Genomic DNA, 72,089 nt, shown 5'->3' with positions numbered 1-72,089 from the left:
AATCCATGCTAGGATAGGGCCGCACCACCACAGTCGGCCACCACCCACAAGCGCCACCCAACCCCAAGATTCCCAAAACGGCGCCTTCAAGATGGGAACGGCGCCGTGAGCGCTGCTTTAGGGAACCGTAATGTGGTTGCTACATGCTCATGCAGCAGATTTTAATTCCTCCCCTAGCCAGTCAGCCCACGTGGTGAGGGAGTATCAAGCATTTCACAAAATCAAACCAGCGTTCCAACTCATAGCTGCCAGCGGCACACACACCTCACAAAATCGGCCGGCGGCAAAACCATGCGAGAAAGGCTGCCGTTTCGTCCGATCCGCCCAACCAAAGGTGTCCAAAAATTCATCTTTCGTCTTGCCGTCTGTTTTCTGTTCGCTACTCCCTTAGTAAAGAAATATAAGACGTTTAGAGATCACTCTTTCTTTACAGAGGGAGTATCAAGCATTTGACAAAATCAGACCGTAGTGGCTAGCAAAGTCTTTCTTTACATGCATGGGTTCTAATGTTTTATTAATTCTTCACACTTGCAGGCAAGGGAGGCCTTACGTCTACCATTCAGCCGGCGAGACTCACCACCATCCTTAAGCTACTGCCGCTGCTGCTCGTTTCTTGTGGAGTCGGCAGCGTCCGCTGCTCCTCGACGATGACAGTCCACGACAATAGCACGGACATGATCTTGCTGTTGGATTTCTACGAGCCATGACCAACAACTCGAGGCAAGCCCTGAGATCTTGGCACACCCGCGCCCCCCTTTGCAGATGGAAGGGCGTCGGCTGCAGCGACCCGGAGCACACTGGGCGAGTCACCAAGCTGAACCTTGACTTCCTATCGTTGTCGGGCCCGATTTCACCGTCCCTAGGGAACCTAACATCCCTTAGGGAATTGGACCTGTCCAGAAATGGCTTCACGGGCGAGTTACCTCCTCTCAACCGTCTCCAAGGATTGGAGGACCTTTACTTGGGAAACAACTCACTGCAAGGAAACATTCCAGATACTCTGACAAACTGCTCCAATAATCTACAGGACCTAGACCTGTCTGCCAACTTACTAATGGGTGAAATTCCCCGTGGTATCAGTCACCTATCCAAGCTAAAGTTGTTAGCTCTTTACGAAAGTAATCTCACGTACGGGAATAATCCCACCAAGCCTAAAAAACATCAGTCAGCTTGAAGCCATCTACCTTGATTATAATAATCTCACCGGAACCATTCCCGATGAGTTGGGAAAACTCCCAAATCTTTCTTATTTATTCCTTGCTAAAAATTGGCTATCAGGTAGAATCCCAAAAACCCTATAGAAATACAATCAATCTTCTCTCCAATATTTATTATTAGGTTTCAATATGCTTGGGAAAATACTACCATCTAACTTTGATGACACTCTCCTGAATCTTCGATACCTCGGATGGGCCAACAACAATTTTGAAGGCCATCTCCCTGCTTCACTAGGAAATATATTTATTTCTTCCTCAAAAAAAACTAGGCAATATATTTCAGAGCTAAGGAAGTTAGTCTTGTCGTCCAACAATTTCATTGGTGAAGTTCCCGGTTCTTTTGGTAAACTTGGAATATCAGAATACCTAAACCTTCAGCAAAACAATTTGTCGGGCTTCATCCCAATAGAACTTGGCGGGTTAGAGCAGCTCACCCATCTGGATCTGTCTGATAATAATCTTCAAGGTAGAGTTCCATGAAACGAAGTATTTGTTTGAAATAACAGTCGCTTCTCACTTGGACTCGGAGGCAACTAATGGGGACTTCTTTGGAGAAACACTGGATCTGCTCCCATGCCCTACCATCTCTCAGAGAAAATAAACACACCAAGTATGACTACTCGTTGCAATATTTGGTTTCATGTCATTCATATTTGTTGGCCTCGACATTGACATACTTTTCTAAAAGCTCAGTCAAACATGCACTCGTTTGACTTTGGGAAAAACAAATACACCCTCTCATTGAGATTTCTTTGTTATGATGTACACATTAATTTTATTAAATTTGGTTATTTGTTTCCTAATTAATGTGATTGAGCGATTTAAGGTAATTTAATCAATTTAGATTTGATCTTTCAAGATTGATCGTGATTGATTCTTTCACATGAAGACATTACTAAATAACTTGCGCCAACATGGAAAATTCTGACCCGTTCATATTTTTTCGGAGTGTAAGAGGGTGACGTGAAAATAAACCGATGGGATGGTGGGAGGGGAGACAGAAAAAAACAGACGAAAGTGGGAGACGAAAAAAACCATGAAAGCTAATCCTACCAAGTGAGACATTAGGAGTAGAGATTCTTCGGGCCTTTCACAGATCCAAGAAATGCACCCGTGGCTAGTGCTATAGCGCCATTTTTCTTTCAGATTTGATTGTAGATATTGGAAGGTATCGTTTCTGCTCATAGGAATCTCCTACGTTATTTGAATATTTCACCTGAATGATCAACCTCATTGTTGGTTGTGCATTCATGCAAGAGCAGTACAGAAGTGTATTAGATTTAGTTGATAGAACTTAATAAAAAAATAGAAATAGCTTTCGATTTGATTTGAGTATCCACTGAATCCCTTGTTGCAGTTGCTTTTGTAATGGTTCCTGGATTATAGGATAGATCAGACTGTTAGACTAGGCTTGAGAAGGAAGAGCAAGATTACGTGGTTATAGAAGGAAACAAGAGATAAGGAACTAGCACAAGCTTGAAGTGGGACAGAAGTGATGCCACACAGGACCCAAAGCAAAAGAAGCCCTGTGCTGAAGAGGAGGAACAAACATTTGGAGCCGTGTGCGCAATAAGGGAGCTTTACCGGAACCAAGGTTTGTTTCTCCAGGAGCAGATGGTTGTCGCGGAAACAGCCGACGACAAAAACCTCCAAACGCAGGTGGCGTGTTTTCGGAGATCGGGAATGATCTGCTTGCTTTGTATGGCTTGTGTAGCCGTCTGCCCTGTTGTTCATTGTACGTAGAAAGGAATATTGCCCGAGAACTTATCATTTACAGGACAGTAGGTTTTTAAGCAATAGAGATCCCTTGAAGGGGAAAGAGTGCAATAGAAATGTAAATAGATCCCATTTGGAACTATTTAGGTCAGACGTATAAAATGGCTCATCATTTCACGTTTGTGTTGATAAAAACTAAATCTGCTTCAAGCTGAGCCGATTAAGAATCATATTCATAGCTTATATTTTTGTGTGCGCTAAAGTCAGTCCTTTTTGCTGCCTTGCTAATCATGCCGTCCCCACACACCATACAATGAGAAACATTAATTGGCAATTTGTTTATGTTCACTTTATTATTTCTGTCTTCTCGCCAATCATGTAATACTTGTGTTTTGTTCCATTTTTCCAGAAGACTAAATTATCTAACATAATTTTAATTACTGTATCATATAATGCACCTGTTTCACAATATGTGAATTTGCAGTTAAGCGATGGTTATTTTCTCATATAGATGCTGTGAGCAATATGGGCCGTGCTACAGAGTCATGTGATCTTGGCGTCAAGAAGTCTGGAAAGACACTCGTGGTCATTGATGTGTCTCCACTTTCCATGGCCATAGCCGGCGGTTACTTCTGTCGCGATGGATGTTGCCTCCTCGTATGGGGTGGCAAGAACCAGATGTGCTCCCCAACTTCAAACTTTGCATCACCTTAAAGCATCTATTCTTCATATGTTCCGTGCGTGTTTGTGACTGTACTGAATTTGTCGATTCAGAATCCCCTTTTCTAGATGACGAGAGAAAGCAGAGCATCTCTCTGCTGAGCTGATTTGGGACAGATACCCGAGGAGCTGATTCGAGGAGTTGGTGTTCGTTCGATCTATACACTTGGGATCACCTGGTGATTCTTGATTTCTGTCCATGTGCCATGTCAATGTCACTAGATTGGCCGAACCTTGCTCACTCTGCTGATTTTGGGAGGTGCTTTGCTGAAACAGAGACCCGTATATATACATCTGTTTTTGCTTGTTTGCATGTGAAACAGGGAGCGCCTACTTTCGGCATTGTTTTACATTTTGCAGTTCGTTTTCTGCTCCGAGGATATCCCCTGGAAACAAGTTTACTGCCTGAAGATGTGTTGACTATGGGATGGCACAAAATAATCCGTAGCAACAGCCATTATGAAATTCATTGGTGCTCCTGTTACAACACAGTTTGCTCACATTTTTGTCCTTGTTTTACATGTCCATCATGAGAACCAGAAAATTTTATATTTGCTTCAGTTCCTGGGTGTTGTAACACGAATCAGTACTTTCCGTTGACCACTGGCTGCTGTAAACACGCATCTTCATTTTGCACGTAACAGAGCAGAAACTAGCACAGGCAGGGGATCATGCAAACATTGATTGGACAACACGCATTCATTTTTTGCAGGTTATCTTCAGAGCTACGGCGCTGATTTGTTCCTGGTCGCTACTCACTCCGACGGAGGCCAGGGAGCGTTTGGTTACTGGATCTATCCGCTGGGAGACGGTAGCTCGGGATATCTTCAACCGGTTTGGATGGCGGTCATGTAATAGGATAGGCAACACTTCTTCTTCGGTACACCCCCCCTGACACATCAACGGTCCAGATTAAAACATACCCTTTCGTGAGAATAAGTGAGTAGGGGTAGGATGGGAAATTAAGGTGGGGGAGGCGTACCGCGGCGTACCGTGGCGTAGCGAGGCGTGTATCCGTACGGCCCGCTGTACGCCCGTACGTGGGCGGTGTACGCCGCGTGAGGAGGAGGGCGGGCCCACGCGTACTAAACCTAATCCATTAATTCGGTGCGGATTAGGCGAACCATTAACGCCGGCGCAGTGAGCCGTCCCGTAGCCGGCGTCGGTCCGCGGGGCGGCGCGGATTCACACGCCACCGCTTGCTGCGCGCCTGTGCACGCCACCGCTTGACCGCCCGCGCGCGCCGCCCTCGTGTACCAGGCATTAATCGCCGGCGCCGATTCACACGCCGCCGCCTACCCTTCTGCGCCCTTGACCGCTCGGCTGCCCACCGGCATTGATCGCCGGCACCCCGCCCCACCAACCACCACGCCCTATAAAAAGCGCCTCGCACCCTCCGTCGGCTCGCACACCGCCCTCGCCTCGCCTCTACTTCTCCCCTTGTCGCCGGCGTCGTCCTCTTGCGCCCTTCACCACCTCGCGCGCCGTGCCTATCCCTCTCGCCGACGATGGCCCGCCCCAACTTGACGATCGAGGAGGCGGAGGAGCTCGCCCACTTCGGCATCCCCGCCACGCCCGACGTGCGCCTGCCGGCGAGGTGGCGCCTGAGCGTCGACGGCGTCCCCGTTGCGCCGGTGCCCGACGTCGGCACCCACTTCTTCGCTCGCGCCGTCGGCCTGTACAGGGCTCGCCTGTCGCTGGAGGAGCTCGCTGACCCCCAGTACGCCCCCAACAACCCCGACTGGGCGGACCGCCTCGCCGACGATCACCTGCGCCGCCTCCACGACTACGCCGGCCCGCGCCCGCCCACGAAGCACAACCGCGCGCGGCGGCATCAGCTCTGGGACGGGCGCACCTTCGAGGAGGTGGTCGCGCCGTATCGCGCGCAGGCGGCCGCCGGCGTCGTGCCAGCTCCGCCGGGGTACGGCTATGAGCTGTACCGCCGCGGCGAGGCGCGCTTGACCTGCGCCCGCCTCGACTTCGGCGCCATGCACCCGCCTGCGCCCCGCGGAGGCCCCGGCGGTGACCGCGGCGCTGTCCGCCTCGGCCCTGGCGATCGCCGTACGGCGGGCAGGAACGGCGTCGGGTCCAGCCGTATCGCGGGCAGGAACGGCGCAGGGTCCAGCCGCGCCCCTCCGGTCAAGCCGCAGCAGCCGCCAAAGCTGGCATTGGTGGCGGAGTACAGGCTGCTGGCGGCGGAGGCCGGCGACCGGGACGACATGCCGGGCTACCTGGCGGCGCTCCGGGAGTCGGAGAACATGCCGCAGCCGCCGCCGCTCGTTCAGGACTACCTTTAGGTCGCCCCGGGCGCCGTCCACCCGGAGGACCCGGAGGGCTTTCCCGGGTATCACGCCGCGCTCGAGGACTCGATGGCTGCACCGGCCGTGCCCATGGTGCCCCTCGACGACAGCAGCAGCAGCAGCGACGACAGCGACGGCCTCTATGACGAGGCAGACTTTGGCGGCATGGAGGACGAGTAGTTTAGGGTTTATTTGAAAATGTCGTTTAGTAATGTTTAATTATTTTCGTAATGTTCTTTAGTTAAGTTTTATTTCTAGTACTATGTAAAATATCTATGAAAACTATAATGAAATATCGAGTGTTTGAATGGATGGTTTTAAATGTTGTTGAACAATCAAGTGTTTAAATCGATACTGTTATTTTTAGTTTTAAAAAGAGTTGTATTGTAAAGAATGAGAAAAGAATTAAACTAGAAAAGTAAATATAAAACCAAACAATAAAAAATTGACATAATATTTTCAAAACAAGTTAGAAGATTTTTTTTAAAAAATCTATTGTATTGTAAAAAATAAAAATCAGAAAAGAAGTAAATTTGAATTGAAAAAAACCTATGAAAACTAGAAAAGTAAATATAAAACCAAACAATAAAAAATTGACATAATACTCGCAAAACAAGTTAGAAGATATATTTTTTAAAAAAATTGTGTTGTAAAAATAAAAAATAAGATACAAATTAAACTTGAATTGAAAAAAACCTATGAAAACTAGAAAAGTAAATATAAAACCAAACAATAAAAAATTGACATAATATTCGCAAAACAAGTTAAGAGAGTTTATTATTTTTTTAAAAAAAGAACGCCGCCACGGAGCCGAGCGAGGCTTAGTAAGTCGCTCCCGATCAAGCCGATCGGCGAAAGGGAACACTTTTCAGCCCCGCAAGGCCCACGGGCCCAACCAGGCGGCATTGTGAAAGTAGGCGGTCTATTACTTCGGATCACGTCGGTGTAGGGCGGGGCGCGCTATTTAAACTGGTGCGGGCGAGCTCCGGCAGGCGAGGTGGGACTAAAGATAGAGCTCGCCTGTCACGGCGCTGCGCGTGGACCGCCTAGGTGGGCCGATTTCTGTGGGCCGTTGTAAGGCGTGGGTGCGAGCGGCCTGTCACCGCGCTGCGCGTTGACTGGCAAGGTGGGCTGATTTCAGTAGGCCTAGTGGGCCGCTGGAAGGCGCGCCTGCGAGCGGTCGAGGGCGCAGGGGTGGGGTGGATGGTTTCGTTTAGTCCCACCTCGCCCGCCAAAGGACGCCCAGACCGGCTTATATAGGCGGATTCATACACCCTAGCAGATAAGATAGATAGTAATAATGTGATTTGACTTTGCATTGCCTGGGCAGCTCTGCCGCAGCTGCCCGGACAGTGTTACACTGTTCGGGCAGTTGCAGTAGTGCTGCTAGTGCATTGTAAATTCAGATCACATCATTATTATGTATCTTATTTTTGATAGTTTAGCATTTTATGCAAAGTTTGTTTTATTGATACATAAACTTTTGTAATATTTTTGTCCGGTCAACATTTTAGTTGTTTCAAATTCATGCATCATATTAAGAAGGTCAATTTTTTGACATCTTTCGAATGGCCTGAAATTTTGCATGTGAGTTAGTATGCCTACTCCCACACATAATCCTAAAATTTATGGTATTTCGATACGAAGAGCACGTTGCGTCATGTCCGGTCAGCATTTAAAGTGTTTCGACCGAAAAAATTATAGAAAATTCATAAAATGTCAAAAAGCCACGAAACTTGTCATGCATCCTATTCATGATGGTACAAGACTGTGGAAAAAAAATTGGGTTCATTTGAAGGATGTCGAAAAATAACTCGTTTTCGGACAGGGCCTTTGCTCCTACCAGAACGGTCTACGGAGAAGAAGGTAAATTTTTTGACATCTTCAGAATGGCCTTAAATTTTGCATGTGAGTTAGTATGCCCACTTCCACACATAATCCAAAAATTTATGGTATTTCGATACGAAGAGCACGTTGCGTCACGTCTGGTCAGCATTTAAAGTGTTTCGACCGAAAAAATTATAGAAAATTCATAAAATGGCAAAAAGCCACGAAACTTGTCATGCATCCTATTCATGATGGTACAAGACTGTGGAAAAAAAATTGGGTTCATTTGAAGGATGTTGAAAAATACCTCGTTTTCGGACAGGGCCTTTGCTCCTACCCGAACGGTCTATGGAGAAGAAGGTCAACTTTTTCACATCTTCAGAATTTTAACGCCCCATATATACTTTCCATATTTGTATCCAACTCTTGCCGTTTCCGGTGTTAAGTTATATTTATTTCTCGGGTTCGGGTCTTTGTCTCCGTGTGTTGTTTTCGTTTTCATGCATCTCATATCATGTCATCACGTGCATTGCATTTGCATACATGTTCATCTCATGCATTCGAGCATTTTCCCCGTTGTCCGTTTTGCATTCCGGCGCTTCGTTCTCCTCCGGTGGTCATTTCTAGCCTTCTTTCGTGTGTGGGGTTCAAACATTTCCGGATTGGACTGAGACTTGTCATGCGGCCGTGGTTTACTACCGGTAGACCGCCTGTCAAGTTTCGTATCATTTGGACTTCGTTTGATACTCCTACGGTTAACCGAGGGACCGAAAAGGCCTCGTGTGTGTTGCAGCCCAACACCCCTCCATTTTGGCCCAAAACCCACCAAACTCTGCTCCATGTCCTAGAGCGTTCGATCACGATCGCGTGGGCGAAAACCGCACCTCATTTGGACTGTCCTAGCTCCCTCTATGCCTATTTAAAGGCCCCTCCGTTTTCGGATCGTCTTCCACCTCCGAAACCCTAAAAATCCCCGCGCCGAGCCGGACATGTTCGTCCCGGCCCGGACAACCGCCGCCGCCGCCCGCAGCCACTGAGGGCTCGCCACGTGGCAGCCGCGCCTCCACCGCCGCGGCCCGCCAGGCCCGGGGACGGCCCCCGCGAGCCCGCGCCCCCGCGCCTCCTCCTTTCCCCGAGCGCCGCCGCCTTCCACGCCTCCGGCGACCGGCGCCGCCGCGGGACGCCATCGCCGCCGCCGCACCGCCGTGCGCGCCCTTGCCGGCCGGCGCCCGTAGCGCCGCCTCCACCCGCGGGCCTCCGCGCCACCGCGCCGGGCGCCACCGCCCCGGCGACCACCGGATCCGCCCCGGCCGGCCTCCTCCCGCGTCTCCGGCGGCCAAGTTCCGGCCAGCTACAGTGATCCCCGGCGTTCCTCGATCCGCGTGCCGATCTGGATCTGGATCTGGATCGGGTTGACCTCTCCCCGAAACCCTAATCTCCATATTTTTATGCATTCTTTGACTGCTTGTATCTCCGCAACCGTAGCTCCATTTTGGGCATATAATATATCAAAATCTTCGCCTCGACATGTACATAATTTTATTACATTGCATCATTTGCATTTGAGTTCATCTTGGTGCCCGAAATGCTGTTAGAAGGAGGCTTCGTGAGTTAAATTGCAGATCCGTTAGTTTATCATAGACTTTTGTCATTTTTGCCATGATTAATCCGTGCATGATATGCCTGTGCCCCTTTGGGATGAATTGTTAAGCATTTTGTCTTATTTCCATAGGTGCCACCCATGCATTTTTAGGGTGTGTGTGTTGTCTTGTGCAAGCTTGCAAAGAGAGGTACCTGAGATTGCTGATTTCAGGGACTTAGTGATTTTCACTAAGTCTGGGATATTCTAGTTCATGGTGCCATATGTCCAGCTTGTTTCCTAGTGATCCGTGCCTCTTTTGAGGATGATCAGTAAGGGAGTTTTGATATTCATGTTATGCTCTATCCATCCTTATCTTTGTTTGCATATGTGGAGTGCTCTAGGTTGACTCAATCGAGCTCAACTTTTGCTTCGTTGTTAATCTGGGCAGATCGTCAACTTGTTTGCGATTTTGCCGATGCTACCGTTAGTGTTCCATGCATGCTATGCCTTTGTTATTGCCATGTGTAGCTAGCATATTGTGCCTTCTTGCTGGTTATATGCTTTCCTTGCCATGACTTGCACCGAAGTGAGTGCATCAAGCTCGTTTACATGCCTTCGTGAGTTAAATTTCTGCATGTCTCAGTTTTCACTAAGTCTGAAAACTGATTGTGTTCGAGCTATGTTCGTGAGCTCGGTAGAGTATTTTGTGAACCCTTTTGGCCCCAGGTCACTTTGGGTATTTTGTTAAGCTTGTTGAGTAGCTCCATGACATGTTCTTACTTGTCATGTTCAGGTTATCTATCATGTTGTTTTGCTGCTCCGAAGAGGGCTTCGTGATCTGAAATTTCAGGCTAGTGTTAATTTCACTAAGTCTGGAATCTGTTTTGCATATTCATTTTTGCCATGCTTGTTTGACCCCCTTAATGGATGATTTTGGCAGTAGCTCAGTGCTAGTGATTTATTAAGTATCTTGTGTACATCACTGCCATGTATTTGTTTTTCATGTTTGGTGGCTGTAGCATGTTTATTTCGTTGCATTTAGATGCCTACTTGCTGTAAATCGCAGACCGGTGTCATATCTTAAAACGCTTGCCATTTCCAAACCGTAACTCCGATTCCAATGATCTTTATATCGTTTTCAAGCGATTTCATCCCCTCTATCCAGTGGCACCCTTGGAATTCCATGTTGAGGCCAGGTTCATGCATTTCCTGTCATATCTTGCATTTTGCATCCCGCATCGCATCCCGCATAGCATATCATCATTTCATCATATTGCTTGGTCTTGCACGTGGTTGATTGTATCCTTGTTGCTTGTTTGTCTTGTTGGGTAGAGCCGGGAGACGAGTTCCCTACCGAGGAGCCCGTTGAGTTTGCTTGTGAGGATCCAGTCAACTTTGACAACTGTGCAGGCAAGATGATCATACCCTCGAAATCACTACTATCTTTGCTATGCTAGTTTGCTCGCTCTTTTGCTTTGCCAATGCTACGATGCCTACCTTTTGCTTGTCAGCCTCCCAATTGCCATGTTGAACCTCTAACCCACCTTGTCCTAGCAAACCGTTGATTGGCTATGTTACCGCTTTGCTCAGCCCCTCTTATAGCGTTGCTAGTTGCAGGTGAAGTTTGGAGGCCGTTCCTTGTTGGAACATCATTTATTTACTTGTTGGGATATCATTATATTGCCATGTTATCTTAATGCATCTATATACTTGGTGAAGGGTGGAAGGCTCGGCCTCTCGCCTAGTGTTTTGTTCCACTCTTACCGCCCTAGTTTCCGTCATATCGGTGTTATGTTCCCGGATTTTTGCGTTCCTTACGCGGTTGGGTTATAATGGGAACCCCTTGATATTTCGCCTTGATTAAAGCTTTTCCAGCAATGCCCAACCTTGGTTTTACCATTTGCCACCTAGCCTTTTCTTTCCCTTGGGTTCTGCAGACTCAAGGGTCATCTTATTTTAACCCCCCCCCCCCGGGCCAGTGCTCCTCTGAGTGTTGGTCCACCTGTCAGCTACCGGTGGCCACCAGGGGCAACTCTGGGCTGGCCTACCCGTACCTAAGACAATCTGAGTGTGCCCTGAGAAAGAGATATGTGCAGCTCCTATCAGGATTTTTCGGCACATTCGGGCGGTGTTGCTGGTCTTGTTTTAACCTGTCGAATTGTCTGGTTGTACCGGGATACCGAGTCTGATCGGTGTGTCTCGGGTGGAGGTCTATTCCTTCGTTGACCGTGAGAGCTTGTCATGGGCTAAGTTGGGACCCCCCTGCAGGGATTGAACTTTCGAAAGCCATGCCCGCGGTTATGGGCAGATGGGAATTTGTTAACGTCCGGTTGTAGATAACTTTAACTAAACTTAATTAAAATGAATCAACCGTGTGTGTTACCGTGATGGCCCCTTCTCGGCGGAGTCCGGGAAGTGGACACGGTGTTGGTGTAATGCTTGCGCAGGTTGTTCCTTCTAGTTTCTCGCTCGTGCTTTTCCTCCTCTTCTCGCTCTCATTTGCGTATAAGTTAGCCACCATATATGCTAGTCGCTTGCTGCAGCTCCACCTACACTTGCCTTAACCTTCATATAAGCTTAAATAGTCTTGATCGCGTGGGTGTGAGATTGCTGAGTCCCCATGGCTCACAGATACTACAACTCCAGATGCAGGTCCAGGTGATTCCACTCCGGTTGACGATTACGAGCTCAAGTGGTAGTTCGACGAGGACTCTCAGCGATACTACGTGTCTTTTCCGGATGATCAGTAGTGGTGCCTAGTTGGGGTTATCGATTCAGGGCCTTGTCGCATGTTGGGGGTCTTTTCTATTTTGGCACCATAGTCGGGCCATGAGTGATTTGTATGATGGATGTTATTTATGTACTCTGATGTGACGTGGCGAGTGTAAGCCAACTATGTACCTCCCCTTTATATTATTTATGTACATGGGATGTGTGATGATTTCCTGACTTGTGACTTTGCTTTCAATGCGGTTATGCCTCTAAGTCGTGCCTCGACACGTGGGAGATATAGCCGCATCGAGGGCGTTACAAGTTGGTATCAGAGCCTTCCCCGACCTTAGGAGCCCCATTGCTTGATCGTTTTTAGCGGCCGAGTTATGTCTAGAAAAATGTTTTGAGTCAATTAGGAATTATATATCGGAGAGTTTAGGAATTCTTTTTACTTCCCAGTCTCCTCATCACTCTGGTAAGGCATCCTGACGTAGAGTTTTGACTCTTCTCTTCTCAAATTTCACTAAAAAAATTTTTTAGGATCACGCGAGTATCTTGGTTTTGTTCCGATGGTTTTGTGACGAGAACATTGTTCTTGGTGCCTCCTGTCTTTAGGGGTTGTGGCAGTGTCCCGGGGAGTTGAGCTCCGAGGTGTTGTCGTCACAATTTTATCGTTGCAATTCTGGTATACTTGAGATTTGTGCGCGACATCGAAAATCTCCTTTATGCAGTTCGTTGGTGAGATAACCTCGACGCCACCCAGTACTGGGGCGGGAGTTCGCGAGTATCGCCATAACTTGTATAACGGATGCTTTTCGAAGGTTGAGATAGATGGTTTCCGAAGGTTTCTTGGTTATGTGTTGAAGGATGGATACAGCTGGATGTAGGATTTGCTAGTTTGGGTGAGATATTATGCTTCCCCTGTATCCCCAACACCTGATTGCATAACCGGAAAGGTTCGGGAGTTTCATAGGTGGGAATTCAAGTAGCGCTTAGGATATCTTTCTGACGGATGTATGATATGAAATTGGGGTTCGATGTCTAGTGGTCCGCCTATTCACGGTCGGTTTTACAGTGGTCTCGTTGTGTCTTAAAGAGTCCTTGGCTATGCCGACTCGGGGACGCTTCGTATGTCATGTGCACTGCCTTGTACATGATGGTGCTGTACGATCGAGCCCGTGTAGGTCCCACCATGAAAACTTCGGACGAAATTTCTATCATGTATTTGTTCCGGCTTATTCCGCAAGCCAACCCTTGGTTTTATTTCGAGTTGTGGAATTCGAGTTGCTTCTAAGTCAAATGTTGATTCCATACCTTTCCTAAGTGGTGCTCTCATATTTCTATGTGGATACCAATCCTTCTTGATCATCGAGATGGTCATGTCAATTTTTTTTCTAACCGGCGTGTTTTCTCTTCAAGTGGATCCGATCATTTCAACAACCGCAAGATCAATTATCACTTCTTCTCAACGGTGTTCGTTTCATCTATTCTAGATTGTCTTTGTTTTCTCCCACCCTCCCTCCCTTGTTTTCTCCCAGGATTCAGATTTCTTATTCAAGTATCCTTTTATTCATGTGAAGTCTCCCTATTCTTTTTCGTCAATATTCTTATCCGGTGATTCTCATGAAGATTCTAATAGAGTCTCAAGTTCATCATTCTTCATTCTTTTTCTTCTCCGGTGTTGCCAATTCAAGCTTTCGGTGTTGATCATATCTTTTTCCTTGTTTCAAATACCTTCTCATGCCGGTGCACCTCATATTCATTCACGTCTCGCTATTTAATTGTTCCGAAGTGCTGAAGATATCTCGAAGATTCGTGTATCCACTCTTCTTTCATTCAAGCTATTTCGAGGATGTTATATCATTCAAGCCTTTTTTATTCAACCGGTGCATTCTCCTTCTCAAGTAATCGTTCTACGGTGCTTATTTTGAGTGGGCCCTAACCCACAGGTCTTTTCCCAGGATCTTACCTGACTCTTCTTATTTTCCCTGAGCTATCCTAAATTCTTTTGAAGTTTGACGTAAGAATGATTTATCATCAGTCAAATGTCTTCTCAAGATCTGTCAATTCTTTTCATCGTGGGCTCAACCTCTTCATTTTGATTCTTCCGGAGTGCCTAAATAAGTTATGATGGTATTTCTCGTCGTCATTCTCAGATTTTGAAGACCGAAGAAGGTTTGTTCCTCCATATATTGCTCCATTCTCTTCAAGATTCGTGATTCCACCTTGTTGCCATCCTCTCATAATTTTATTCGATTGTGAGAATTCTTTTCACCCATCCGGAGCATTTCAAGGGTATTTTCAGTTTGATTATCCGGAGTTCATCAAATAAGATTTATTCATTCTCAGCTTTCAGTTATCATTCTCCAATTTTACCGGTGCTTCGTTCAAGTGATTTTTAATCAGTTCGTGATCCCTTCGTTCTCATGTATCTAGTTTCTCTCAAGCATCTTCGTTCATCTGCAAATTCTTCCCGGTGATTCGTTATCTTTTATTCGTTCATTTTAAATTCTTATGGTGGTTCGTTCAAGATTTCTCTTCCTTATCAATTTATTCGTTATTTCAATTCTACCAGTGGTTCGTTCAATATTTTCCAAAGTTGGCGCTATATCTATCTTAATGCTGTCTACGAGAATAAGTAGTATGCCAAATCCATTGATTGTCATCAATTTAATTGGTGAAGGATAAGCATAATGTAATTCTTATTCTTGTTTCATCCTAATGATTAATTCTTATTCCGGAGGCCCTTCAAACTCTCGGTTTCATTTGTTTCATCTTCTCTTTTTCCCGGAGTTCCAAGCTCTAATTATCACGGAGATCCGTCTAAATCATTGCAAGGATTCACCTTGTGTTTCCAATTTCTCTTTCTTTTCATTCTTTTGTTTACCGGAGTTCTTCATGGAGGTTCTACATAAATGGTCCATCAAGGATTTAATTCATTTTCGAAGTGTTCATCGAGATTCTTTTCAAAGGAGCTCAAGCTTTCTTCATATTGTAATCCGGAGTGCTTTCTTTATTCCGTATCATTGGAGGTGGTATTATGTCATTCTCGATATTTTGAATTCATGTTTCATGATTCACATGTTGTCAAGTATGAGATATTTTAAATCCATCAACCTATTCGTTGGAATTATCTTGGGTTATATTCCACCTAAAGCCTTCCCTAAGGTTTGTTGCTATCTATGTTGTTTATAAATGACCCAAGTTATTCATCTATCCTCCCGGTGATTTAAGCTTCTCATCCCCTTGTTGTTATCAATCCAATTTATCGTTTCTGTTAGTGGCACAATTTCACCTCATAGTTTTGAGATGTTTTCCATAAGCCCACTACAAACTTATTCTTTCGTTGTTGGTTTTTCCAACAACTCCATGCTAGCATTTGTTGTAAGCGTGCTCTCTCAAGATCGTGTTTCCCTTAGTTCATTCTATTCTTACTTTTGTTCCGGAGGCATGGTGATGTTCATCTTTTCAACCCATCATATCGTTTGGCTAAGATCATGTTCTTTTCATGATTGCCCATTTAACCGGAGTGCCGTACCCCTCTCAACTGGTCCGAAACCGGTGAACGTCAGCTGCTGGGTAATGACTTAATCACAGAAGCAGAAGAAATGTGCAAAGTCATTCGTGATAACCTCAAAGCAGCCCAATCCCGCCAGAAGAGCTACTATGATAGTAAGCACCGTGATCTGGCTTTCGAGATCGGAGATCACATTTACCTCCGCGTCTCTCCTATGAAAGGTACTCGTCGCTTCGGTATCAAAGGGAAGCTTGCCCCCAGATATGTCGGACCTTTCAAGATTGCTAGCAAGAGAGGCGACCTCGCCTGTCAGCTCGAGCTTCCTTCAAACTTTGCAAATGTTCATGATGTGTTCCACGTCTCTCAGCTTCAAAAGTGCTTCAAGACGCCTGACCGCACCGTCAACTTCGAGGACATTGAGCTCCAAGAAGATCTCTCCTATCGTGAGCACCCAGTTGCTATTCTTGAAGAGACTGAACGCAAGACTCGCAACAAGTCAATCAAATTTCTCAAAGTCAAGTGGTCTCACAATTCCGACCGTGAAGCTACCTGGGAACGCGAGGATCACCTCCGTTCTGAGTACCCGGAGTTCTTTCAGTCCTAGATCTCGGGACGAGATCTTTTCGTAGTGGTGGAGTGTTGTAACGCCCCAGATATACTTTCCATATTTGTATCCAACTCTTGCCGTTTCCGGCGTTAAGTTATATTTATTTCTCGGGTTCGGGTCTTTGTCTCCGTGTGTTGTTTTCGTTTTCATGCATCTCATATCATGTCATCACGTGCATTGCATTTGCATACATGTTCATCTCATGCATTCGAGCATTTTCCCCGTTGTCCGTTTTGCATTCCGGCGCTTCGTTCTCCTCCGGTGGTCATTTCTAGCCTTCTTTCGTGTGTGGGGTTCAAACATTTCCGGATTGGACTGAGACTTGTCATGCGGCCTTGGTTTACTACCGGTAGACCGCCTGTCAAGTTTCGTATCATTTGGACTTCGTTTGATACTCCTACGGTTAACCGAGGGACCGAAAAGGCCTCGTGTGTGTTGCAGCCCAACACCCCTCCATTTTGGCCCAAAACCCACCAAACTCTGCTCCATGTCCTAGAGCGTTCGATCACGATCGCGTGGGCGAAAACCGCACCTCATTTGGACTCTCCTAGCTCCCTCTATGCCTATTTAAAGGCCCCTCCGTTTTCGGATCGTCTTCCACCTCCGAAACCCTAAAAATCCCCGCGCCGAGCCGGACATGTCCGTCCCGGCCCGGACAACCGCCGCCGCCGCCCGCAGCCACTGAGGGCTCGCCACGTGGCAGCCGTGCCTCCACCGCCGCCGCGGCCCGCCAGGCCCGGGGACGGCCCCCGCGAGCCCGCGCCCCCGCGCCTCCTCCTTTCCCCGAGCGCCGCCGCCTTCCGCGCCTCCGGCGACCGGCGCCGCCGCGGGACGCCATCACCGCCGCCGCACCGCCGTGCGCGCCCTTGCCGGCCGGCGCCCGTAGCGCCGCCACCGCCCGCGGGCCTCCGCGCCACCGCGTCGGGCGCCACCGCCCCGGCGACCACCGGATCCGCCCCGGCCGGCCTCCTCCCGCATCTCCGGCGGCCAAGTTCCGGCCAGCTACAGTGATCCCCGGCGTTCCTCGATCCGCGTGCCGATCTGGATCTGGATCTGGATCGGGTTGACCTCTCCCCGAACCCTAATCTCCATATTTTTTATGCATCCTTTGACTGCTTGTATCTCCGCAACCGTAGCTCTGTTTTGGGCATATAATATATCAAAATCTTCGTCTCGACATGTACATCATTTTATTACATTGCATCATTTGCATTTGAGTTCATCTTGGTGCCCGAAATGCTGTTAGAAGGAGGCTTCGTGAGTTAAATTGCAGATCCGTTAGTTCATCATAGACTTTTGTCATTTTTGCCATGATTAATCCGTGCATGATATGCCTGTGCCCCTTTGGGATGAATTGTTAAGCATTTTGTCTTATTTCCAGAGGTGCCACCCATGCATTTTTAGGGTGTGTGTGTTGTCTTGTGCAAGCTTGCAAAGAGAGGTACCTGAGATTGCTGATTTCAGGGACATAGTGATTTTCACTAAGTCTGGGATATTCTAGTTCATGATGCCATATGTCCAGCTTGTTTCCTAGTGATCCGTGCCTCTTTTGAGGATGATCAGTAAGGAAGTTTTTATATTTATGTTATTCTCTATCCATACATGTCTTTGTTTGCATATGTGGAGTGCTCTAGGTTGACTCAATCGAGCTCAACTTTTGCTTCGTTGTTAATCTGGGCAGATCGTCAACTTGTTTGCGATTTTGCCGATGCTACCGTTAGTGTTCCATGCATGCTATGCCTTTGTTATTGCCATGTGTAGCTAGCATATTGTGCCTTCTTGCTGGTTATATGCTTTCCTTGCCATGACTTGCACCGAAGTGAGTGCATCGAGCTCGTTTACATGCCTTCGTGAGTTAAATTTCTGCATGTCTCAGTTTTCACTAAGTCTGAAAACTGATTGTGTTCGAGCTATGTTCGTGAGCTCGGTAGAGTATTTTGTGAACCCTTTTGGCCCCAGGTCACTTTGGGTGTTTTGTTAAGCTTGTTGAGTAGCTCCATGACATGTTCTTACTTGTCATGTTCAGGTTATCTATCATGTTGTTTTGCTGCTCCGAAGAGGGCTTCGTGATCTGAAATTTCAGGCTAGTGTTAATTTCACTAAGTCTGGAATCTGTTTTGCATATTCATTTTTGCCATGCTTGTTTGACCCCCTTAATGGATGATTTTGGCAGTAGCTCAGTGCTAGTGATTTATTAAGCATCTTGTGTACATCACTGCCATGTATTTGTTTTTCATGTTTGGTGGCTGTAGCATGTTTATTTCGTTGCATTTAGATGCCTACTTGCTGTAAATCGCAGACCGGTGTCATATCTTAAAACGCTTGCCATTTCCAAACCGTAACTCCGATTCCAATGGTCTTTACATCGTTTTCAAGCGATTTCATCCCCTCTATCCAGTGGCACCCTTGGAATTCCAAGTTGAGGCCAGGTTCATGCATTTCCTGTCATATCTTGCATTTTGCATCCCGCATCGCATCCCGCATAGCATGTCATCATTTCATCATATTGCTTGGTCTTGCACGTGGTTGATTGTATCCTTGTTGCTTGTTTGTCTTGTTGGGTAGAGCCGGGAGACGAGTTCGCTACCGAGGAGCCCGTTGAGTTTGCTTGTGAGGATCCAGTCAACTTTGACAACTGTGCAGGCAAGATGATCATACCCTCGAAATCACTACAATCTTTGCTATGCTAGTTTGCTCGCTCTTTTGCTTTGCCAATGCTACGATGCCTAACTTTTGCTTGTCAGCCTCCCAATTGCCATGTTGAACCTCTAACCCACCTTGTCCTAGCAAACCGTTGATTGGCTATGTTACCGCTTTGCTCAGCCCCTCTTATAGCGTTGCTAGTTGCAGGTGAAGTTTGGAGGCCGTTCCTTGTTGGAACATCATTTATTTACTTGTTGGGATATCATTATATTGCCATGTTATCTTAATGCATCTATATACTTGGTGAAGGGTGGAAGGCTCGGCCTCTCGCCTAGTGTTTTGTTCCACTCTTACCGCCCTAGTTTCCGTCATATCGGTGTTATGTTCCCGGATTTTTGCGTTCCTTACGCGGTTGGGTTATAATGGGAACCCCTTGATATTTCGCCTTGATTAAAGCTTTTCCAGCAATGCCCAACCTTGGTTTTACCATTTGCCACCTAGCCTTTTCTTTCCCTTGGGTTCTGCAGACTCAAGGGTCATCTTATTTTAACCCCCCCCCCCCCGGGCCAGTGCTCCTCTGAGTGTTGGTCCACCTGTCAGCTACCGGTGGCCACCAGGGGCAACTCTGGGCTGGCCTACCCATACCTAAGAGAATCTGAGTGTGCCCTGAGAAAGAGATATGTGCAGCTTCTATCGGGATTTGTCGGCACATTCGGGCGGTGTTGCTGGTCTTGTTTTAACCTGTCGAATTGTCTTGTTGTACCGGGATACCGAGTCTGATTGGTGTGTCTCGGGTGGAGGTCTATTCCTTCGTTGACCGTGAGAGCTTGTCATGGGCTAAGTTGGGACCCCCCTGCAGGGATTGAACTTTCGAAAGCCGTGCCCGCGGTTATGGGCAGATGGGAATTTGTTAATGTCCGGTTGTAGATAACTTTAACTAAACTTAATTAAAATGAATCAACCGTGTGTGTTACCGTGATGGCCCCTTCTCGGCGGAGTCCGGGAAGTGGACACGGTGTTGGTGTAATGCTTGCACAGGTTGTTCCTTCTAGTTTCTCGCTCGCGCTTTGCCTCCTCTTCTCGCTCTCATTTGCGTATAAGTTAGCCACCATATATGCTAGTCGCTTGCTGCAGCTCCACCTACACTTACCTTAACCTTCCTATAAGCTTAAATAGTCTTGATCGCGTGGGTGTGAGATTGCTGAGTCCCCGTGGCTCACAGATACTACAACTCCAGATGCAGGTCCAGGTGATTCCGCTCCGGTTGACGATTACGAGCTCAAGTGGGAGTTCGACGAGGACTCTCAGCGATACTACGTGTCTTTTCTGGATGATCAGTAGTGGTGCCTAGTTGGGGTTATCGATTCAGGGCCTTGTCGCATGTTGGGGGTCTTTTCTATTTTGGCACCGTAGTCGGGCCATGAGTGATTTGTATGATGGATGTTATTTATGTACTCTGATGTGACGTGGCGAGTGTAAGCCAACTATGTACCTCCCCTTTATATTATTTATGTACATGGGATGTGTGATGATTTCCTGACTTGCGACTTTGCTTTCAATGCGGTTATGCCTCTAAGTCGTGCCTCGAGACGTGGGAGATATAGCCGCATCGAGGGCGTTACAAGAATGGCCTGAAATTTTGCGTGCGAGTTAGTATGCCCACTCCCACACATAATCCAAAAATTTATGGTATTTCGATACAAAGAGCACGTTGCGTCACGTGCGGTCAGCATTTAAAGTGTTTCGACCGAAAAAATTATAGAAAATTCATAAAATGTCAAAAAGCCACGAAACTTGTCATGCATCCTATTCATGATGGTACAAGACTGTGGAAAAAAATTGGGTTCAATTGAAGGATGTCGAAAAATACCTCGTTTTCGGACACGACATTTGCTCCTACCCGAATGGTCTACGGAGAAGAAGGTCAATTTTTTGACAACTTCAGAATGGTCTGAAATTTTGCATATGAGTTAGTATGCCCATTCCCACACATAATCCAAAAATTTATGGTATTTAGGTACGAAGAGCAGGTTGCATCACGTCCGGTCAGCATTTAAAGTGTTTCGACCGAAAAAATTATAGAAAATTCATAAAAATGGCAAAAAGCCACGAAACTTTTCATGCATCCTATTCATGATGGTACAAGACTGTGGAACAAAATTGGGTTCATTTTAAGAATGTCGAAAAATACCTCGTTTTCGGACAGGGCATTTGCTCCTACCCGAACGGTCTACGGAGAAGAAGGTCAATTTTTTGACATCTTCAGAATGGCCTGAAATTTTGCATGTGAGTTATTATGCCCGCTCCCACACATAATCCAAAAATTTATGGTATTTCGATACGAAGAGCACGTTGCGTCACGTGCGGTCAGCATTTAAAGTGTTTCGACCGAAAAAATTATAGAAAATTCATAAAATGGCAAAAAGCCACGAAACTTGTCATGCATCCTATTCATGATGGTACAAGACTGTGGAAAAAAATTGGGTTCAATTGAAGGATGTCGAAAAATACCTCGTTTTCGGAGAGGGCATTTGCTCCAACCCGAACGGTCTACGGAGAAGAAGGTCAATTTTTTGACCTCTCCAGAATGGCCTGAAATTTTGCATGTGAGTTAGTATGCCCACTCCCACACATAATCCAAAAATTTATGGTATTTCGATACGAAGAGCACGTTGCGTCACGTCCGGTCAGCATTTAAAGTGTTTCAACCGAAAAAATTATAGAAAATTCATAAAAATGGAAAAAAGCCACAAAACTTGTCATGCATCCTATTCATGATGGTACAAGACTGTGGAAAAAAAAAGGGTTCAATTGAAGGATGTCGAAAAATACCTTGTTTTCGGACAGGGCATTTGCTCCTACCCGAACGGTCTACGGAGAAGAAGGTCAATTTTTTGACATCTCCAGAATGGCCTGAAATTTTGCATGTGAGTTAGTATGCCCACTCCCACACATAATCCAAAAATTTATGGTATTTCAATACGAAGAGCACGTTGCGTCACGTCCGGTCAGCATTTAAAGTGTTTCAACCGAAAAAATTATAGAAAATTCATAAAAATGGCAAAAATCCACGAAACTTGTCATGCATCCTATTCATGATGGTACAAGACTGTGGAACAAAATTGGGTTCATTTTAAGGATGTCGAAAAATACCTGTAGTGTTGACGGATTTACCACATAAGATTAAGTAATTATATTAAAAAGAGTACTTAATACAGAATTTATTTCGTATTTAAATTATATATAAGAAAACTTTAGTATTGTTATTTCTGCGTGAATTGACGAGCTGATATTAAAAAATAAGATAGTAATAATGTCTGTTGACTTTAGTTGAAGTCATATGACATTATTACTATCTTATTTAGTAAATCGCTCAAAGGCGGCTATATAAGCCAGTCCTGGCGTCCCTCGACGCGCGAGGTGGGACTAAAAAAGTTCCCCTTCCACCTCCCCTGCGCCGTGAATCGTAGAAGCCAAAAAAATAATGATTAAAAAAAATAAGCCCGCCTGTGCTGGCAGGCCGCAAGTGCGCCTAATCGGTCCGGCCCGATCAAGCCGGGTGGCGACAGGGCCGGCCTTTTGGCCCAGCTATGGCTGCCAGCACAGGCCAACAGGGCAGCGGCGGGACGGGGCGGGGATCAGAGGAGTTCTGAAAGGGCGGTGCGAGCTGGGCATATAAGGCGGTCGCGTCGTCATTCGGCGGGCGAGGTGGGACTAAACTTTAGTCCTCACCGCCGACCCTGTCCCCGCACCGGGCGCACACTCAATGGGCCGGCCCACGGGCGCCGTCGCGCACAGTCACTGGGCCGGCCATCGCGCGGCATCTTTCGGCGGGCCAGGTGGGATTAGTTGTTTTATTTATTTATTGTTTAAAAATGTTCATTATTTATTTGTTATAAATGTTTTATAATTTATTTAATGTTCATTATTTATTTGTTATTTGCTTTGCATTAATGGCTACAGTTGTTTTCATAATAGTAAAGTGTTATTTGTTATAATTTATAATTAATAATAATTTGGAAAATACTCTTCTTAAAAAAAGTACTTGATATGAAATTTATTAAGTAGTTATGTTAATATAGAATTTATTATTTAATTATATTGAAAAACTACTTAATATAGAACTAGTTAATATTGAAAATGGCACCTCAATTTTATTATTTACTTTATAAGTAAGAATAATAAGTTGTTTATTATAAATTATAAGTACTAATAATCAATTTTTTAAAATAATTGATTATGACTTTTTGGTTACTGCCTAAGATTTTTGAGTTTATTAAAAATTATAATCAGCTAGTTGCTATATTAAAAGCAGTACTTAAGGTAAAACATATTGTAACCCCAGACCGACACCTCACGTTTGTACTGTGAATACATGTCAACATGAACGAAACACACCCAACTTTTGCATGCGCGTGTGAGTGACCCCCACGGTCTCGCATGTCAGATAACGACGGAATCGAAGTACGAACGGAAGTTGCGTCACGTCGGGAGACGTTTTCTGGGTATTTTCACGGAGAAAATCGTAGTAAATGCACCGAGTGTCGAAACACACCCAAATTTTGCAGGCATGTTGTGTGCCACACTGTAGCGTGTGAAAAAACAATCCCGACGTTTCATGGCTTTGCGAAAGGGAACACATAATGAATGCATGTCACACCCCAGACCGACACCTCAGGTTTGTACTGTCAGTACATGTCAACATGGACGAAACGCACCCAACTTTTGCATGCGCGTGTGAGTGACCCCCATGGTCTCGCATGTCAGATAACGACGGAATCGGAGTACGAACGGAAGTCGCGTCACGTCGGGAGACGTTTTCTGGGTATTTTCACAAAGAAAATCGTAGTAAATGCATCGAGTGTCGAAACACACCCAAATTTTGCAGGCGTGCTTGTGTGTCACACTGTAGCGTGTGAAAAAAATCCCGACGTTTCATGGCTTTGCGAAAGGGAACACATAATGAATGCATGTCACACCCCAGACCGACACCTCAGGTTTGTACTGTGAGTACATGTCAATATGGACGAAACGCACCCAACTTTTGCAAGCGCGTGTGAGTGATCCCCACGATCTCGCATGTCAGATAACTACGGAATCGGAGTACGAACGAAAGTCGCGTCACGTCGGGAGACGTTTTCTGGGTATTTTCACGGAGAAAATCGTAGTAAATGCATCGAGTGTCGAAACACACCCAAATTTTGCAGGCGTGTCAGAAAAACATTGCGGCGTTTCATGAAAAAATAATACAAAATAAACAAAAAAATAAAAAGTCCCATATTGCGGATGGACTCACTTCAGAAGATTAAAGTGAATTATTGTTGTGACACTCCATGATTATGGAGTGCCAGAGCATAATTTACGTTAACCTCCTTAAGTGATACCGCCACACTAGAGGATTTGACATTGCAAGCAGACTACGGTATTTAAACAGGTGAATTAGCACGACGAGAAGCAATGTGGGACTAAACATTAGCATGTTCGGCGGTGGCCGCCGTTGCTATAGGTTGGGCGCTATAGGTTCGGCGGTATCGGGCCTGGGCCCAGACGGCGAACGAATAATTTTTTTCTTTTTCCATCGCCGTATACCGCCACGCATGGCGGAACCCTATCCACACCATTCGCCCCCCGTATGCCACCCCATGCCCCCAGTCGCCCTGCCACGATCGCCCTACCACGATCGCCCTCAGGCGCGCAACGATCTCGCCGCACGTGCGGCGCCGTCCATCGCTGTCCACAGTCAACGGCGCTCGTTGCCACAGACTGCCCCACGCCCGCAGGCGCAGATCACCGATGCTGGGCAGCCTACTTCCGGCTCCGCCACAGCCGTTGTTCGGCAGCTGTCGCCCGGATTAAGATCACGTTTCCCACCTCGAACAATTTCTATCGATGCTATTGCGTAATCATATGTATTAATAGGAAAAAATTAACATGCAGTATGGACATCGATGGTGTGATTCCATGTTTCATAGAGAAGTGGATAAGTCTCGTTGAAAGATTTACCACCGCTCAGCGATTTAGGTTCTACGAAACAGGCTTGGAAGAGATGTTGATCATTCCGTCAGTACAAATGAGAGATTTTTTGCTGCATTTTATGTTGTTAGGTTATAACCCAAACAACAAAAAATTCATGATACAAGAAAATAGTGGCAGTAAAGGCCTAATTTCACTTAGACCGGACGATGTGTTTTCAATATTTGGGTTTAAGAATGAAGGTGAGGATGTTTTTGGCATTCTTGCGCCGGAAGGAAAAGAGTTTATAAAGAAAATTCCTATTCAGTACGTTCACAAAAAAATGGTCACATAATGATAGATGACTTGATTCAAAAAATTGTGAGGAATAAATCCGCCGCCGATGAATTTCTTCGGATGGCTGTTCTTGTTTTGCTGGGGACCATTATTGCACCCATGTCGGCTGTCTCCATACCAAAGGAGTGTTGGGAACGTTGCAGAAAACAAAAATTTTCCTACGGTTTCACCAAGATTGATCTAGGAGTTCATCTAGCAACGAGTGATTAGATGCATCTACGTACCTTGTAGATCGCGAGCGGAAGCGTTCAAAGAACGGGGATGAGGGAGTCGTACTCGACGTGATTCGAATCACCAAAGATCCTAGCACCAAACGGACGGCACCTCCGCGTTCAACACACGTACGGAACAGCCACGTCTCCTCCTTCTTGATCCAGCAAGGGGGAGGAGAGGTTGAGGGAGGTGGCTCCAGCAGCAGCACGACGGCGTGGTGATGATGGAGCTGTAGTACTCCGGCAGGGCTTCGCTAAGCACTATGGAGGAGGAGGATGTGTTGGAGAGGGAGAGGGAGGCACCAAAGGCAAAGGTAAGAAGTCCTCCATCTCCCCCACTATATATAGGAGGGCCAAGGGGGGGGCGCCGGCCCTAGGAGATCTAATCTCCTAGGGGGGTGCGGCCAAGGGGAGGAATCCCTCCTCCCCAAGGCACCTAGGAGGTGCCTTCCCCTCCTAGGACTCTTTCCTCCTAGAAACCCTAGGCGCATGGGCCTCTTGGGGCTGGTGCCCTTGGCCCATGTAGGCCAAGGCGCACCCCCTACAGCCCATGTGACCCCCCGGGACAGGTGGCCCCACCCGGTGGACCCCCGGGACCCTTCCGGTGGTCCCGGTACAATACCGATGACCCCGAAACTTGTCCCGATGGCCGAAACAGGACTTCCCATATATAAATCTTTACCTCCGGACCATTCCGGAACTCCTCGTGACGTCCGGGATCTCATCCGGGACTCCGAACAACATTCGGGTTACTACATATACATATCCCTACAACCCTAGCGTCACCGAACCTTAAGTGTGTAGACCCTACGGGTTCGGGAGACAGGCAGACATGACCGAGACGGCTCTCCGGTCAATAACCAACAGCGGGATCTGGATACCCATGTTGGCTCCCACATGCTCCTCGATGATCTCATCGGACGAACCACGATGTCGAGGATTCAAGCAACCCCGTATACAATTCCCTTTGTCAATCGATATGTTACTTGCCCGAGATTCGATCGTCGGTATCCCAATACCTCGTTCAATCTCGTTACCAGCAAGTCACTTTACTCGTACCGTAATGCATGATCCCGTGACCAGACACTTGGTTACTTTGAGCTCATTATGATGATGCATTACCGAGTGGGCCCAGTGATACCTCTCCGTCATACGGAGTGACAAATCCCAGTCTTGATCCGTGTCAACCCAACAGACACTTTCAGAGATACCCGTAGTATACCTTTATAGTCACCCAGTTACGTTGTGACGTTTGGTACACCCAAAGCACTCCTACGGTATCCGGCAGTTACACGATCTCATGGTCTAAGGAAAGGATACTTGACATTGGAAAACTCTAGCAAACGAACTATACGATCTTGTGCTATGTTTAGGATTGGGTCTTGTCCATCACATCATTCTCCTAATGATGTGATCTCGTTATCAATGACATCCAATGTCCATAGTCAGGAAACCATGACTATCTGTTGATCAACTAGCTAGTCAACTAGAGGCTTACTAGGGACATGTTGGTGTCTGTTATTCACACATGTATTACGATTTCCGGATAACACAATTATAGCATGAATAAAGACAATTATCATGAAGAAGGAAATATAATAATAATACTTTTATTATTGCCTCTAGGGCATATTTCCAACAGTCTCCCACTTACACTAGAGTCAATAATCTAGTTACATTGTGATGAATCGAACACCCATGGAATTCTGGTGTTGATCATGTTTTGCTCTAGGGAGAGGTTTAGTCAACGGATCTGCTACATTCAGGTCCGTATGTACTTTACAAATATCTATGTCTCCATCTTGAACATTTTCACGAATGGAGTTGAAGCGACGCTTGATGTGCCTTGTCTTCTTGTGAAACCTGGGCTCCTTGGCAAGTGCAATAGCTCCAGTGTTGTCACAGAAGAGTTTGATTGGCCCCGACGCATTGGGTATGACTCCTAGGACGGTGATGAACTCCTTCACCCAAATTGCTTCATGTGCTGCCTCTGAGGCTGCCATGTACTCCGCTTCACATGTAGATCCCGCCACGACGCTCTGCTTGCAACTGCACCAGCTTACTGCCCCACTATTCAAAATATACACGTATCCGGTTTGTGACTTAGAGTCATCCAGATCTGTGTCGAAGCTAGCGTTGACGTAACCCTTTACGACGAGCTCTTCGTCACCTCCATAAACGAGAAACATTTCCTTAGTCATTTTCAGGTACTTCAGGATATTCTTGACCGCTGCCCAGTGTTCCTTGCCGGGATTACTTTGGTACCTTCCTATCAAACTTACGGCAAGATTTACATCAGGTCTGGTACACAGCATGGCATACATAATAGAACCTATGGCTGAGGCATAGGGGATGACACTCATCTCTTCTATATCTTCTGCCGTGGTCGGACATTGAGCAGAGCTCAATTTCACACCTTGTAACATAGGCAAGAACCCCTTCTTAGACTGATCCATATTGAACTTCTTCAATATCTTATCAAGGTATGTGCTTTGTGAAAGACCTATGAGGCGTCTCGATCTATCTCTATAGATTTTGATGCCTAATATATAAGCAGCTTCTCCAAGGTCCTTCATTGAAATACTCTTATTCAAGTAGGCCTTAATGCTGTCCAAGAGTTCTATATCATTTCCCATCAAAAGTATGTCATCTACATATAGTATGAGAAATGCTACAGAGCTCCCACTCACTTTCTTGTAAACGCAGGCTTCTCCATAAGTCTGCGTAAACCCAAACGCTTTGATCATCTCATCAAAGCGAATGTTCCAACTCCGAGATGCTTGCACCAGCCCGTAAATCGAGCGTTGGAGCTTGCACACCTTTTCAGCATTCTTAGGATCGACAAAACCTTCCGGCTGCATCATATACAATTCTTCCTTAAGGAAACCATTAAGGAATGCCGTTTTGACGTCCATTTGCCATATTTCATAATCGTAGAATGCGGCAATTGCTAACATGATTCGGACGGACTTTAGCTTCGCTACCGGTGAGAAAGTCTCATCGTAGTCAACCCCTTGAACTTGTCGATAACCCTTAGCGACAAGCCGAGCTTTATAGATGGTCACATTACCATCCGCGTCTGTCTTCTTCTTAAAGATCCATTTATTTTCTATGGCTCGCCGTTCAACGGGCAAGTCAGTCAAAGTCCATACTTCGTTTTCATACATGGATCCTATCTCGGATTTCATGGCTTCTAGCCATTTGTCGGAATCCGGGCCCGCCATCGCTTCTTCATAGTTCGAAGGTTCACCGTTGTCTAACAACATGATTTCCAAGACAGGGTTGTCGTACCACTCTGGTGCGGATCGTGTCCTTGTGGACCTTCGAATTTCAGTAGAAGCTTGATCAGAAGTATCTTGATCATTATCATTAACTTCCTCTCTAGTCGGTGCAGGCACCTCAGGAACATTTTCTTGAGTTGCGCCATTTTCCGGTTCAAGAAGTAATACTTCATCAAGTTCTACTTTCCTCCCACTTACTTCTTTCGAGAGAAACTCTTCCTCTAGAAAGGATCCATTCTTGGCAACAAAGATCTTGCCTTCGGATCTGAGGTAGAAGGTATACCCAATTGTTTCTTTTGGGTATCCTATGAAGACGCATTTTTCCGACTTGGGTTCGAGCTTTTCAGGTTGAAGTTTCTTGACATAAGCATCGCATCCCCAAACTTTTAGAAACGACAGCTTAGGTTTCTTCCCAAACCATAATTCATACGGTGTCGTCTCAACGGATTTCGACGGAGCCCTATTTAAAGTGAATGTAGCAGTCTCTAAAGCATAGCCCCAAAAAGATAGCGGTAAATCGGTAAGAGACATCATAGATCGTACCATATCTAATAGAGTGCGATTACGACGTTCGGACACACCATTACGCTGAGGTGTTCCAGGCGGCGTGAGTTGTGAAACTATTCCACATTTTCTTAAGTGTGTGCCAAATTCGTGACTCAAGTATTCTCCTCCACGATCTGATCGTAGAAACTTGATTTTCCTGTCACGTTGATTCTCAACCTCACTCTGAAATTCCTTGAACTTTTCAAAGGTTTCAGACTTGTGTTTCATTAAGTAGATATACCCATATCTACTCAAGTCATCAGTGAGGGTGTGAACATAACGATAGCCACCGCGAGCCTCAACACTCATTGGACCGCACACATCAGTATGTATGATTTCCAATAAGTTGGTTGCTCGCTCCATTGTTCCTGAGAACGGAGTCTTGGTCATTTTACCCATGAGGCATGGTTCGCACGTGTCAAATGATTCATAATCAAGAGACTCTAAAAGTCCATCTGCATGGAGCTTCTTCATGCGTTTGACACCTATGTGACCAAGGCGGCAGTGCCACAAGTATGTGGTACTATCATTATCAACCTTACATCTTTTGGTATTCACACTATGAACATGTGTAGCATTACGCTCGAGATTCATTAAGAATAAACCATTCACCATAGGAGCATGACCATAAAACATATCTCTCATATAAATAGAACAACCATTATTCTCGGATTTAAATGAGTAGCCATCTCGAATTAAACGAGATCCCGATACAATGTTCATGCTCAAAGCTGGCACTAAATAACAATTATTGAGGTTTAAAACTAATCCCGTAGGTAAATGAAGAGGCAGCGTGCCGACGGCGATCACATCGACCTTGGAACCATTCCCGATGTGCATCGTCACCTCGTCCTTCGCCAGTCTTCGCTTATTCCGCAGCTCCTGCTCTGAGTTACAAATGTGAGCAACTGCACCGGTATCAAATACCCAAGAGCTACTACGAGTACTGGTAAGGTACACATCAATTACATGTATATCACATATACCTTTTGTTTTGCCGGCCTTCTTGTCCGCTAAGTATTTGGGGCAATTCCGCTTCCAGTGACCACTTCCCTTGCAATAAAAGCACTCAGTCTCGGGCTTGGGTCCATTCTTTGGCTTCTTCCCGGCAGCTTGCTTGCTAGGCGCGACAACTACCTTGCCGTCCTTCTTGAAGTTCTTTTTACCCTTGCCCTTCTTGAACTTAGTGGTTTTATTGACCATCAACACTTGATGTTCCTTCTTGACTTCTACCTCTGCTGATTTTAGCATAGCAAATACTTCAGGAATGGTCTTTTCCATCCCCTGCATATTGAAGTTCATCACAAAGCTCTTGTAGCTTGGTGGAAGCGACTGGAGGATTCTGTCAATGACCGCATCATCCGGGAGATTAACTCCCAGCAGAGTCAAGCGGTTATGTAACCCAGACATAGTGAGTATGTGCTCACTGACAGAACTATTTTCCTCCATCTTACAGCTGAAGAATTTGTCGGAGACTTCATATCTCTCGACCCAGGCATGAGCTTGGAAAACCATTTTCAGCTCTTCGAACATCTCATATGCTCCGTGTCTCTCAAAACACTTTTGGAGCCCCGGCTCTAAACTGTAAAGCATGCCGCACTGAACGAGGGAGTAGTCATCGGTACGTGCCTGCCAAGCATTCATAACGTCTTGTTCTGCAGGGAGAACCAGTGCGTCACCCAGCAGTGCTTGTAGGACATAATATTTCTTGGCAACTATGAGGATGATCCTCAGGTTCCGGACCCAGTCTGTATAGTTGCTGCCATCATCTTTCAGCTTGGTTTTCTCTAGGAACGCGTTGAAGTTGAGGACTACGTTGGCCATTTGATCTACAAGACATATTGTAAATACTTTAGACTAAGTTCATGATAATTAAGTTCATCTAATCAAATTATTCAATGAACTCCCACTTAGATAGACATCCCTCTTGTAGTCATCTAAGTATAACATGATCCGAGTCAACTAGGCTGTGTCCGATCATCACGTGAGAGGGACTAGTCAACGTCGGTGAACATCTTCATGTTGATCGTATCTTCTATACGACTCATGCTCGACCCTTCGGTCTTCTGTGTTCCGAGGCCATGTCTGTACATGCTAGGCTCGTCAAGTCAACCTAAGTGTTTGCATGTGTAAATCTGTCTTACACCCATTGTATGTGAACGTCTGAATAAAACACCCGATCATCACGTGGTGTTTTGAAACAGCGAACTGTCGCAACGGTGCACAGTTAGGGGGAACACTTCTTGAAATTATTATGAGGGATCATCTTATTTACTACCGTCGTTCTAAGTAAACAAGATGCAAAAACATGATAAACATCACATGCAATCAAATAATAAACGTGACATGATATGGACAATATCACATAGCTCCTTTGATCTCCATCTTGGGGCTCCATGATCATCTTGTCACCGGCTTGACACCATGATCTCCATCATCATGATCTCCATCATCGTGTCCCCATGAAGTTGCTCGCCAACTATTACTTCTACTACTATGGCTAACGCGTTTAGCAATAAAGTAAAGTAATTTACATGGCGTTTCTCAATGACACGCAGGTCATATAAAAAATAAAGACAACTCCTATGGCTCCTGCCGGTTGTCATACTCATCGACATGCAAGTCGTGATTCCTATTACAATAGCATGAACATCTCATACATCACATATAGATCATTCATCATTCATCACAACTTTGGCCATATCATATCACAAAGCACTTGCTGCAAAAACAATTTAGACGTCCTCTAATTGTTGTTGCAAGTTTTACATGGCTGAAACAGGGTTCTAGCAAGAACGTTTTCTTACCTACGTGAAAGCCACAACGTGATTTGTCAACTTCTATTTACCCTTCATAAGGACCCTTTTCATCGAATCCGCTCCAACTAAAGTGGGAGAGACAGACACCCGCCAGCCACCTTATGCAACTAGTGCATGTTAGTCGGTGGAACCGGTCTCACGTAAGCGTACGTGTAAGGTTGGTCCGGGCCGCTTCATCCCACAATACCGCTGAAGCAAGATAAGACTAGTAGCGGCAAGAAAGTTGACAAATCTACGCCCACAACAAATTGTGTTCTACTCGCGCAAGAAGAACTACACATAGACCTAGCTCTGATACCACTGTTGGGGAACGTTGCAGAAAACAAAAATTTTCCTACGGTTTCACCAAGATCGATCTAGGAGTTCATCTAGAAACGAGTGATTAGATGCATCTACGTACCTTGTAGATCGCGAGCGGAAGCGTTCAAAGAACGGGGATGAGGGAGTCGTACTCGACGTGATTCGAATCACCGAAGATCCTAGCACCGAACGGACGGCACCTCAGCGTTCAACACACGTACGGAACAGCCACGTCTCCTCCTTCTTGATCCAGCAAGGGGGGAGGAGAGGTTAAGGGAGGTGGCTCCAACAGCAGCACGACGGCGTGGTGATGATGGAGCTGCAGTACTCCGGCAGGGCTTCGCTAAGCACTATGGAGGAGGAGGATGTGTTGGAGAGGGAGAGGGAGGCACCAAAGGCAAAGGTAAGAAGTCCTCCATCTCCCCCACTATATATAGGAGGGCCAAGGGGGGGGCGCCGGCCCTAGGAGATCTAATCTCCTAGGGGGGTGGGGCCAAGGGGAGGAATCCCTCCTCCCCAAGGCACCTAGGAGGTGCCTTCCCCTCCTAGGACTCTTTCCTCCTAGAAACCCTAGGCGCATGGGCCTCTTGGGGCTGGTGCCCTTGGCCCATGTAGGCCAAGGCGCACCCCCTACAGCCCATGTGGCCCCCCGGGACAGGTGGCCCCACCCGGTGGACACCCGGGACCCTTCCGGTGGTCCCGGTACAATACCGATGACCCCGAAACTTGTCCCGATGGCCGAAACAGGACTTCCCATATATAAATCTTTACCTCCGGACCATTCCGGAACTCCTCATGACGTCCGGGATCTCATCCGGGACTCCGAACAACATTCGGGTTACTGCATATACATATCCCTACAACCCTAGCGTCACCGAACCTTAAGTGTGTAGACCCTACGGGTTCGGGAGACAGGCAGACATGACCGAGACGGCTCTCCGGTCAATAACCAACAGCGGGATCTGGATACCCATGTTGGCTCCCACATGCTCCTCGATGATCTCATCGGACGAACCACGATGTCGAGGATTCAAGCAACCCCGTATACAATTCCCTTTGTCAATCGATATGTTACTTGCCCGAGATTCGATCGTCGGTATCCCAATACCTCGTTCAATCTCATTACCGGCAAGTCACTTTACTCGTACCGTAATGCATGATCCCGTGACCAGACACTTGGTTACTTTGAGCTCATTATGATGATGCATTACCGAGTGGGCCCAGTGATACCTCTCCGTCATACGGAGTGACAAATCCCAGTCTTGATCCGTGTCAACCCAACAGACACTTTCGGAGATACCCGTAGTATACCTTTATAGTCACCCAGTTACGTTGTGACGTCTGGTACACCCAAAGCACTCCTACGGTATCCGGGAGTTACACGATCTCATGGTCTAAGGAAAGGATACTTGACATTGGAAAACTCTAGCAAACGAACTATACGATCTTGTGCTATGTTTAGGATTGGGTCTTGTCCATCACATCATTCTCCTAATGATGTGATCTCGTTATCAATGACATCCAATGTCCATAGTCAGGAAACCATGACTATCTGTTGATCAACGAGCTAGTCAACTAGAGGCTTACATGTATTACGATTTCCGGATAACATAATTATAGCATGAATAAAGACAATTATCATGAACAAGGAAATATAATAATAATACTTTTATTATTGCCTCTAGGGCATATTTCCAAGAAGGAGTACTACGCGTTGGTGCATGACGTGAAGAGGATAAGCACGTTGAATTTTAACGTGTTCACTTTGCGAACTTGTTTGACGGAGATTGGAAACTGAAGCAGGACGGCCGTGTGAGGCAATGGCCATGTGGCAACCTAGCCCTACTCCAGGTATGCTATTAATTAATGCTATTTCATATTCCTTTAATTTATGTGTTCGTAACTTATTTTGTCTTTTGTTTTGTAGTACTTATATTGGGAGAAGGTGCAGCCAACCACCGGCCCGAAAAATGACCCGTTGTCGTTGCAAGTTCCCCTAATGAAAAATTGGACTGAATCTAAAGCGGAGAAACGAGACAAGTACGACCTGGAAAATGGTCGTGGCCATGGATTGGTAATATTATAATGCTTATTTACTTGTACATTGATTATGCATTGAGAATGTTATGTACTCATGTTGTCATTGCATACTCACTTTGCAGATTGATGACTGCATTACGAAGGAGTATAGAATGAAAAAACTTGCAGATGAACAAGCTGAAAGCAGTAAGAAACATAGTAGCCGAAAGTCATCCGTTACGGGAAAGAAAAAAGTGGACAACGTGTCCGAGGTCCCTGCTAATGTAATGCCTTTTATGGACCAGGTTATGAATGATATGAAGGAAATTCGTAAGGAATTGTTTCGTATGCCGGAGTTATGCGCACAGGTAAAAATGTAATAACTCTGGTATGCACTTTATTAAACTCGATAAATTAATAAAAAGATATAACATGTGACTGAGCTTACTTTTGCAGAGAGTGTTAGAGAAAATGAATAAAACAGGTGTACGGTACTAGCCGGGCACAGTGGCAGAGGAGGAAGAAAATCTGTATGGACAGAATAGTGAGTCCAGGTAAGAAAACAAGTATCCTTAAAAAGAATTTCAGTATGATGACAAACACACACCTAATGGCCGAAATGGCAGTGGGCATTATGATTTGGATTCTGAAGAAGTGGATTCGTTCAAATTCAGTACTGGTCACTTGAGTAGCTTTAAAGATGAGAAGGAGGATCCTATAGATGTCCCGGAGCAGTCACAAAAAAAAGAAGCATCATCTCTAAAAACCGATGAAATAGAAGCTACAAGATGGCAAGTCCCTCAAAATGAGCAAGAAGTGTCACAGGCCTTGTCAGATGGTAATAGCGAGGTAGAAGAGAAGAAGGTGGTGATTCCAGTGAAGCGAAAGCGGTGTGCGTCAAAGTACACGAAATCTCCTTATGTTAAAAAGACTCCGAGAAAACGTGCGAAACATTCTGCGAAAACGAGTAAGTTAAACATGCTATGAATATATTATTGGAAATTGTGTAGTATAAATTTGTACTTTTAACTTTATTGACTTGTGTTGTAGAACTGTTTAATGAAACAACCCCTCAATTTGATCATTCTGTGGATGATATGGTGCGTGCCGCTGTGCAGTATGTGAAAGCGTACGAGCACTCACCAAAACATAAGAACCATGAAATATTCAACAACGGTAAAGATGAAGGTCTTTCTGCGGACCGAGTTTGCCAGATACTTAACCATGCATGGATATCCGGTGATGTATGTATTTTTATTGTCATGCTTATGTCATGCGTTAAGTATGTTGCATCCATCTTAAATTTACTCATTTATTTCAAGTAATTGACGCTTATGCGACGTACATATCGGATTCAAGTCTCGTCAAAGACAGGTATATTGTACCCACATATAGATCTTACTGGTTATTGAACACTTGGTCAAAGTCAGTAAGACGAGGGAAGTCGGTAGACGATCCAGAAAGTTTAGCACATGCAAATAAACCTCTCAACAGATGCATGACATAATATTTTGCAAAACCGAAGGTACCGTTTGTATTGCAGAATTGTATTTTCATTACTATCTTATGTGAAAGCCGAGCTTACTAACAATATTTAAGTTATGAAATAGGCTTATTTTGCGTTAAATAAGGATAAAAACCATTGGATTACATGTGTTTTGTACACTAGAAAGAAAGAGTTCCAAATTCTTGATTCTTTGAGGGGGGAAGTAAATATCTCTGAAGCTACCAGGAAATTCGTTGAAAATTTTATAAGTTGCGTATTCATGTGTGTACAATTAACCATATAATTTGTTTACCGTATGTAGTCAACGTGTTCATATTTTTTTGTCAGAGAAAGCAACTTGCAGGAGATATTCAAGATGCAAATGACAGTGCTATTATGTCGTTCCCGGATGTGTCCGCATGGCCTATAGTCCCCTACGACATGCCTCGACAAGAAGATGGGTGAGTTACATGTACCATGTGCTTTTGAAATACATTAATTGGTTAAGTGCTATCTTACTTAACATGCTTTCAAAATTGCACCTATGCTTTTTCAACACAGGAACTCATGTGGACTGTTCGTCCTTCGCTGTTTTCAATACTGGGACGGAGAAAAATTTATTACTCATATTTCTCAGGTGGGTACATTTTAAGTATGAAAAATTAGTACATTATATCATATATAAGTGATGAAAATAATATTATTTTTATTACTTTTCAGGAATCTATTGATAGTTCGAGAGGAAGAATGATAGCTGGAATTATTATGTCCCCCGAAAATAAGCTTACAGAAGTGAAGAACAAAGTAATTCGACTTGCGAAGAGGAAACCAAAATAAAAATATCATACGACAATTCTACGTGATTGTCGAAATATTATTTGTTCATGACTGAGAATTGTGTGTGGATGCTTTATTTTTTTATGTGAGTTTCAAAAAAAATTAGCATGTCAAGTTTATATTACCCGGCAAATTTATTAAAAATACATTTTATCATTTCCTATTTTACTATTTAATTTATAATTTATGTTCAATGAGTGTTCTCGCGAATATACGATTTGGGGTTTTAAAATACTCCGATGATATATGATGACGATATCTCAGAGGCGAGCGCCGCCCGCGCCGCATGTTTGCCGCTACATGGCGCACGTGGGCCGCGTCATCTGCCAGCGGGCGCGCGCCACGCGTCGCCCCAGGGTTGGCCGTTGCCGGCACCGAGGCTAATTCTACCTCGTCCCGCGTGCGCCCCTCTGCGCCCGAGGGCGGTGTCAGCCTCGGGATCGCCCCCGCGGCTCCTACTGGCGGCTGTGCAGCGCCTCGGGATCGCGCCCGCGGCGCCTACTGGCGGCTGTGCAGCGCCTCGGGATCGCCGTCCGCGGCGCCTACTGGCGCCTGTTAACGTTATTTTTTTTAAATTAAAGCAACCGGCGGCTGTGCAGCGCCTCTGATCGCCCAACATGCATGATTTATTCACAAAATTATATATTTATACGAATATATATATATATATAATATATATATCATGTTAAATTTGTATAACGCATATCATATTATAACGTACAATTTGTATGTCGCATATCATATTAAGAACAACGAGTATAGTGCCAACAAATATGACATAAGTAAACACCAATTACAAGTCTCCCGTATCAATGTAACGAAACAAATATGTAAATACTATTCTTTAAGACAACCAAATAAATCGTCAACTGTAATCAGAAGTTGTTCTTTTTATTCAAACATTTCTTTACTATGATCATTATGCCATGTTCGTGCATAGAAAAGATTGTAATATACGTCAAAATTTTGTAAAGTATTAACTAAACAATAAAAGAATATTAATGAAATGGTGTGCACATACTTTGGATTCTGAGCACAATTGTTTTTGAAATGACCTTTTCCTCTGCATAAACCGCATAGACGTACAGGTTTCTCATCAAAACCTCTGGGCCTACCGTTTGTAGTCACGACAGGTTCCTTACCACGGCCTTTGTTATTCTGCCCTTTCGGTGCTCCTTTCGTATTGATTTTTTCTGGATCACCAACAAAAACATGATTTTGATTCGGCACAAAAGCATCATCATGTGCAACTGTATGCTGTCTCACATAATCTTCCTCCTGAACATCCTTATTTGCTATCACATCCTCTAGAGCAGCCTTCAGTTTATCAAATAGAAATGGTTTATGACATGCCGCATGATTTGCTTTCGCAGACAAAATAGTCAACTCACTGTACTTAGTTCTCTCCTCAGTACCTGCCCATCCCCATGCGAAGAGATCGCTAGTGCGTTTCACGGGCAGTCCACCTCTAGCATTCTTGCTGAATCTTCGGAGCACTAAGCACCTAGGTAAGTCCTGCACGTTCAACCTGGCTAAAACATAAAGAACATGCTTGCATGGAAGACCTTTCCGTTTCATACTATCACAACTGTACTTCACTGTTTCTTCTGAATTACTAGGTGTATAGTCCACTTTGAATCTCAGTTGCCTGTTATTTTTCCATGCCACTATGAATCTCCTACTGACGGCTCCACTCAGTCTATCTATGATCTCAAGATCCGCTGCCTTCTTCATTTCTTTCTGCAAGAGGTAAAAGTTCACCGCAGTGAAGTCACGGGCATCGGCTTTTTCAATGCATTTGAAGTCATCGAGTACTGCTACAGGAAGTGTCTGTGTGGACAGGCAGACGTCGTGTGACTCGTTCTCACGGAGTCGAACAATGTAGTTCTCATAATGCACAACCATATCAACAATTGTCATGCCAGAGTCAAGATGCATATGAAGGCAAGAGTTCAGACTCTCGCTCCTCTGGTTACTCCGCATACCAAGGAAGAACCCACCGGTGAGATATGACGCAGCCCAAAGCCTTTTCTTCCGGTACATCCTACGCAGCCATGTTTCAGTTTTCTCCGACTCCCATTTAGCTCTAAAAGCTGCCCATTTCGCCTCAAACTCATCATGTGTAGTGGCATAATAAATAAGAGACCTGAACTCCTTAAGGGACTTGTGGTGGAGGTGTTTCTGCATGTTTTTCTCAATATGCCACGAACAAAGTCGATGCCACACGTCAGTAAGGACCTTCCTGATGGCCCTTATCATGCTGCGTCTCCGTCAGTAATTACAGACCTCGGCTTCTTCTGACAATGAGCTCTTAAGAAGGTTTGCAACACCTAAACGTATGTATCCTCTGTCTCATCTGACACAACTGCACAACCGAACACAGTGGTGCAACGATGATTGTTTAGACCAAGAAAAGGTATGAATGGCATTCCGTACCTATTCATCTTGTAAGTGCTGTCGAAGACGATTACATCACCAAAGTCAAGGTAATCCCGACGTGACTGAGAATCACACCAGAACATGTTCTTCAGCTTTCCTTCTACGTCAACAGTGTGCTCAAAGAAAAAGTCTGGATCCCTTGTCTTTCTCGTCATCATGATACCAATTGCAGTGTCCGCATCACCCTTTGCTAGCAACTTCATTTTCTCCCTATAACACATGTTATAAAGCTTCCTCCTCCCGAAACCAGCCAGTGCATATGATCCATACCTACTAACAAAGTTGTCATAAATCCAATGTTTTTTGAGCCCAGCACCTGCCATTGCTAAGATCTCGAGATTCTGGTATTCCTTTATCTGATTATGAGATCGAAGATATATAGCTTCATCTGGTCTAGCAAGAGTGTGACTATGATCATCGCTGAAACTGCTGACATACCAAATGGAGCGCTCTCTGTCAACCTTCACAGTTAGATGGGCCTCACAATAGCACCGAGTCACCGCTCTCAGCCTGCGCTTCTTCCCTTCCATGGTACAAAACTTGGCCTATCGTTTCCCAGACCTTGAACATAGAAACCTCCTCAACCGCCTACGTGCATCGATACCCTTACTATATTTCAAGTTGTCCCTCCTAATGCTGAAGCCTCGCTTTTTCGCATAGTCGTTATAGAAATCATATGCCTCCTCGTCTATCCTGAATGTCGTGGACATCACCGTCCAATGCCTGTCCAGTGATTCTTGTTGGTATTCATCGTACCCAGTATCAAAATTGCACACATCACCATCGGCATCATCATCGTTTTCGCACGCGTCACCATCCTCTTCCTGAATAAAAATACAAACAATGGTATATGTCAGTAAGTAGTTGTATAAGGACTATCATATGTATTCACTTTCCACTACTTACTTTGCTCGAGCTGTCATTATAAGATGCATCGATGTCGTTTTCGTCATTGGCATCATCGAAAAAATTCTACTGATAGTACCCTTTCACTTCCATCTGCACAAATTGTAGATATGATATGTAAGACTTGATGCGTATTTAATTTCACTTTAAAATAACCTGCATAATTCTAAACCTACATGGCTTCGCTTTAAGCATATGAATCATCTACATCCATATCCTCATTGACATTATCCCCTCCTATCTGTTCACAGTCGAACATGTTATTGTCATCGCGGATGCTTGTATTTAATATGGTTGAGAACATGCAGACCACTTACATTGCCACTGTAAGACTCATCCAAACTCATATAATTTTCGCCGTCATGTTCGTCTTCATCCAATGACAATGATCCGTCCTCGCTACCGCCATCATCACCGTCATATCCTATTTCAGCCTCAATCTATACACGTTCATATATAATCAAATATCCATTCAAACATCACGTAACATCTTTTCAATTAAAATCCGTTCTTAAATTACTATGACAGCGCCTCGCGTACCTCGTTGCCTTCGTCAGACATGAGGCGGTTGTCGCCGGATACGAGCTGCCGGCGGCGGAGGCGTCTGCCCGACCGAGGCGGTTGTCAGCGTAGCGCACAATGCGTACGTTTTTTTTCGCCGGCCAGGTACTGCCGGAGATGGCGGCGGCGGCGGCGCGAGAGGAGGCGGGTGAGGCGTCTTGAAGATAGGGTTCGCCGATCGTTTTTTTAATCACTCGGGCGTACGCAGCGGACGCGGGCGGGCGTGCATGCGGGACGTGGGCGCCTACGGGCGCCCGTGCATGCGGACGTGGGCGCGTACGGGCGGCCGTACGCGATAGCGCCGTACGGCGACCCGGGGGCGCCTACGGCGGGCAGGTATTTTTATACAGCGTGCGAAAATGACCGCCCCTACCCTTTATACGTTTTAGGGGGGGGGGGGGTTGTACCGTAGACCACCTTGATAGGCAATTAGTTTTCCTATCTCTTTTTAGCCAGTCGGTTGTGGCATCCTTCTTTTGGCTAGTTGGTGTTTCTAGCCTTTTTGGTTCTGTGTGAGCCTTTTTTTTCTATTTTCACTTTTGGAGACTTTGAGACCTTGTTGGAACCTTTTGTTTGGTTAATAAGATGGTTGTATGCATCATGCTGATGCAGAGGCCGGGGAGCCCCCCCCTTTTTGAAAAAATACCCCAAATTACATCTCTGGCATGAAAGAGACTGTAGAAATTATATAGCTTCTTGGGCATCCTGTAACCCCAACGACGCAGGCGTGGCCATGATCAAAGGGCTCCAGGGTCACCTGCTCCGAGGCCTTGAACTGGTCGGCCCTGAGCTTCTCCACTTCGCTGGGCATGGTTGAGTTGAGTAAAAAATGTCTGCTCAAATGGCAGCTTCGGATTAGCATGAATAAGTCTTCTATATCTTACAAACAAAGCTTTCTACCTCTTGCCTATTGAATCTTGATATATCTTCTATACCTTACAAACAAGTCTGTTCACATACTGACCAACTGTTGTCATTTTTTGCTATGCCAATGAATTATTACTCTTTGGGAATGTACAACGCAAACTGAAGAACATGAAAAAGGCAGAGTACCCATATGGGGCTGTATCTTTCTCCATGCAGTGCACAGCGAAGAGCGAAGAATGGCTGCCTTCATCTTAAATAATCCACAGACATACACACTTCATTTGTTACAGTACAAACATACAAATACCAGTACATCAGTACAATACCTTTAGAGTTACAAATAGAGATATGGGGCGAACATACAAATAATATTTAGATACAAACAATTCGCTTGTCATGGAGTTGGGCACTTCATGGTGCACCGTCTTGAGTTTTGTCCATCATGTGAGCCCACCATACAGCCACTTGCACATAAACCATGTCGTACATCATATCAACAATCTGGAAGAAGGCAGCCCTCCATGTTCTCTTCATCAACATGGTGCAGAAAACTGTCCACAGACCCACCACAAATCCAATGCTCATGGCAAGATAAACACATGGCATATGATCTATATCTTCGAGGCCACTTTGCTCTTCATCATGTGTTGAGCAGTTCCTGCCGACAGGATCTCCACAAAGACCAGGGTTACCGATGTAGATATACATCTGGTTATCAAGAGCCTGTAGCTGTTGTCCGGATGGTATTGCACCGGACAGATTGTTGTATGACAAGTTCAAGTGGCTCAAATAAGTTAAAGCTGACAAACTTGATGGTATTGCACCAGAAAACTCATTGTAGGATAAGTCAAGTGACTCCAACCGCTCTAAATCACCAACTTGGTTTGGGATTGTTCCAATAAACTGATTATTTGACAAGTTCAGATTGGTAAGTCCAATGAGTAGAGTTATCTCTTCTGGAATCTGTCCTGCCAAACTATTACTTGACAAATCAAGAATTACCAGTAGCTTGTAGATTGCAAAGGTGTAGTCACGCTTTTGATCCTTCATGATTACTGGGATGCTCTCTTCATGAAAATAATCATTCGCGCCAGGCAACACTACTGCCATCATTGCGTTCAAGTTTGACAAAGACCATGGTATGCTTCCTGACATGTTGTTGTGTGCTATGTCCAAATAGTGAAGATGGCGAAGGGAAGTGAAGCTCTTAGGAATATGACCACTGAACATATTTGATCTCACTCTTAATATTTTCAACTGTGGGGTTTTTTCTGGCAACCATTCTGGCAATCCTCCAAATAACCTATTGTAAGAAAGGTCAAGGAACATCAATTGCGATGACCTTGGAAGAAATTTAGGGAATTGACCAGTCAGATTGTTGTTATTTAGGGCTAAGCTGAACAAGTCCCAACCAAGTTGACTTGTAGAGTTTGCATCAGATTCCTCCCAACACTGCATAATATCTCCTTCTAAATGGTTTCCTGATAGGTCCAACATATACAGAGAAGTCAATTGGAATATAGACGACGGGATGGTGCCTGTTAATTGATTATTTGCAAGCATCATGTCTTCGAGTGCGGGAGCATTTAGCTCTGATGGCAATGACCCGGATAAAGAGTTTGAAGATAGGTCCAGTCGGCTTATATTTATAGGCAACTGTGGAACTTGACCTGTCAACTTATTGGACCCGAGATGTATATAGTCAGCTGACATGTGTTGTAGATTTGCTGGTAATGAGCCACGCAATTTGTTTCCTGATGCTTGCAAGGTTGAAGCTCGAGAAAATGTTACCCAAAACCAATCAGGAATAACATCATCCAGCTTTGCATCACTGAGAACAAGAACATCAATATCAGATTGCCATTTCAGCCACTCTGGAAAAATAGGTCCCAGTTGGCATGATCGGAATTTTGCAACCTTCAATCTAAATGCTGGAACCCATTTTTGGTTGATAGCTGATCTCAGAGGGTTGTACGACAAATCCAAATACTCTAAATTCAATAGGCCTGCAAAATGCTCCTCCACAAGCACACTATTTAATTTATTATGGCTGAGGTCCAAAAACTTTAAATTACCTAAACTTGCAAACTGTTCTTTCAAGAGCACACCACTGAATTTATTGTAGCTGAGGTCCAATTTCTTTAAGTTGCCTAGACTTGCAAAAAATTCTTTGAAGAGCACACCACTGAAGTTATTGTGGCTGAGGTCTAAAAGTTCTAATTTCCCTAAATTTGCAAATTGTTCTTTCAAGAGCACACCGCTGAAGTTATTGTGGCTGAGGTCCAAAAGCTCCAATTTCCCTAAATTTGCAAATTGTTCTTTCAAGAGCACACCGCCGAAGTTAGTGTTCCTGAGGTTCAGCTTTTTCAAATTACTCAGTACTCCAACTCCTACAGGTAGAGGGCCAGTCAACATGTTTTTAAATGCTTGAAGAACACTGAGATTGGTCATGTTACCAATCCAACTAGGTAGATTCCCTGTGATATTTGCATACTCCACAGAAAATTCTTGCAATGTATTCCATGAACACTTTGGCAATCGCTCCATGAGCTCCCCTATGTTTGAATCTAAGATGTTATGGCCGAACCTCATTATTTCCAAATTGCATAAATTTTCCAATTTTTCTGGTATCAAACCCACAAGATCGTTCCAACTAAAGTCTATGACTTGAAGGGACGTCATGTTTGCCAAATCACTAGGAATGGATCCTTCCCAGCCGGAACTGAAGAGGTAAAGCTCCTTAAGGCCTGTGAGATTCCAAAACCATGCGTGGTTGAGTGAAGTATGGAAGGTGTTATCAGACATATCAAGGACTTCAAGATGTGTGAGATTGGAAAGTGATACACTAGCAAACATGGTACTATTTAGTCCACACTCGGACATGCGAAGCACTTTAAGAGAAGGAAGCATGTTAACCCTCTGAAACCAATTCCTCGTAGAACTAAGATCCACATCACTCATGTCAAGATGTCTCAACAAAGAGAGACGTGGCAACCATGCAAGATCCACTTTGTAAGAATTATCCTCATAAAAATAATATTTCCTAGTGACATCAAGATATTGCAGCTTTGAGAGATTTCCAAATTGGGAAGGTATTCTGAAGGTGTTATAGGACATATCAAGGACCTCGAGATGTGTGAGGTTGGAAATTGATATACTAGCAGACACGGTACCATTGAGTCCACAGTCGGACAAGCGAAGCATTTTAAGAGAAGGAAGCATATTAACTCTCTGAAACCAATCCCTCGCAGAACCAAGATCCACATAACTCATGTCAAGATGTTTCAACAAATAGAGACGTTGCAACCATGCAAGATCCACTATGTAATGCCTATTCCAATAATCATAATAATTCCAACTGACATCAAGATATTGCAACTTTGAGAGATTGCCAAGTTGGGAAGGTATTCTCCCACCGAATCCTGCCGACGAGAGGTTGAGATACCTTAGGTTATAGAGGGAAGCCAAGAACACGGGGATGCTTGTGCCGTTGAAGTCATTCCAGCTTAGATCAAGATACCTCAGGTGTTGTAAACTAGCCAAAGAAGAGCTCATCTCGCCTGCCGACAAGCTCAATGATCTGTTCCTGTTTGGGTAGTTGTAGTCGCTATAGCCGTCGATGTAGCCGCGGAGGTTGTACATGTAATAGCCCATGTCGTTCATGTCGATGTTGCGGAGGTTGAGCTTGATGAGATGGCCGGTTCTGTTGCTGCACCGAACTCCCTTCCATTGGCAACAATCCTCACCCTGCCATGACGAGAGACGGCCAGCAGGGTCCAAGAGGCTTGCCTTGAAGGACAGAAGCGCATCTCGCTCACTGCTGATGCAGGCTCCAGACCCACTCACTTGGCCATGGGAAGTGGATGCTGCTTGTGAGATCAATAGACAAAGCAGTAGTGCACCTCCTGGGATGAGCAGCACAAGCTTAGCCATATTGGTCGGAAATGGCAGATGGAAAGGAGAATGGACAGACACAGAGCAGCTTATCTCTATTCCGGTTCCACCACAACCGCAGTATAGGATTAGTTATGGTCTAAAAGCCACGTCTTGGTCTTGCCATGCATATTTTTCTACACTCAAGTTGTGGCTAGAATTTGTTGATTCGGACAGCCTACCATGCACAGCACGGCAGAAGCTGGAGCTATAATCAGTGTCCAATATTTGCTCAATAACACACATTGTATGTCAGGTCACACGTCTAGCATTAAGGTCCAGAGAGTTTGTTTACCGTTGGAAACCCCTATCTCTACCTGAAATACACAAGTTTAGATTAATATAAATACAAGGACTCATGGCTCTCACCTCTCAGTACTCCGCAATCGGCAAAAATAATCGAAAGGGCAGTTTCAGAAAAATCACCAGGATTTGTCAAGTTGGCCAATGACCGACCACTCCTATTGTATGGTCTTTGTCATGTTGTACGCATACTTCTTCAATACTGATTTTTTTTGCGGGGACTCTAATACTGCAGTTAACCATGTGCGAAAACCTATAACGACCATGCAGAGCAATTGAACAAGCGTTGATTAACATGCGTTGATTGTGTATAATAGCCCTCTCATGGTTTCTCAAATGAATTAGCACAAGCTCTATGAAGGATCAAGACAGTTTCTCCCAAGTTCACGGGCAAAAGCTGGACCAGCAAAGCACTGCGAGAAGGGAACAAGAGTGCAACAATGAAGTACTAGTTGAAGCCAGGTTGCAGAGCTGGCGAAGCAGACGAGGAGCAGAGGAGGAAAGCTAGTCCACAGGAGAGAAGCTTATCTGCTTTTATCTCCCCAACATCCAGCTACCTTCTTCTGTTCAGTTTGCTGGGTCTTGAGATCCCAGTGAATCACTTGTAACCCTTCCTTTGACAGCAAGCTGGGTCTTGAGATTTGATTGGGTGAATCACTTATAACCCTTGCTGAAGATTTACGCTCCTTTTTTTTTGAACCGGGCATTACCCCTTTCCATTACTGCGACATAACGGAAATACATCAAATGTGAAATGCTAATGCGAGACTAGTGCTTCTCTCAAAGCCCCCCCTTCTCTCGGGCTCTCACGACCGCATCGCCCCCGCGGGCGACCGGCCGCGCCCCGGTTCCTCCTCCGCCAGCTCCCCATCACTCCCCCCTCCCCGCCGCCGTCGCCGGCGTTCGCCGCCGGGCCTGGCCCGGGCGGCGCTGGTGGCGGCGGCCCCCGGCCATTCCCCTCTCGGTTGTTCTCCGGCACGGGGCGGAGGGCGCCGGGGGGTGTTCCCTAGGCGGCGGCGGTCCGGCGTGGCGGCGGGGCTTCCTGGCGCGGCGCGGGAGATCGGCTGGACGACGGCGTCGCCGTTGGTGGCGGGGTGGCGCTGCGGCGCAGCCAGGCGGCGCCCGCTCGGCCCAGATCTGGGCCCTTCGGGCCCCATCTGGGTCTAGGCGGGCCGACGGTGGGGCGGGCTGACGGCGTGGCTCCCAGGAGGCGGGGGAGCGGCGATGGGCGTTGGGGTGCTGGCGGTGCTGGCGCTGCCCTACTGCAGCGTGGCCGGCGGGGCTTAGCGGGCCCGATTCGGGCCTGGCCGGGCCAGGGGTGGCCTCGTCTGCCCTGCTGCTGCGTCCGGACGGCGACCGCGATGGTGCCGGAGGCACGAGCCTCCTGCACGACGGTGGAGGAGGTGGTTCCCTCCCGCGCGGCTACGGCGCTGCTGCTCCCGTCGTCCAACGTCTCCCTCCTCGTTCTCTTGGCCTCGTGGTGGCGATCTCAGTGAGGCGGCGTGGGTGGCGTTGCGATCGCGGTGGCGCATGCTGGTGGGCGGCGAGCTGGTTGGTTGGCTTCGATCCGGTTGGGCGGTGGGGTTTGGAGTTGGGAGAAATCCTTGCCGGATCTTCCAGCTCCGATGCGGTGACGCCTGTGGGTGCCACCATTCCTCCCTGGAGGATGTCGGTGGTCTTCATTCCCCTCTACCCTCCGTGTGCCGGGGGAAACCCTAGGACACGTCCGGGCAGCAGCGTCGTCGGTGTCGTTTTCCTTCCTGAAGGTGCTGCTTGGTACACGGAGGATCGGAGCATAGGATCGTGGTGGGTAGACTTCGGAGGGCGCAGCGGTAGTGGGTCATCCGTGTTTGTCGAGCTGCCGGTGTTGGCATTGTTTCTTCTTCTTTTTCTTTGGCTTGTTGTGCTGCTCGCCCCAGCGTTTGCTCTGTAATCGGTTTGGTGCTTTGGAATACAAAGCGGGGGGAAACACTTTTTTGGTAATACATCAAATGTCCAGAGAAGAGGCGAGAAAGGGGAAAGCGAGTTCAGGCATCGCCGGAAAACCCACTGTAAGCACTCGCCATCGAGATTACCTACTGTGGGGCGAAAACCTGACGACACCATTACATCACAACATCAACCGAAACCAACAGAAAATTTAGTTTTAACTAGCCAAGGACAAAAGGGCCTAAGCACCCAACCAACACATAACCAGCAAGAACAGCATCCCTTCCTGCATAGCAGCAGACATCACCCTTTTAGGTTTTCTTCTTTTGTTCTGGCCTGGTTGACCTTCAGTAAGCCCCATCTTCCTGGTGCGCCACGGCACAGATCTGCATCAATCTTGAGGCGTTGCTCTTCAGCATGTTCGCTCTAGTCCTCAGGTCCTCCGCATCCTTTTGCTGTTTCATCAGCCCTGCCCAGTAACAGAGAAGAGCACAAGCAGAGAAAGTGCATTCAAATGGGTTTCTGAGAGGTATAAACTCAAAAGTAACTCTGTTGCGACACGTCCAAATCGCCCAGCATACGGCAGCAATGCCCACTGTGTAGAACACTTCCCCTTCTAGGAAGAACGAGTGGCACCACACATATGCTTGCCATAGGTTATTTGGACATAAATCAGTCCCAAACATACAAGCCACCGCTCTCCAAGTTACCCTGGCCACTGGGCAGGTAAAAAAGAGATGTTGGGATGTTTCTTTTGCAGCACAAAAGGACCATTTAGGATCTTTTTTCCACCCCCTGTGCTTCATCACATCTCTGGTTAAGATTGCATTTTGTGATAATTGCCACATAAAGATTTGGATCTTCAGAGGTATACTCGCTCTCCAAATCCAGTTATAGTTACATCCCACAATGTGCCTCTCTAGGAAAGCATAAACTGAGCGAGTGGTGAAGTAGGTTTTAGACCCCAGCCCCCACTTGATTTTGTCACCCTCACTAGAAATGCAAATCTTACTGACTGTATCTACTATCTGATGCCACTGCTCCCGCATTTCATGATTTAGCCTTCTTCGGAAGAAAGACAGATGATCAGCCGCTAGGCAGGTATTGACAATACATTCAGGATAATTGCGTATAGAGAACAATCTAGGGAATTGTTCACAAAATGGTAATTGATCCCCAAAAGGATCCCTCCAAAGCCTGGCAATATTGCCAGATTGTATCACCACACGTCTACCTGCCATATAAAGGTCTTTTACTTTCATTATCGCCTTCCAACATGGGGAGTCGCTGATTTTCCCTTTAACCGAGGCAATAGTATCTCTACGAAGATATCTAGCCTTAATAATATCTTGCCATAAACCATTTTTGGTCTCCAGTTTCCACCACCACTTGGTAAGCAAACTGAGATTCTGTTTATGCAAGTCTTTAACTCCCAGCCCTCCCTTGTTTTTAGATCGACAGATTCTGGTCCATTTGACCAAATAATACCTTTTTCTATTCTTAGTAACTTGCCAAAAAAATCTCCTTCTGTGTTTATCCAATCTTGCAATCATGGTCTTTGACAGCAAGAACATGGACAGGTAGTAAAAGGCAATGCTTGAGATATTAGCATTAAGCCAAGTTAGTCTACCTCCCGAGGAAGCATTACTCCCTAAATCGGACTCACATCTTTTAATGTACCTTTCTTCCAAAAATTCCCAGTCCACTCCTTTTAAAGTTGAGTAGCTTACTGGTACTCCCAGGTATTTCATGGGGAAATGCCCAATTTGACAATTAAACATATCAGCATATGTTGTCAGAATATCATCATCCCCTCCAACACACAAAATCTCACTTTTCTGGAAATTGATTTTCAATCCTGACATTAGCTCAAACATATAGAGCAATATTTTCATATTTAGGGCTTTCTCAGGGTCATGCTCGATGCAAATCACCGTATCATCAGCATACTGTAAGATGGCCACACCATTTTTCACTAATTCAGGGGCAAGCCCAGTGATCAGTCCATTATTCTGTGCTTGACGCACCATTTTGGACAAACATTCAGCTGCAATGTTAAATAAGAATGGAGAAATAGAGTCTCCTTGTCTTACTCCTTTGTAACTTTGGAAATATGGACCCAAAGTGTTATTTAATTTGACACTAACTATTCCATTTTGAATGATTTTCTTCATCCACCCGCACCAAGTGGTGCCAAAACCTCTGTTTTCTAAGCTTTGTAGCAAAAACTCCCAATTCACCTTCTCATAAGCTTTCTCAAAATCTAGCTTAATGACAATCCCCACTTTCTTCCTAATATGGGTATAATGTAGGATCTCATGGAGGGACATGATCCCATCCATGATGTGCCTGTTTTTAATGAAGGCATTTTGGTGTTTACTGAACAACACATCAGCGTAGGGAGCCGCTCTATTATCTAGAACTTTGGTGATCAATTTATAGGAGCATCGAAGCAAACAGATGGGTCTGAATTGCTGAATCTTATTAGCTCCGTTAACTTTTGGGAGCAGAGTGATAATGCCATAGTTAAGCCTATGCACATCCAATCTCCCCTCATAAAAGGCTAAGAAAAGATTCATTATATCTTTTTTAACAATCTCCCAACAATGCTGGTAAAATTCAGCAGGTATATTGTCAGGCCCTGGGCTCTGTTACTGTTCATCGAGAACAGAGCTATTTTAACTTCTTCCTCAGAAAAAGGTCTAGTCAAGATCAAATTGTCACCCTCATCTAATCTCTCGTTATCCCCCCAAATTTCAGGATCAAGTAAAAATAAATTCCTAGGGGCTGGCCCAAACAAAGACTTATAAAAGTCAGTGGCATGCCTCAAAATATTATCAGTCCCTTCAATAGTAACATCACCCATATTCATTGAATGAATGGTGTTTTTCCTTTTATGTCCATTAGCAATTTTTTGATAGTAGGTTGTGTTACTATCTCCTTTAAGCAACCATCGCTCTTTAGATTGTTGTAAAGGAAATAATTCCTCATTAATTAGAATCTCATTCAGCTCAACTAACAACTCAGTTTTTTACAAAAGATACCAGGATCAATATTTCCTTTCTCTTCCTCCTCCTCAATCAATCTCAACCCTTCTCTGATTTTCCTTTTTCTGATTTTTTCATGACCAAATTTATTTGAGCCCTATCCTTTAAAGAACTTTTTTAAATGTTTTATTTGATATTTAGATTATCGATTGGGTCAGTGGCTTTCACATATTGATTCCACATTTTCTCCACTAAGGGAAGAAACTCATCTGATTTCAACCAACTTAATTCAAATATAAATTCTCTTGTCTGTGGAGATCTCACAACATGGTTGTGAGAGGACAGCAAAAGAGCATTATGGTCTGATACATCTCTGACCAGTTTCCTAATGTTGACTTGAGGGAAAATGTCCTCCCTGTCACTACTCATAAGGACACGGTCTAATTTTTCAAGAGTTGGATGGGATTGGACATTGGTCCAGGTGTACATCCCCCCACTCATATAAACCTCACTTAAACACATAGCATTGATCACAGAGTTAAACAAATCAGAATAAGTGGAATGTTGCCATGGTTTATTTTTTTTCCAGCATGCCTAAGGATATTAATGTCTCCCCCAATAAGTAAAGGAGATGATATATGGCTACAGAACTCGGAAAGTTCACTTAGAAAGTCCTCCTTATCTTTATCATGTGCAGCACCATACACAGTGCACAATGTCCACTTTTTTTTCTTTATTATCAAAAAATGAAGCTTGCAGGATAAACCTGCCCTTCTTCCACACTACTCCTTCAAACCTTTCTTTTCTCACTCCACAAAGGATTTCCCAAGATCTGCCTATAAATGGAACAAAGTTCCATTCATATGTCTGGTATGGGTCAATTTTTCTAAAGAAACTGTCCATATAACTTTTTTGTGAGTCTCTTGTTGACCAATAAAGTCTAGGGAATGATCTCTAATGATATGAGAGAGACAAGAGCTCATTCCTTTCTTCCCTGCCCCCCTACAATTCCAAAAGAGACCTATCATTTAACACCAGTTTTCTTTCTCCCCCCTCCGCTGGTGGCCCTGGAATGATGGACAGGGCTACCAGGTCTTTTTTCCCACCCCTATCAGGGTTTTGACTCCTGGTCACTAGTCTGGAAATAACCACATGGGCTTTTGGACTTCTCTTTTTCCTAGACCTGACCAAGGTGAATTCCTCTTCTAACTCATCCATTCTTCTGCCAAATCATCACTGACACGAGTTATATCTCCTTTGCCATTAGTGATGTATAATATTTTTCCTTCTATACCTTTTTCATATATAGTATCTGTTTTTTCTCCCTCACTTCTGATTCTTTCCAACTCTCTTAAGATATCGGTACTAGAAAAATTATTATCAGGGATCAAAACTCCCATTTTAGTTGCTCTAAGCATCATCTCTTGATTAGACAAAACTTCAAAAGAGTTATGGGTCGGTTCATTACCTTCCAGATTTCTCTTTTTGGAGATAGCAGTAGCTTTATCCTGCATCTTGGCCTCCATATTCTGCATAGTCCTCAAATTGAGTCTTAGACCAGCTTCTGGGATAAGGGGAGGAGTAGGAATCACTTCCCCCATATCATCAGAAGATGTGGGGAACTGTACCATATAGTCAGATTTCCCCCCTTCCTTCTCAAACTCCTCTTTCAAGCTCCTCGACCTGCTCATTTTGTTGTTGATCCAAATGAGATATATGCAAAGCAGATATATATTTTGAAATCAAGTCATTACCAGAAAGACTCTTAACTACCTGTATCTCACCCATATACTGCTCAAAATTCTTTGCAGCAGGAATTGTGATGGATTTAAATAGGTCATCTCTTTCACATGCCTCATCAGCAATAGTTTCAATCAGGACAGTATTATCATCAGTTTCCTCATATTCATCTTGCTCATCTTCCACAGACTCAATCGGGGCATTTTTCCCAGTGTCCATATATTTACTGGGCCCAGTCCCTCTTTCTTTCTCATTGGACTTGGGGCATGTCCGAGAAAACTGTTTGTCATATGATGAGTTCCCTTTTATATTGCCAACCTGGGAACTCTTAAGTTCTCTTTCTGGGTCTCTCACCAAAACCTTGTCAACTTCATAAAAGAAGTCAAATAAATGTGTGCCCAAGATTGCTTCTGCAACTCCAGGTAGCTCATCCACATTGCGACATCCAAGCCGGACCCGTACAAATTCTGGCTTATGTAGGGTGGCCATGTAGATTTCAAGTGGTACACCTACCAGAGATGAAACATAAGCCAAATTTCTCTCGTTCCTCCTCTCCAATGGAATGTTTGCTACCTTGACCCGAGCTATTTCCATCACACCCTTAGCCCCAACATTAGCCGACCAGGGAACAATTTTCACCACCACTCCACAAGATTTCAGCGTCATTTTTTTAGCAAGGAACTGGTTGAGTGTAGCAAAGTGATTCTGATTGCTGCCTTGATTCCCTTGGTTGCCTTGATTGCGCTCTTGAAGAATTTGCATGATCAACTGTGTGTTTGCATTGGTTGTGGCCATCACAGCTTGCCATGCCTCCGGAGGAGGTGGAGGTGGTGGAGGATCAGGATTCGGAGTCGTGCGCGTTGGAGGAGCCATCCTAAAGAGGTTGACCACCATTAGCACATTGACAGACAAATATTGAAGCTGAATCCAACGGAAGGAAAATTGCAACATATAGTCTTCACATCCGAACAAAATGAACGAATGCATTCCTCTTGAAATGGTCACATATCCATAAATTGAGAAGCCACGTAGAATTAAGGTAGAGAAATAAATCAACAAGGTACGGATCAAGAACGAATAATCGGTAAGAAATCCCAATCTCAAACCAATATCTGTGGAAGAAGAACTAGAGCTACTAGAATTCCCACCTATGAAATTCCTGAACCTTTCCGGTTATGCAATCAGGTGTTGGGGATACAGGGGAAGCATAATATCTCACCCAAACTAGCAAATCCTACATCCAGCTGTATCCATCCTTCAACACATAACCAAGAAACCTTCGGAAACCATCTACCTCAACCTTCGAAAAGCATCCGTTATACAAGTTATGGCGATACTCCCGAACTCCCGCCCCAGTACTGGGTGGCGTCGAGGTTATCTCACCAACGAACTGCATAAAAGAGATTTTCGATGTCAGCGTATTAAACTCAGGTATTCCAGAACTGCAACGATAAAATTATGATGACAACACCTCAGAGCTCAACTCCCCGGGACACTTCCACTAAACCCCTGACAGGAGGCACCAAGACAATGTTCTCATCACAAAACCATCGGAATGATTCCAAGATACCCGCGTGATCCTAAAAAATTTTTTTAGTGAAATTTGAGAAGAGAAGAGTCAAAACTCTACATCAGGATGCCTTACCAGAGCGATGAGGAGACTGGGAAGTAAAAAGAATTCCTAAACTCTCCGATATATAATTCCTAAATGACTCAAAACATTTTTCTAGACACAACTCGGCCGCTAAAAACGATCAAGCAATGGGGCTCCTATGGTCGGGGAAGGCTCTGATTACCAACTTGTAACACCCTCGATGCGACTATAGCTCCCACGTGTCGAGGCACGACTTTGAGACATAATCGCATTGAAGGCATATGTCGCAAGTTAGGCAATCTTCACAACATCCCATGTAATATAAATAATAAAGGGGAGATAACATAGTTGGCTTACACTCGCCACGTCAATCAAGTACATAAATAACGTTACATCATCCAAACACTCATGGCCCGACTACGGCGCCAAAATAAAAGAGAACCCAACATGCGACAACGGTCCCGTTCACCCCCAACTGGGCACCACTACTGATCATCGGGAAAGGAGACATAGTAACGTTGAGAGTCTTCGTCGAACTCCCACTTGAGCTCATACGCGTCTCCTGGAGCGGAATCATCAGGCCCTGCATCTGGTGTAATAGTAATCTGTGAGCCACAGGGACTCAGCAATCTCGCACCCTCGCGATCAAGACTATTTAAGCTTATAGGTAAGGCAGGGTAAAACATGAGTGGAGCTGCAGCAAGCGACTAGCAAGTATGGTGGCTAGCTTATACGCAAAAGAGAGCAAGAAGTGGAGGCAAAGCGCGAGCGAGAAACTAGAGAACCACCTGCGCAAACATTACTCCAACACCGTGTCCACTTCCCGGACTCCGCCGAGAAGAGGCCGTCACAGTAACACACTCAGTTGATTCATTTTAATTAACTTAAGGTTCAAGTTATCTACAACCGGACATTAACAAATTCCCATCTGCCCATAACCGCGGGCACGGCTTTCGAAAGTTCAAATCCCTGCAGGGGAGTCCCAACTTAGCCCATGACAAGCTCTCACGGTCAACGAAGGAATAGACCTCCTCCCAAGACGTTCCGATCAGACTCGGTATCTCGGTAATTCAAGACACTTCGACAGGTTAAAACAAGACCAGCAACACCGCCCGAATGTGCCGACAAATCCTGATAGGAGCTGCACATATCTCTTTCTCAGGGCACACTCTGATTGTCCTAGGTACGGGTAGGCCAGCCCAGAGTTGCCCCTGGTGGCCACCAGTAGCTGACAGGTGGACCAACACTCAGAGGAGCACTGGCCCGGGGGGGTTAAAATAATGATGACCCTTGAGTCTGCAGAACCCAAGGGAAAGAAAAGGCTAGGTGGCAAATGGTAAAACCAATGTTGGGCATTGCTGGAAAAGCTTTAATCAAGGCGAACTATCAAGGGGTTCCCATTATAACCCAACCGCGTAAGGAACGCAAAATCCGGGAACATAACAGCGATATGACGGAAACTAGGGCGGCAAGAGTGAAACAAAACACTAGGCGAGAGGCCGAGCCTTCCACCCTTACCAAGTATATAGATGCGATAAGATAACATAGCAATATAATGATATCCCAACAAGTAAATAAAAGATGTTCCAACAAGGAACGGCCTCCAATCTTCACCTGCAACTAGCAACGCTATAAGAGGGGCTGAGCAAAGCGGTATCATAGCCAATCAACGGTTTTCTAGGACATGGTGGGTTAGAGGTTTGAGATGGAAATTTGGGAGGCTTGCAAGCAATTGGTAGGCATCGTAGCATTGGCATAGCAAAAAGAGCGAGCAAACTAGCATAGCAAAGATAGTAGTGATTTCGAGGGTATGATCATCTTGCCTGCACAGTTGTCAGAGTTGACTGGATCCTCGAAAGCAAACTCAACGGGCTCCTCGTTAGCGAACTCGTCTCCCGGCTCTACCCAAACAAGACAAACAAGGAACAAGGATACAATCAACTACGTGCAAGACCAAGCAATATGATGCAATGATGATATGCTATGCGGAATGCGATGCAGGATGCATAATGCAAGATATGACAGGAAACACATGAACCTGGCCTCAACTTGGAAAACCAAGTGTGCCACTGGAAAGATGAGATGAAATCGCTTGAAAACGATCTAAAGAACGCCGAATCAGAGTTACGGTTTGGAAATGGCAAGCGTTTCAAAAATGACACCGGTCTGCGATTTACAACAAGTAGCCATCTAAATGCAATGAGATGAACATGCTACAGCAACCAAACATGACAACAAAATACATGGCAGGGATGCGTTCAAGATGCTTAACAAGTCTAGCACCGAGCTTCGGCCAATTCATCTATTAACAGGTTCAAACAAGCATGGCAAAACTGCATATGGTAAACAGATCTCAGACTTAGTGAAATCAACACTTGTCTGGAATTTCAGATCAGGTAGCCCTCTTCGGAGCAACAAAACTACATGCTACAGGATCTGAACATGGCAAAGTAAAGCATGGCATGCATCTACTCAAAGAGCTTAACAAAAGTCCCTTAGTGACCTTGAGCCAAAAGGGATCAGAAAATACAATTGCAAGCATGTGAACATAGCAAAAACATAATCAGTTTTCAGACTTAGTGAAAACTGACACATGCTGAAATATAACTCAAGTAGGCATGTTCACGAGCTCGATGCACTCACTACGGTGCAAGTCATGGCAAGACAAGCATACATCCATCAATAAGGCACAAACTGCAAGCTAGACATGGCAAGAACAATAGCATAGCATGCACGGATCAACCACAACATCACCGGCAAAATTGCAAACAAGTTGACAATCTGCCCAGATTCACAAAGTAGCAAAAGTAGAGCTCGATTGACTCAAACTAGGGTGCTCCATAATTGCAAACAAATACATGGATGGATAGAGCACTACAATATTAACAAAACATCCTTACTGATCATCCTCAAAAGAGGCACGGATCACTAGGAAACAACATGAACATATGGCATCATGAGATAAACAGCTCCAGGACTTAGTGAAATTACTAGTCCCTGAAAACAGAATTAGCAAGTGCACCACTTTGCAAGCTTGCACAAGTCACCGGACACATCCTAAAAATACATGGGTTGCACCTCTGGAAAGATGACAAAACCCTTAACAAAACACATGTAGAACTCACGGGCATAGTATGCACACAATAATCATGGCAAAAATGACAAAAGTGCTAAACGGAGTAGCAGATCTGACAATTAACTCAAGTAGCCCTCTTCTAACGGCATTTCGGGCGTCAATATGAACTCAAATGAAAATGATGCAATGGAACGAAATGATGTACTCTCTGAGGTGAATATTTTGATATGCTATATGCATGAATCGGAGCTACGGATGCAAAGTTACGGGGTCATGAACATGAGCACATGGATCTGCTATTCCTGGGACTTAGAGGAAAAATCAACCCATGAGAAAAGTCAACTCGGGACACGGAAGTCGAGGCGGTGGCGCGGCTCGCCGGAGAAGTCGAGGATGGCGGCGGCCGGGGTTGGGGGCGCCGGATCCGGCTCTCCCGCGGTCGGATCTGGCCGGAGGCGAGGCGGGGAGGCGGCGGAGCGGCCGGAGGGCGCGGTGGCCGCGGCGGCCCGGTGCGGTGGCGGGGTGCGCCGGCGAGCAAGGTGGCGGCGGCTCCGGCCGGCGAGCAAGGCGGCGGCGTCGAGGCGCGGGCGAGGGAGCCGGGAGGCGGCGGCGCGCGGGCCGGGAGGTGAAGTTTTTAGGGTTTCGGAGAGGGAGATCCGGATTTCGGGGAAGGGGTCTTTAAATAGGCATAGAGGGAGCTAGGAGAGTCCGAATGAGGTGCGGTTTTCGGCCACGCGATCGTGATCGAACGCTCTAGATGATGGAGCAGAGTTAGGTGGGTTTTGGGCCAAATTGGAGGGGTGTTGGGCTGCAACACACACGAGGCCTTTTCGGTCCCTCGGTTAACCGTTGGAGTATCAAACGAAGTCCAAATGATACGAAACTTGACAGGCGGTCTACCGGTAGTAAACCAAGGCCGCTTGGCAAGTCTCGGTCCAATCCGGAAATGTTTAATCCCCACACACGAAAGAAAGCTAGAAATGACCGCCGGAGGAGAACGAAGCGTCGGAATGCAAAACGGACAACGGGGAAAATGCTTGAATGCATGAGATGAACACGTATGCAAATGCAATGCACATGATGACATGATATGAGATGCATGACAACGATAACAACACATGGAGACAAAGACCCGAACCCGAGAAAATAAATATAACTTAACGCCGGAAACGGCAAGAGTTAGAGTACAAATTAGGAAAGTTACATCCGGGGTGTTACACAAGATTCCTGGCCGAGCTGGTTCCCCTTGTTAGAATTAGAGATAGAATTCTGTTGTAGTATCAACAAACTCCTTCTCCTTCCCTAGTACGCATCTATCCTAGCGATCTTGTAACCACTGTATCCTAGCGATCGGTGAAGACTTGTAAGCCACGATAGAGGCTATTCCTGCCCACAATCAATATAAACCACGCGGCTCCCTTACGAGGGAGTAGGAACGCTTCCATCTGACATGGTATACAGAGCCGTCCTCTTCATATCGATCTAGCCAGCAACCTCCTTCCTCGATCATCCTCGCCACCACCCTCGCCATGTCGTCCTCATCCACCGTCTCCCTCAACCTTGGTGCTCTCCCATCTGAGAAGCTCACCAAGACCAACTTCATCCTATGGAAGGCACAGGTCATGCCGGGCCTGCGAGGAGCGCAGGTCACCGGCCTCCTGGACGGATCAGACGCAGCGCGACCAAAGACGGTGCAGCAGCAGGCGGACAAAACTACCACCGCAGTACCCAATCCTCTATATGCGCAGTGGATTTCAAAGCACCAGCAAGTCCTAAGCCACCTCCTGAACTCTCTGTCAATGGAGATCCTCGCCCAAGTTGCGAGCAAGGAGACGACGTTTGATCTCTGGACTGCCATCACCACCCTGTTCGCCTCGCAGTCCCAGTCGCGCATCACCAACCTACGGATCGCCATCACCAACACAAAGAAAGGATCTATGTCCAGCAGCGCCTACATCTCCAGGATGAAGAACCTGGGGGATGAGCTAGCCGCGGCAGGTCACCCCGTCTCGGACCCAGAGATGGTGGACTACGTGCTTGCCAGCCTCGACAGAGATTATGACCCTGTTGTGGCAGCCATCGGTGCAGTCAAAAACCAAATCTCAGTGGACGATCTGGTCGCTTAGATTGCTGCGTTTGATCAACGCGTAGAGATGCTCGGCGACGGCCCTTACAGGGGGCGCGGGCGTGGCTACAGCAGAGGCCACGGGCGCAGCAACAACAGGGGTCGCGGCCGAGGCAGGCGCCCCTCCCCAACTCCATCTGGTGGAAACGGCAGCGGCGGAGGTGGCCGCGGTCGCCCACAACAACAACGTCAACAGCAGGTTCGGGACTACCCAGAGTGTCAAATCTGTTACAAGCATCATCCAGGAGGTGCTCGTGATTGTTGGCATCACTATGATGATGAAGATGAACATGAGGAGAAGGGGGCCAACATGGTCACCGACTCCTACGGCGTCGACACAAACTGGTATGCGGATACCGGCGCCACAAACCACATCACAGGGGACCTCGACAAGCTGACGATCAGAGACAAGTATCGTGGACATGACCAAGTGCATACTGCAAGTGGTTCTGGTGTGACAATCACTCACGTTGGTAGTTCAATTGTCAAAACCCCCATGAAAAATTTGCATCTAAAATGAGTCCTATATGTCCCTACAACATCAAAAAATCTTCTTTCAGTTCATAGATTTACTCGTGATAATCGTGTTCTTATTGAATTCTATCCTTATTTCTTTTTGGTAAAGGACTTGGACACGAGGAGAGTGCTTCTTAGGGGCAAGTGTGTGGGAGGTCTCTACCCACATATCTTCGTCATCATCATCAAATAAACAAGCCTTTGTCGCTGTCAAGCCTTCTTCAGCAAAGTGGCACAGTAGATTAGGCCATCCTTCATCAGCTATTGTTAAATTCATTCTTAGCAAGAATAAACTTCCCCACTCTCATGAGTCTAGTATTGAGTCTGTTTGTGATCCATGCCAACAAGCTAAAAGTCATCATTTTCCATATCCTATTTCATTCAGTATTTCTACTGCACCCTTGCAACTTGTGTTTTCTGATGTTTGGGGGCCAGCCCCTGCTTCTGTTGGTAGACACTCGTACTGTGTTAGCTTCATTGATGACTATAGCAAATTTACGTGGATCTATCTTATTAAGAAACAATCCGAAGTGTTTCAAGTTTTCAAGAACTTTCAGAACCTTGTTGAGAGAAAACTAGACACTAAAATTATTGCCATGCAAACCGACTGGGGAGGTGAATACAAGAAACTCAATCTCTTTTTTCAAGAGCTTGGCGTCTCACACCATGTATCGTGCCCTCATGCGCACCTACAGAATGGCTCGGCCGAAAGAAAGCATCGCCATGTTGTTGAAGTAGGGTTAGCTCTACTAGCAAACGCATCCATGCCAATAAAATTCTGGGATGAAGCATTTTTGACTGCTACATATCTTATCAATTTGCTTCCTAGTAAAGTCATCAAATTTGACACTGCCATCACACGTCTTTTTGGTACTACTCCTGACTACAAATCACTTCGTGTATTTGGTTGTGCTTGTTGGCCCAATCTTCGCCCATATAATACCCGCAAGCTTGCTTTCCGATCCAAGAAGTGTGTATTTCTTGATATAGTCCAATTCACAAGGGAGTTAAATGTCTTGATGTTTCCACTGGTAGGGTCTATATCTCTCGAGATGTCGTTTTTTGATGAATTTGTCTATCCCGTTGAATCACTCCATCCTAATGCCGGAGCACTTCTCAAGAAAGAGATACTCCTTCCACCACATCTCCAAAACATTGATCATGGGGGCGATAATTGTACTAACCCAAGTGATGATTATACTAGTGGAATTGTGCCTCTTCGTATGCAGGATCATGCAGCAGAAATCGGTGCAGAAATTGGTGCAAAAATGATCAAAATTTTGAAGGAAATGATCTGGTATTGCATGGGCCAGAAGAAGACAGAGCAGGCGCGGAGCACGAAGCAGATCCTGCGTCAGCTGGAACTCTTGTGCGTCAGGCCGCCTCGGATCGGGCGCGCAGATTCGTGCCGGATCGTGCGCCATGCAGAAGCCCACGCGCGGGTCTGTACCAGTTGGACTGCGCCGTGTCATCCCATGTAGACGAGACACCGCATCCCGCCCCGCGTCCCACGCGTGGGCCCGAGGCGTCGACAGCGACAAGATCCGGATCGGGATCCCACGCGCATGTGCCGGCTGGCAGCGTGAGATCTTCTGCGGCAGCTGCTTCTAGCGGATCTCCCACACTGCAGGCTACACGGTTCGGATTGGGATTTGCTGTGGAAAGCGAATCTGAGATGTCCCGAGGATCCTCTGCGGCGAGTCCTACAGCATCAACCTCTGTGCCGCAGACTGCTACACAACAAAATCAGCCTCAACCAACGGTTTCACGTGTCACAACTCGGCTTCAGAAAGGTATACGAAACCCAAAGGTTAGAACTGACGGTACTATAACGTATGGTATGCTGTGTATCACAGGAGAACCAACAAGGTTGGAAGATGCATTAGGGGATCCAAGATGGAAAAATGCAATGGATGAGGAGTACTCAGCTCTCATGAGGAATAAGCCTTGGCATCTTGTACCTGAAAAACGAGGTAAAAACATTATTGACTGTAAGTGGGTCTACAGAATTAAAAAAAGGCAGATGGCACTGTTGGGGAACGTAGTAATTTCAAAAAAAATCCTACGCACACGCAAGATCATGGTGATGCATAGCAACGAGAGGGGAGAGTGTTGTCTACGTACCCTCGTAGACCGAAAGCGGAAGCGTTATGACAATGTGGTTGATGTAGTCGTACGTCTTCACGGCCCGACCGATCAAGCACCGAAACTACGGCACCTCCGAGTTCTATCACACGTTCAGCTCGATGACGATCCCCGGACTCCGATCCAGCAAAGTGTCGGGGATGAGTTCCGTCAGCACGACGGCGTGGTGACGATCTTGATGTTCTACCTTCGCAGGGCTTCGCCTAAGCACCGCTACAATATTATTGAGGATTATGGTGGAGGGGGGCACCGCACACGGCTAAGAGAACGATCACGAAGATCAACTTGTGTGTCATGGGGTGCCCCCCTGCCCACGTATATAAAGGAGCAAGGGGGGAGGCGGCCGCCCTAGGAGGAGGGCGCACCAAGGGGGGAATTCTACTCCCACCGGGAGTAGGACTCCTCCTTTGCTTGTGGGAGTAGGAGAAGGGAAGGGAAAAGGAGAAGGAAGGAAGGGGGCGCCCCCCCTCCCTAGTCCAATTCGGACTAGTCCATGGGGCGGGGTGCGGCCACCCTTTGAGGCCTTCCTCTCCTTTCCCGTATGGCCCATTAAGGCCCATTACGAATTCCCGTAACTCTCTGGTACCCCCAAAAATACCCGAATCACTCGGAACCTTTCCGATGTCCGAATATAGTCGTCCAATATATCGATCTTTACGTCTCGACCATTTCGAGACTCCTCGTCATGTCCCCGATCTCATCCGGGACTCCGAACTCCTTCGGTACATCAAAACTCATAAACTCATAATATAACTGTCATCGAAACCTTAAGCGTGCGGACCCTACGGGTTCGAGAACAATGTAGACATGACCGAGACACGTCTCCGGTCAATAACCAATAGCGGAACCTGGATGCTCATATTGGCTCCCACATATTCTACGAATATCTTTATCGGTCAGACCGCATAACAACATACGTTTGTTCCCTTTGTCATCGGTATGTTACTTGCCCGAGATTTGATCGTCGGTATCTCAATACCTAGTTCAATCTCGTTACCGGCAAGTCTCTTTACTAGTTCCGTAATACATCATCCCGCAACTAACTCATTAGTTGCAATGCTTGCAAGGCTTAAGTGATGTGCATTACCGAGAGGGCCCAGAGATACCTCTCCGACAATCGGAGTGACAAATCCTAATCTCGAAATACGCCAACCCAACATGTACCTTCGGAGACATCTGTAGAGCTCCTTTATAATCACCCAGTTACGTTGTGACATTTGGTAGCACACAAAGTGTTCCTCCGGTAAACGGAGTTGCATAATCTCATAGTCATAGGAACATGTATAAATCATGAAGAAAGCAATAGCAACATACTAAACGATCGAGTGCTAAGCTAACAGAATGGGTCAAGTCAATCACATCATTCTCCTAATGATGTGATCCCGTTAATCAAATGACAACACATGTCTATGGTTAGGAAACATAACCATCTTTGATCAACGACCTAGTCAAGTAGAGGCATACTAGTGACACTCTGTTTGTCTATGTATTCACACATGTATTATGTTTCCGGTTAATACAATTGTAGCATGAATAATAAACATTTATCATGAAATAAGGAAATAAATAATAACTTTATTATTGCCTCTTGGGCATATTTCCTTCAGTCTCCCACTTGCACTAGAGTCAATAATCTAGATCACATCGCCATGTGATTTAACACCAATAGTTCACATCACCATGTGATTAACACCCATAATTCACTTCATCATGTGACCAACACCCAAAGGGTTTACTAGAGTCAGTAATCTAGTTCACATCGATATGTGATTAATACCCAAAGAGTACTAAGGTGTGATCATGTTTTGCTTGTGAGATAATTTTAGTCAACGGGTCTGTCACATTCAGATCCGTAAGTATTTTGCAAATTTCTATGTCAACAATGCTCTTGCACGGAGCTACTCTAGCTAATTGCTCCCACTTTCAATATGTATCTAGATTGAGACTTAGAGTCATCTAGATCAGTGTCAAAATTTGCATCGACGTAACCCTTTTACGACGAACCTTTTTGTCACCTCCATAATCAAGAAACATATCCTTATTCCACTAAGGATAATTTTGACCGCTGTTCAGTGATCTACTCCTAGATCACTATTGTACTCCCTTGCTAAACACAGTGTAGGGTATACAATAGATCTGGTACACAGCATGGCATACTTTATAGAACCTATGGTTGAGGCATAGGGAATGACATTCATTCTCTTTCTATCTTCTGCCGTGGTCGGGCTTTGAGTCTTACTCAATTTCACACCTTGTAACACAGGCAAGAACTCTTTCTTTGACTGTTCCATTTTGAACTACTTCAAAATCTTGTCAAGGTATGTACTCATTGAAAAAATTTATCAAGCGTCTTGATCTATCTCTATAGATCTTGATGCTCAATGTGTAAGCAGCTTCACCGAGGTTTTTCTTTGAAAAACTCCTTTCAAACACTCCTTTATGCTTTGCAGAATAATTCAACATTATTTCCGATCAACAATATGTCATTCACATATACTTATCAGAAATGCTGTCGTGTTCCCACTCACTTTCTTGTAAATACAGGTTTCATTGCAAGTCTGTATAAAACTATATGCTTTGATCAACTTATCAAAGCGTATATTCCAACTCCGAGATGCTTACACCAGTCCATAGATGGATCGCTGGAGCTTGCACATTCTGTTAACACCTTTAGGATTGACAAAACCTTCTGGTTGCATCATATACAACTCTTCTTTAAGAAATCCATTAAGGATTGCAGTTTTGTTATCCATTTGCCAGATTTCATAAAATGCGGCAATTGCTAACATGATTCGGACAAACTTTAAGCATAGATACGAGTGAGAAACTCTCATCGTAGTCAACACCTTGAACTTGTCGAAAACCTTTTGCGACAATTCTAGCTTTGTAGATAGTAACACCACTACCAGCGTCCGTCTTCCTCTTGAAGATCCATTTAGTCTCAATGGCTCGCCGATCATTGGGAAAGTCAATCAAAGTCCATACTTTGTTCTCATACATGGATCTCATCTCAGATTTCATGGCCTCAAGCCATTTCACGGAATCTGGGCTCATCATCGCTTCCTCATAGTTCGTAGGTTCGTCATGGTCAAGTAACATGACCTCCAGCACAGAATTACCGTACCACTCTGGTGCGGATCTTACTCTGGTTGATCTACAAGGTTCAGTAGTAACTTGTTCTGAAGTTTCATGATCATCATCATTAACTTCCTCACTAACTGGTGTAGGTGTCACAGAAACCGGTTTTTGTGATGTACTACTTTCCAATAAGGGAGTAGGTACTATTACCTCATCAAGTTCTACTTTCCTCCCACTCACTTCTTTCGAGAGAAACTCCTTCTCTAGAAAGTTTCCGAATTTAGCAACAAAAGTCTTGCCTTCGGATCTGTGATAGAAGGTGTACCCAATAGTCTCTTTGGGGTATCCTATGAAGACGTACTTCTCCGATTTGGGTTTGAGCTTATCATGCCGAAACTTCTTCACATAATCATCGAACCCCAAACTTTAAGAAAAGACAGCTTAGGTTTATTTGCCAAACCATAGTTCATACGGTGTCGTCTCAACGGATTTAGATGGTGCCCTATTTAATGTGAATGTAGCTGTCTCTAATGCATAACCCCAGAACGATAGTGGTAGATCGGTAAGAGACATCATAGATCGCACCATATCTAGTAAAGTACGATTACGATGTTTGGACACACCATTACACTGTGGTGTTCCAGGTGGCGTGAGTGGTGAAACTATTTCACATTGTTTTAACTGAAGGCCAAACTCGTAACTCAAATATTTTACCTCTGCGATCAAATCGTAGAAACTTTTATTTTCTTGTTACGATGATTCTCCACTTCACTCTAAAATTCTCTGAACTTTTCAAATGTTTCAGACTTGTGTTTCATCAAGTAGATATACCCATATCTGCTCAAATCATCTGTGAAGGTCAGAAAATAATGATACCCGCTGCAAGCCTCAATATCCATCGGACCACATACATCAGTATGTATGATTTCCAACAAATCTGTTGCTTGCTCCATTGTTCCGGAGAACGGCGTTTTAGTCATCTTGCCCAAGAGGCATGGTTCGCAAGCATCAAGTGATTCATAATCAAGTGATTCCAAAAAGCCCATCAGCATGGAGTTTCTTCATGCGCTTTACACCAATATGACCTAAACGGCAGTGCCACAAATAAGTTGCACTATCATTATTAACTTTGCATCTTTTGGTTTCAATATTTATGATTATGTGTATCACTACGATCGAGATCCAACGAACTATTTTCATTAGGTGTGTAACCATATAAGGTTTTATTCATGTAAACAGAACAACAATTTATTCTCTTACTTAAATGAATAACCCTATTACAATAAACATGATCAAATCATATTCATGCTCAACACAAACACCAAATAATATTTATTTAGGTTCAACACTACTCCCGAAAGTATAGGGAGTGTGCGATGATGATCATATCAATCTTGGAACCACTTCCAACACACATCGTCACTTCACCCTTAACTAGTCTCTATTTATTTTGCAACTCCCATTTCGAGTTACTACTCTTTAGCAACTGAACCAGTATCAAATACTGAGGGGTTGCTATAAACACTAGTAAAGTACACATCAATAACATGTATATCAAATATAGCTTTGTTCACTTTGCCATCCTTCTTATCCGCCAAATACTTGGGGTAGTTCCGCTTCCAGTGACCAGTCCCTTTGCAGTAGAAGCACTTAGTCTCAGGCTTAGGTCCAGACTTGGGCTTCTTCACTTGAGCAGCAACTTGCCTGCCGTTCTTCTTGAAGTTCCCTTTCTTCCCTTTGCCCTTTTATTGAAACTAGTGCTCTTGTTAACCATCAACACTTGATGTTTTTATTGATTTCTACCTTCGTCAATTTCAGCATCACGAAGAGCTTGGAATCGTTTCCGTTATCCCTTGCATATTATAGTTCATCACGAAGTTCTACTAACTTGGTGATGGTGACTAGAGAATTCTATCAATCACTATTTTATCTGGAATATTAACTCCCACTTGATTCAAGTTATTGTAGTACCCAGACAATCTGACCACATGCTCACTGCTTGAGCTATTCTCCTCCATCTTTTAGCTATAGAACTTGTTAGAGACTTCATATCTCTCAACTAGGGTATTTGCTTGAAATATTAACTTCAACTCCTGAAACATCTCATATGGTCCATGACGTTCAAAACGTCTTTGAAGTCCCGATTCTAAGCCGTTAAGCATGGTGCACTAAACTATCAAGTAGTCATCATATTGAGCTAGCCAAACGTTCATAACGTCTGCATCTGCTCCTGCAATAGGTCTGTCATCTAGCGGTGCATCAAGGACATAATTCTTCTGTGCAGCAATGAGGATAAACCTCGGATCACGGATCCAATCCGCATCATTGCTACTAACATTTTTCAACATAGTTTTTCTCTAGGAACATATCAAAATAAACATAGGGAAGCAAACAACGCGAGCTATTGATCTACAACATAGATATGCTAATACTACCATGACTAAGTTCATGATAAATTAAAGTTCAATTTAATCATATTACTTAAGAACTCCCACTTAGATAGACATCCCTCTAATCCTCTAAGTGATCATGTGATCCATATCAACTAAACCATGTCCGATCATCACGTGAGATGGAGTAGTTTCAACGGTGAACATCACTATGTTGATCATATCTACTATATGATTCACGCTCGACCTTTCGGTCTCAGTGTTCCGAGGCCATATCTGTTATATGCTAGGCCGTCAAGTTTAACCTGAGTATTCCGCGTGTGCAACTGTTTTGCACCCGTTGTATTTGAACGTAGAGCCTATCACACCCGATCATCACGTGGTGTCTCAGCACGAAGAACTTTCGCAACGGTGCATACTCAGGGAGAACACTTATACCTTGATAATTTAGTGAGAGATCATCTTATAAAGCTACCGCCGAACTAAGCAAAATAAGATGTATAAAAGATAAACATCACATGAAATCAAAATATATGACATGATATGGCCATCATCATCTTGTGCTTTTGATCTCCATCTTCAAAGTACTGTCATGATTTCCATCGTCACCGGCATGACACCATGATCTCCATCATCTTGATCTATATCAATGTGTCGTCATATGGTCGTCTCGCCAACTATTGCTCTTGCAACTATTGCAATCGCATAGCGATAAAGTAAAGCAATTATTTGGCACTTGCATCTTATGCAATAGAGAGACAACCATAAGGCTTTTGCCAGTTTCTGATAATTTCAAAAAACATGATCATCTCATACAACAACTTATATCTCATCACGTCTTGACCATATCACATCACAACATGCCCTGCAAAAACAAGTTAGACGTCCTCTACTTTGTTGTTGCAAGTTTTACGTGGCTGCTATGGGCTGAGCAAGAACTGTTCTTACCTACGCATCAAAACCACAACGATAGTTTGTCAAGTTGGTGCTGTTTTAACCTTCGCAAGGACCGGGCGTAGCCACACTCGGTTCAACTAAAGATGGAGAAACTGACACCCGCCAGCCACCTGTGTGCAAAACACGTCGGTAGAACCAGTCTCGCGTAAGCGTATGCGTAATGTCGGTCCGAGCCGCTTCATCCAACAATACCGCCAAACCAAAGTATGACATGCTGGTAAGCAGTATGACTTATATCGCCCACAACTCACTTGTGTTCTACTCGTGCATATGACATCTACGCATAAAACCAGGCTCTGATACCACTGTTGGGGAACGTAGTAATTTCAAAAAAATTCCTACGAACACGCAAGATCATGGTGATGCATAGCAACGAGAGGGGAGAGTGTTGTCTACGTACCCTCGTAGACCGAAAGCGGAAGCGTTATGACAATGCGGTTGATGTAGTCGTACGTCTTCACGGCCCGACCGATCAAGCACCGAAACTACGGCACCTCCGAGTTCTAGCACACGTTCAGCTCGATGACGATCCCCGGACTCCGATTCCGTCAGCACGACGGCGTGGTGACGATCTTGATGTTCTACCTTCGCAGGGCTTCGCCTAAGCACCGCTACAATATTATCGAGGATTATGGTGGAGGGGGGCACCGCACACGGCTAAGAGAACAATCACGAAGATCAACTTGTGTGTCATGGGGTGCCCCCCTGCCCACGTATATAAAGGATCAAGGGGGGAGGCGGCCGGCCTAGGAGGAGGGCGCGCCAAGGGGGGAATTCTACTCCCACCGGGAGTAGGACTCCTCCTTTGCTTGTGGGAGTAGGAGAAGGGAAGGGAAAAGGAGAAGGAAGGAAGGGGGCGCCCCCCCCCCCCCCTCCCTAGTCCAATTCGGACTAGTCCATGGGGACGGGTGCGGCCACCCTTTGAGACCTTCCTCTCCTTTCCCGTATGGCCCATTAAGGCCCATTACGAATTCCCGTAACTCTCTGGTACCCCCGAAAATATCCGAATCACTCGGAACCTTTCCGATGTCCGAATATAGTCGTCCAATATATCGATCTTTACATCTCGACCATTTCGAGACTCCTCGTCATGTCCCCGATCTCATCCGGGACTCCGAACTCCTTCGGTACATCAAAACTCATAAACTCATAATATAACTGTCATCGAAACCTTAAGCGTGCGGACCCTACGGGTTCGAGAACAATGTAGACATGACCGAGACACGTCTCCGGTCAATAACCAATAGCGGAACCTGGATGCTCATATTGGCTCCCACATATTCTACGAATATCTTTATCGGTCAGACCGCATAACAACATACGTTTGTTCCCTTTGTCATCGGTATGTTACTTGCCCGAGATTTGATCGTCGGTATCTCAATACCTAGTTCAATCTCGTTACCGGCAAGTCTCTTTACTCGTTCCGTAATACATCATCCCGCAACTAACTCATTAGTTGCAATGCTTGCAAGGCTTAAGTGATGTGCATTACCGAGAGGGCCCAGAGATACCTCTCCGACAATCGGAGTGACAAATCCTAATCTCGAAATACGCCAACCCAACATGTACCTTCGGAGACATCTGTAGAGCTCCTTTATAATCACCCAGTTACGTTGTGACATTTGGTAGCACACAAAGTGTTCCTCCGGTAAACGGGAGTTGCATAATCTCATAGTCATAGGAACATGTATAATTCATGAAGAAAGCAATAGCAACATACTAAACGATCGAGTGCTAAGCTAACAGAATGGGTCAAGTCAGTCACATCATTCTCCTAATGATGTGATCCCGTTAATCAAATGACAACACATGTCTATGGTTAGGAAACATAACCATCTTTGATCAACGAGCTAGTCAAGTAGAGGCATACTAGTGACACTCTGTTTGTCTATGTATTCACACATGTATTATGTTTCCGGTTAATACAATTCTAGCATGAATAATAAACATTTATCATGAAATGAGGAAATAAATAATAACTTTATTATTGCCTCTAGGGCATATTTCCTTCAGGCACAATTGACAGGTATAAAGCACGTTTAGTTGCAAAAGGTTTTAAACAACGTTATGGTTTAGACTATGAAGACACCTGTAGTCCCGTTGTTAAGGCTGCAACTATTAGGCTTGTGTTAGCCATTGCTGTTTCCAGGGGATGGAGCTTGAGACAGCTAGACATTCAGAACGCGTTTTTGCATGGTGTTCTGGAAGAGGAGGTTTACATGAGACAACCACCTGGGTATACAAACAAGAAGACACCTCACTATGTGTGTAAACTTGACAAGGCACTATATGGCTTGAAACAAGCACCAAGAGCATGGTACTCGAGATTGAGTTCTCAGTTAAGGCACCTTGGCTTTGTTGCATCCAAGGCTGACATGTCTCTTTTTATCTACAACAAGGCAAATACAACTATATTTGTTTTAATATATGTTGATGATATTATAGTTGCAATCTCTTCACAAGGTGCCACTAATGCTCTTTTGCATGATCTAAGTTTAGAGTTTTCTTTGAAGGATCTTGGTGATTTGCACTTCTTCCTAGGCATTGAAGTTAAGAAGGTTCAAGATGGCATAATACTAAATCAAGAGAAATATGCCACTAAACTTCTAGCTCGTATGGGCATGAAGGACTGCAAGCCTTCACCCGCACCATTGTCTTCTTCGGAGAAACTTTCAGCCTTTGAAGGTGAGCCACTTAAGGAAGAAGAGAGTACAAGGTACATAAGTGCAGTAGGAGCCCTACAATATCTTACACTGACAAGGCCAGATATATCCTTTGTTGTTAACAAGGTTCGTCAGTATCTCCATGCACCTACTACAGTACATTGGACAGCTGTTAAAAAAATTGTACGATATACAAGCACACTGTGAACTTAGGCCTTCAGTTCAGGCGTTCTACCTCCACCCTTGTTAGTGCATTTTCTGATGCTGACTGGGCAGGATGCAGTGATGATAGAAAATCAGCTGGAGGTTTTGCAGTCTTCTTTGGTGCTAACCTTATTTCTTGGAGTGCTAGAAAACAAGCCACAGTGTCCAGGTCAAGTACAGAAGTTGAATACAAGTCACTAGCAAATGCTACTGCTGAGATCATCTGGGTAGAATCATTGCTCAATGAATTGGGGATTATACAACATCGTGTGTCCTTCTTGTGGTGTGACAATTTGGGAGACACATATCTATCTGCAAATCCAGTGTTTCATGGTAGAACCAAACACACAGAAATTGATTTTCATTTTGTACGAGAAAGAGTTGCAGAGAAAAAGCTAGACATACGGTTTATTCCTTCCATAGATCAAGTGACAGATGGTTTCACTAAGGCTTTGCCAGTCAAGTTATTTGAAGAATTCAAGAAGAATCTCAATGTAGGATAGTTGAGATTAAAGGAGGGTATTAGAATTAGAGATATAATTCTATTGTAATCTCAACAAACTCCTTCTCCTTCCCTATTACGCATCTATCCTAGCGATCTTGTGACCACCGTATCCTAGCGATCGGTGAAGACTTGTAAGCCACGACAGAGGCTATTCCTGCCCACAATCAATATAAACCACGCGGGTCCCTTACGAGCGAGGGAGTAGAAACGCTTCCATCTGACACCCCTCCCCTCACCTTCAAATCGAGATCCTCCCCGAAATCCAGCCCCAATACCTGCCGAAAGTTGCTCCAATCAGCCGAGCTGAGCCCGCCGCACTCAATCCGCACCTCTTCCCCCCACCCCCACCCGCAGCCCCCGCGCTTCACCTTCTCCCCCATCCAGCGGCAGGCACGCCCCATCTTCTCCGGCCCCCATCGAGAGGCATGCAGTGGGCAGCCGCCGCGTCCGTCCTGCTCTGCTCTCATGGCTGAGGAGAGCCCTGCAGATGCGGGAATCGTCCTCCACAAGAACCACCTCCT

General features: G+C 45.3%; 1 protein-coding gene and 3 pseudogenes across 4 annotated transcripts; 1 reads left to right on the top strand and 3 right to left on the bottom strand.

Moving 5' to 3' along the window:
* The first annotated feature begins 291 nt into the window (after positions 1 to 291).
* LOC147966816 (uncharacterized) lies at positions 292 to 1,697 on the top strand (annotated as a pseudogene).
* A 3,329-nt stretch (positions 1,698 to 5,026) lies between these two features.
* On the bottom strand, positions 5,027 to 6,859 carry LOC147966815 (uncharacterized; annotated as a pseudogene).
* Positions 6,860 to 37,487: 30,628 nt separating this feature from the next.
* Positions 37,488 to 39,525, bottom strand: LOC147966814 (protein FAR1-RELATED SEQUENCE 5-like; annotated as a pseudogene).
* A 2,309-nt stretch (positions 39,526 to 41,834) lies between these two features.
* Positions 41,835 to 45,374, bottom strand: LOC147966813 (receptor-like protein EIX2). Of its 4 annotated transcripts, XM_087527393.1 has the most exons (4): positions 45,064 to 45,356; positions 44,745 to 45,003; positions 43,799 to 44,447; positions 41,835 to 43,498 (listed from the first exon to the last, which is right to left on the bottom strand). In XM_087527393.1, the coding sequence occupies exons 1-4, from the start codon at positions 45,354 to 45,356 to the stop codon at positions 41,835 to 41,837; spliced, it is 2,865 nt and encodes a 954-aa protein (XP_087383519.1). The 4 variants fall into 4 exon arrangements, with proteins under 4 accessions (XP_087383519.1, XP_087383520.1, XP_087383518.1 ...); XM_087527394.1 differs by lacking the exons at positions 43,799 to 44,447; positions 44,745 to 45,003 and having other exon boundaries at positions 41,835 to 43,393; positions 45,287 to 45,374; XM_087527392.1 differs by having other exon boundaries at positions 41,835 to 44,342; positions 44,652 to 45,356.
* Positions 45,375 to 72,089: the final 26,715 nt, after the last annotated feature.

Source organism: Triticum urartu, chromosome 6A (assembly GCF_056163025.1).
Source record: "Triticum urartu cultivar PI428250 chromosome 6A, HENAU_Tu73, whole genome shotgun sequence".
Lineage (NCBI taxonomy): Eukaryota > Viridiplantae > Streptophyta > Magnoliopsida > Poales > Poaceae > Triticum > Triticum urartu.
The sequence above is the reverse complement of the archived record's forward strand: the minus strand, read 5'-3'. Positions and strand labels throughout refer to the sequence as shown.

Excerpts from the sequence above, each read along its gene's own strand:
- LOC147966813 (XM_087527391.1), bottom strand. The coding sequence starts at position 45,356 with ATGGCTAAGCTTGTGCTGCTCATCCCAGGAGGTGCACTACTGCTTTGT. Across the intron at positions 44,448-44,744 it reads ATTGGAATAGGCATTACATA|GATAATTCTTACAAAGTGGA; the intron begins GTGGATCTTGCA and ends TATTTTTATGAG.